This window comes from Notamacropus eugenii, chromosome 6, assembly GCF_028372415.1.
Source record: "Notamacropus eugenii isolate mMacEug1 chromosome 6, mMacEug1.pri_v2, whole genome shotgun sequence".
Lineage (NCBI taxonomy): Eukaryota > Metazoa > Chordata > Mammalia > Diprotodontia > Macropodidae > Notamacropus > Notamacropus eugenii.
Genome location: NC_092877.1, coordinates 389387519 through 389459607, shown reverse-complemented (window position 1 = coordinate 389459607; position 72089 = coordinate 389387519). Strand labels below are relative to the sequence as shown.

The window sequence follows — 72089 nt, the reverse complement described above, 5'->3', positions numbered from 1 at the left end:
TCAAGCACTTTACAAAAATTATTTCATTTGATCTTCACAATAACACTGTGAGGTGAGCGTTATTTTTAATTCTCATTTCACAGTGGAGAAAAATGAGAGATATTAGGTGACTTGCCCATGGTCATACAGCTAGTATTTGAGGCTGAATTTGAACTCAGGGCATCCTGATTCCAGGCCTAGGATTCCAATATCATACAGAGCTTCTTCATAAAGGGTTTTTTTTTCAGTTTACTTAATAGACTGGAGCAGACTTAGAGGTAACTGATGCATTTCAAGTAAATTATGAGGAAGGAGCAGAACATTTGTGATTAAGTTAGAACCCAGCATGCAATTAGAAGTGAGAAGAACCAACAGTCAGAGAGAAGGATGATCGTTCTGTGACTATGAACACTTCTGTCTATGAAACATTCAGGGTCAATTCCTCTCCTGAATAACATGAAGCGAGGTAGTATCTGGGAAAGGCCAGGATGTTCAGGGATGGATATTGGTGGGAGGTATAGAGAATGAGGCTTTCCCAGATTCCAGAGTCTGAACACAGACTCCTGCCCTGATTGTATCTGAAGCTTCTAAAGTGAGAGATAGGTGAAGGAAGGGGGGATATGAAAAGACAATTCACTCCATTATTATTAATTAGTTCCAACATCCCTCGGATTTGTTCCAAAAGAAGGCACTTGGGCAGTTAATTACTGTCATAAGCTTGCAAATATTTACCCTACCCAAACACCCTGTTACACATCCTTCTAAATGAATGCAATGCACATTTGCTCCCTATCTCCTTAGTTGGGTTATATAGACTCCTAATAGGAGGATAGGGGTGAGGGAGACAGGGCTAGGTGAAAAGACCCAAGGGAAAGAAATCTAAATGGTCAAGAAGCAGCACTGAAACTTGGCAAATTGTTGGGGTTTGAGGGGTAGGAGTGTTGGAGTAATACGTATTGACAAAATTGATTTTGTCACAGTTTACTGCTTCTGAGATCTGGATCATGAAAATGGGACTCAGGATGAAGGCAACGCAGCACCCTCTGAGGGTCCTCATTGTGAGAAGGCCCAACACCAAAGTGGGTGTGATGGTACGTACTGTATGCCTGTGTTGTTTCTGCTTGAGCCATTTCTGCTTCCATTTCTGCCTCTGCTCCAGCTTCTTCTCTATTTACTTTGTCCCAGAGCCTCAGAGCAAAGCAGCAAAACAGTAGCATACAAGAGGGACATGGGGAAGAAGTTGCCAACTATGTCCCCTAGGCCCTGCTGGGGAAATTGATAACAGTGGGATGGGATGTATCCCAGAAATAGGACATTGTCCAGGAAGCTTTTCAGTTTGTGGGTTTGGGTAGACATGGGGCAAGTGAGTCTAGTATCTTTCCTTCTTTTGAAGCCAGGTCAAAGCAGTCTGTTTGATGGGGTGCTTGGGTAGATGTACTTGCACCCCAATTCCTTTTTTATTAATTTTATTTATTTTCAGTGTTCTACAATCACTGCCATATAACTTAGATATTTTTCCCCTCCCTTTCCCCTCTCACCACTCTCCCTCCCTCCCCAAGATGGCATACAATTTTATATAGGTTCTATACATACATTCCTATAAAACACATTTTCCCTATAGTCATGTTATGTAGAAGAGTTAAAATGAATGAGAGAAATCATATAACAAACCAAAATATAATACAAAAGAAAATGATCTGCTACATTCTGTGACTGAATTTCATAGTTATTTCTCTGGATGTAGAACACATTTTGCCTTAAAAGACCACTGGGAATTTTTTTAAGTCCTTGCATTTCAATGAATTCCAAGTCTATCAGAAAAAAAAAAACTTGCACACTGTGATAGCTGCTATGCACAAAGTTCTCCTGGTTCTGCTCCTTTCACTCAGCATCAGTTCATATAAGCCTTTCCAGGCCTCTCTGAAGTCTTCCTGTTCATCATTTCTTATAGCAAAATGATACTCTACTACATTCATATACCATAATTTATTCAGCCATTCCCCAATTGATAGGCATCCCCTTGATTTCCAGCTTTTGGCCACCACAAACAGTGCTGCTATAAATATTTTTGTGCATGTGAGACCCTGTCCCATTTTTATGATCTCTTGAGAATACAGTCCTAGAAGCAATATTGCTGGGTCAACGGGTATGCATATTTTTGTAGCCCTTTGGGCATAGTTCCAAATTGCTCTCCAGAATGCTTGAATCAGCTCACAGCTCCACCAACAATGAATTAGTATTCCAATTCTCCCACATCCTCTTCAACATTTATCAACTTCCTGTTCTGTCATGTTAGCCAATCTGATAGATGTGATGTGGTACCTCAGAGCTGTTTTGATTTGCACCTCTCTAACCAATAGTGATTTAGAGCATTTTTTCATATGATTATAGATATCTTTAATTTCTTCCTCTGAAAATTGCCTGTTCATATCCTTTGACCATTTATCAATTGGGGAATGACTTGTATTCTTGTACATTTGACTCAGTTCTCTATGTATTTTAGAAATGAGGCTTTTATCGCAGACACTAGTTGGAAAAATTCTTTCCCATTTTTCTGCTTCCCTCCTAATCTTGGTTGCATTGGGTTTGGTTGTGCAAAACTTTTCAGTTTAATGTAATTGAAATTATCCATTTTGCACTTCATAATGCTTTCTGTTTCTTCTTTAGTAAAAAATTCTTCCCTTCTCCATAAATCTGATAAATACACTATTACTTACTCCATTAATTTGTTCATAGTATCAATCATTATACCTAGATCTTGAGCCAATTTGGACTTTATTCTTGTGTATAGTGTCAGGCATTGGTCTATGCCTAGTTTCAACCACACTGTTATCCAGTTTTCCCAGTAGCTTTTGTCAAACAGTGAGTTCTTATCACAGAAGCTGGGGTCCTTGCTTTATCAAACAGTAGATTGCTATACTCATTGCCTACTGTGTCTTGAATACCTAGTGTATTTCACTTGTCTACCCTTCTGTTTCTTAGCCCACACCTAGTTGTTTTGATAATTGCTGTTTTATAATACAATTTGAGATCTGGTAGAGCTAGACCACCTTCCCTAGCAATTCTGGACCTTTTGTTCTTCCAGATGAAGTTTGATATTATTTTTTCTAGCTCTAGAAAATGATTATCCGGTAGTTTAATTGGTATGGCACTAAATAAGTAAATTAATTTAGGTAGAATTGACATTTTCATTATATTAGCTCAGCCTACCCACGAGTAACTGATATGTTTCCATACTTACTTACATATTGATATGTTTCCGTACTTAGATCTGACTTTATTTGTGCAGAAAGTGTCTTATAATTGTATTCATATAGTCCTTGGATTTGTTTTGGCAGGTAGATGCCCAAGTATTTTATAGCATCTACCCGAACTTTAATTGGGGATTTCTCTTTCTATCTCTTGCTGTTGGATTTTGTTACTAATATGTAGAAATGCAGAAGATTTGTGCGGGTTTATTTTGTAACCTGCAACTTTGCCAAAGTTGTTTATTATTTCAAGTAGTTTTTTACTTGAATCTCTGGGATTCTCTAAGTATATCATCATATCATCTGCAAAGAGTGATAACTTAGTTTCTTCTTTGCCTATTCTAACTCCTTCAATTTCTTATCTTCTCCAATTGCTACAGCCAACATTTCTAGTACCATACTGAATAATAGTGATGATAATGGACATCCTTGTTTCACCCCTAATCTTATAGTAATTGCATCTAGCTTATTTCCATTGCATATAATGCTTGTTGAAGGTTTTAGGTAGATACTGCTTATTATTTCATGGAAAATTCCCTTTATTCCTATGCTCTCCATTGTTTTTAGTTGGAATGGGTGTTATATTTTGTCAAAAACTTTTTCTGCATCTATTGAAATAATCTTGTGGTTCTGTTAGGTTTGTCATTGATACGATCAATAATGCTAATAGTTTTCCTAATACTGATTCAGCTCTGCATTCTTGATATGAATCCTACCTGATCATAATGTATTACTCTCACGATAAGTTGCTATATTCTTTTTGCTAAAATCTTATTTAAAATTTTTGCATCTATATTCATTAGAGAAATTGGTCTGTAATTTTCCTTCTCTGTTGTGGCTCTTCCTGGTTTAGGTATCAAAACCACATCTGTGCCATACAAAGAATTTGGGAGGACTCCTTCTTCCCCAATTTTCCCAAATAGTCTATATAGTATTGGAATTAACTGTTCCTTAAATGTTTGATAGAATTCACTTGTAGATCCATCTGGTCCTGGAGATTTTTTCCTAGGGAGTTCATTGACGGCTTGTCCAGTTTCATCTTCTGAGATGAGGTTGTTTAAATATTCAAGTTCCTCTTCTGTTAATTTGGGATGTTCATATTTTTTTTAAAATACTCATCCATCTCATTTAGATTGTCAAATTTATGAGCATAAATTTGAGCAGAGTAATTTCTAATTATTGTTTTAATTTCTTCTTCATTGGAAGTTAATTCAATCTTTTCAGTTTTGATATTGGCAATCTGGTTTTCTTTCTTTTTTTTTAATCAAATTGACCAAAGGTTTATCAGTTTTACAGGCTTTTTCATAAAATGAACTCAGTTTATTTATTAAATAATTTTCTTAATTTCAATTTTATTGATCTCTCCTTTGGCTTTTAGCATTTCTAATTTGGTATTTACTTGGGGATTTTCAATTTGTTCCTTTTCTAGCTTTTTCAGCTGCATGTCCAATTCATTGATCTCTTCTTTCTCTATTTTATTCATGTAGGCATTCATGATATAAACTTTCCCCTAAGAACTGCTTTTACAGTATCCCATAAGGTTTGGTAGGTTGCCTCATTATTTTCATTCTCTTGAATGAAGTTGTTGATTGTTTCTATGATTTGTTGTTTAACCCACTCCTTCTTTAGGATTAGATTATTTAGTTTTCAATTAATTTTGGGTTTATCTTTCCATGGCCTTTTATTATATATAATTTTTATTGCATTATGATCTGAAAAGGATGCATTGACTATCTCTGCCTTTCTGCACTGGATTGTGAGGTTTTTATGCCCTAGTATATTTGCCATGTACTGCTGAGAGAAAGGTATATTTCTTTCTATCCCCATTCAGTTTTGTTCAGAGATCTATCATATCTATCTCATCCAGAGTTTTATCCACCTCCTTAACTTCTTTCTTGTTTATTTGAGGTTATATTTATCAAGTTCAGAGATGGGGAGGTTGAGGTTCCCCACTACTATAGTTTTGCTGTCTATTTCTTCCTGTAACACCCTTAACTTCTCTTCTAAGAATTTGTATGCTATACTGGTTGGAGCACATATGCTTAGTAAATGATATTGCTTCATTGTGTATGGTGCCTTTTAGCAGGATATAGTTTCCTTCCTTCTCTCTTTTGATTAGATCTATTTCTGCTTTTTCTTTGTCTGAGATGAGGATTGTTATCCCTGCTTTTCTTACATCAGTTGAAGCACAATATATTCTGTTCCAACCTTTCACCTTTACCCTGTGTGTATCCCCCCATTTCAAGTGTGTTTCTTGTAAACATATTGTTGGATTATGGCTTTTAATCCATTCTGCTATCCACCTCTGTTTTATGGGAGAGTGCATCTCATTCACATTCACAGTTATGATAACAGTCTGTGTCTCTCCTTCCATTTTCTTTCACACCATTTTTGCTTTTGGTTCTCCCGTCTCCTTTCCCCTCCTCACTAGAGTTTTCACTTTTGACCACCACCTCCCACAGTCTTCCCATCCTTCTTTCAGAGCCCCTCCTTTTTACTCCCCTTTACACTTATTACTTCTTCCCTCCCTTTAAGCCTCTCCTCCCCTTTCTTTCCCCTTTCATCTCCTACTGCCTATAAAGCTAGTTAGATTTATATACTTGATTAAGTTTATTGTTTCCTTCTTGAACCAAATCATACAAGACTCCTTCTCAAACAATGCTCCTCTCCCTGCCCTCTTTCCCTCTACTGTAATATAATTTTGTCCTTCTTTCTGTGATGTAATTTACTACTTTCTGCTTCCTCCTTTTCACATCTTCTGTTATAACCCCTTAGCATGCTTAAATCACATTTTTATCACCACATCGTTTGCTTTATTCCCGTTGCCTCTATCTATGAATATCCCTTTTATATTTCATAATAGATGCACAATTCTCAAGACTAACAAGTGTTATCTTCCTTTATAGGGAGGTAAACAGTTTGGCCAAATTGAGTAACAAGTTTTTCTTTTCCTCTGTTTGCTTTTCTATGCCTCTCTTTGAGTCCTGTGTTTGAAGATCAAATTTTCTATTGAGTTCCGGCCTTTTTGTCAGGAAGGTCTGGAAATCCCTTATTTCATTGAATGTCCATTTCCTTATCTGAAATGTTATGCTGAACTTTGCTGGGTAATTGATCCTTGGTTGTAGTCCCAGCTCCTTTGCCTTATGGAATATCGTATTCCAATTTCTTCTGTCTTTTAACATAGAAGCTGCAAGGTCCTGTGTGATACTGACAGTCCTCGACATTTGAATGATTTCTTTCTGACTGCCTGTAGTATTTTCTCCTTCACTTAATAGTTCTGAAATGTGGCAACAATATTTCTTGGTGTTTTTAGTTTGAGATCCCTTTCGGAAGGTGAACAATGAATTCTTTCGATGACTATTTTGCAGTTTGGATCTAGCATGTCTGGGCAGTTTTCCTTGATGATTTCTTGGAAGATATTATTCAGACTCTTTCTTTTCATCATGGCTTTCTGGTAGGCCAATAATTCTTAAATATTCTCTCCTGGATTATCTTCCAGGTCAGTTGTTTTTCCAGTTACATATTTTACATTTTCTTCTCTTTTCATTCCTCAAATTTTGTTTGACTGATTCTTGATATCTCATAGAGTCATTAGTTTCTACTTAGCCAATTCTAATTTTTATCAAATTGTTAACTTTTGCATCTCCTTTTCCTTAATTCTGTCCAATTATTCCTTTTAAGGAATTATTTTCTGCAGTTAGTTTTTGTACTTCCTTCTCCATTTGTCCAATTTTCCCAGTTAGGCTTTGTGCTTTCCTTTTCCATTTGTTCACTTTTCCTTTTTAAAGAGCTGTTCTCTTCATCAAATTCTTTTTTCATACTTTTAAAATCATTGGCCAGCTTTTCTTCTATTTCCTTGGGCAGCTGTTCCATGAGAGCATTTTGTGCATGCCCGCAGTTCACAGTCCCTTCTAAAGTTTCAGATGGGAGTACAGTCTCAGTACTGACATCTTTGGTATTTGTGTTTTGGTGCTTGTCCCCATGGAAAGATTTTATGGTCTTTTCCTTCTTGCTTTGCTTCTTCTTACTCATGATGATGACACTTTGTGTATTGTGACTTCTGGTTCTTTCCACTAGAAGCTGGAGAATCTGGTCTTGAGTTGGCTGGTGTGAGAAAGCAAAGGACAGGTGTCTTTTCTTTTTGTTTTGTGTTTCCCCAGATTAGCCCTGGGGCTAGCTTGTTAAATGTGGGGGAAAGATGGTTTGGTCACAGAAGATCTCCTCAGCTGAGCTGGAGTAAAGGCAAGCTCAGTGGCTGGTGATCTTGGCTGCCCTAGTCTCTTCCCATTTCCCCTGAGGCAAGCCTAGGCTTCTAGTGTTGGTGATTGCAAGTCTCCATTCCCCTGGGGTTCTTCTCCTTAAGGTTTGCCTCCACCACAGTAAGAAGGATATTCTTTAGAGATTTTCCTAGCCTCAAGGGCTACAAGACTGTTTGTGCCTTTTCCTTATCCCACTGATTCCAGATTTTTCTGGGGAAATATTTTATGGTTCTTTCAAAGTCAACAAGGGGAGGGGGAGAGAGCATTTATCGATCACTCCACCATGTTGGCTCCTGGAAGTTCAAGTAGGTGAACCTACTTGAACCTAACCCTAACCCTTTAGATGTTTACTCTGTGGACTGATAGTCTCAGGAGTGGCTCCTGCTGCTACCTGAGGCTCAGCAGCTTTCACTCACTCGGCTCCATTGGTCTCCCACCCTGTGCTGCCACTCTGCCATTCCACCATATTGCTGCTGCCTCTGGCCATCCCAGGGCTTTCCTGCTCAGCAGTGACATGGTAGGACATGCTGTGCTGTATGCTGTGGGCTCTTCCACCCCCACGGAACAGATCCTTCCTGTTGACCTTCCAGTCTGTCCTGGTCTGTGAATCTGCCATAGTCTGTCTCCTACTGGATTCTGCAACTCCAAAATTTGGTCAGATTCTCTTTTTAGAGATATCTGAAGGGGTTTATCTAAGAGCTTAAGTGAGTAGTTGCTCTCACTCTGCCATCTTGTCCCCACCCTCACCCAATTCTTATATCAAATTTCTCTTTAAAAATCACATTTCTCCCTAGCCTCAAAACACTATCCCAGGCAGTTTCTTCCCAGCCCAAGGACATAGTCCGCCCCAGTAACAATCGTTATCTCCCTTCCTGCTATAGCAGCCAGGTGCACCTGTAGAATTTATGACTCTGAACCAGCTGTGTACTGGCTGAACAGACTGTGCACTGGGGCATAAAGACCTTTACTACTCACTGACCAATCCTATGCATCCTAGACTTAGACATATGTATACTCTCTTACATTCATCTTGTCTAACAAGACATTAATGAGAGCAGCCTGTCCTGAGTCAATTGTGACCTCTAATTGACTTAGTGACATTTCAGGCCTAAAACCACACCTCCATGTAACCCCCTCCCTGAAATATTTCCCAATTAATTTTAGATAAAATTCCCATACAGTAGATACCAAAAGTTGTTGTTATTGTGTCATCATTTCTTGCCTAAGAAGACCATGCCATCAGAAAAATGATGGCATGACTTCCGCTTGACTTTGTTTTGAGTGAGGGAGGGCTGCACAAGGTCACCAGCCTCACCTCTCCTCCAGAGTCATTTGAATCCAGTGACCAGATATTCATCAGGATGACTGGAGATGACCCAGTATGCAATAGGAGACCTGGGTACCAAAATTGCATGTTCCTTCCAGAACTAACCACTCCCTAATCCCACCCTGAATCACCCAGTCAGCATATTTGGCATGTTATACTGTAGAATATCCTATATAAACTTTACCTGTACCCTTCTAAGGCTGCATGTCCCCTGAGAACTCTTGCCCGCTGAAAAATGTAATAAATATTCACCTTAACCTCAACAATGCATGAGTCAGCAAATTCATTCCAGGTGATCTGCCCCTGGTACTTTAGTGTTTGTGGGAGTCTCACACCCCTTCTAGCTCTCATCATACTTTTGGTGCCTAATGTGGGGCACAATCTGAGGTCTCAGGCATTCTTCAAATCAAGTTAAGCTTGCCCTCTCTTTCCCTTTCCCTTAAGCTTCCCAAGCACCTCATCATGTTCACTTACTATTTCCCTTCATACATATTGTCAGTTTGGTTATATGAAGGAATAGCTGCAAAGTGAAGTTTTTTTAAAAAGCAAACAGAACACTGAAAACATTTCAGCAGGAAAAATTTAGTAGGGCTACTTAATCTGGTGATTTCTCAGGAGCTTGTAATTGTAAAGGTGTTCATGGAAACAAAATAAGAAATCCTGATATGCACTATTGTATTAGTCTATTTATTTAGTCTTTTCTACAGACTTTGAAATTGAACCTAGGAAGAGGTCAGTCAGCATTTTGCACAAAACAGTCTCTTTAGGTATGTTTACTTGTTGACTTTATTATTTGCAAAGAAACTGAAATTTCTGATTAATTGACATTCTAGGTTGTGTAGGGTAATATTAAAGGACTAACACTTTCATCCCAAAGTGGCGTCTTAAGCTCTTGAGTTACTGCTTCAGTTCCTACCTACAATGCAGTAGAACATTTAGGGAAAAAAGGAAAGGAACAGATAGGGAAATCACCAAAACTATCAGTATATAGAAAAGGAGGAGATAAAATAAAAATATCAGTTGTGATGAATTGTTGTAAACATGAAAGTATAGGTAAAGACCTACATTACAAAATCCCAGCTTCCTCAGAATATTATTCTTATCAGTCTATCAGATATCTACAAACCTCCTGCTTAAAGTCCTCATTACTCTAATTAATCTCGTGTGTAACAGCATTTATGTATATATCTATTTTTAAAAGTTAATATATTTACCCATTTTACAGAATCAATAAAACAGGATGCTGATAATTTTTTTTAAAAATTGGTGATGCTATTATAATCCATCTCAGTAAGATCTGGTAGACTTTTAAATTCTGTGACTCAAGACTGCCTATACTATTTTAGTTTTATAAAATAAAGTATTAATTTAAAAAGATTTATTTTCTCTTCTTCCTACCCATCACCCATGCATTACAGAAAATTCTCATGATAAATATACTTATACCAAAAAAAAATTCTTCATCATCAATTCTCTAGAACCACGATTGATTATTTTACTGATCAAAATTCTGAAGTCTTTCAAAATTGTTCGTTTTTACAATGTTTTACTATAAATTGTTTTGCTAGTTCTGCTCATTTCCCTCTATATTCATACAAGTCTTTCAAGGTTTCTCTGAAGCCATCTGTTTCACAATAGTTTATAACAAAATGAGGTTCTGTTCCTTTCAGATATCATTGCTTCTTCATCCATTCTCCAAATGATGACCATACCTTCCATTTGTTGCTCTTTATTACCACAAAATGAGAAGCTATAAAAGATTTTTCTTCACATAGAACCTGTTCCCCTTTCAACCTTGTTAATAGACTGATGGCATTAGTCCTGACTATAGTGCCTGGCATCTATGATGAATAACTTTGACATGGAACTGTGGTGAAAGATGCTTTCCTTCCAACTTCCTAGGCAATGAAAGTAATAGGGTTAGGAAGGAACAGAACACTGATGTTTTAACACAGCAGTTGGGATTAATGTAAAAACTGTAGGTATTTTGTACTTTCCAAAAAAAGTTTGGAAGTTTAGTCGATTAAAAATTCAACTCAACAGTGTGTGCAGCAGCCCCAGAAAACTAATGCTGTATTAGGCTTCATTGACAGCACTGTTTTATTGAATGAGGTTATGTCTCTACCATACCTTGCCCTGGTTATATCATTCTAGAGTATACTGGAATGTTTGCCCTTGGAGGGAGTGAAGTCTTCAAGCAGAGCCTGGTTGACTCACAGAATGAGAGAATGAGAGTTAAAAGGTATCTTAGCCCCATTAGTCCAATACATTCTGAAAATAAATCCCACTACCAGGTATCTGACAAGTGGCCATCCAGTTTCTTCGTAAATACCTTCAACGAGTTCAAAAGGCCACCACTTCTGAAGGCTGCTCATTCATTTTTTTCAGTGTTGATATTGTTTTCAATTTTCAACAATTACTTCCATAAATTTTAAATTTTCTCCTTCTCCCTCCTCCTTCCCTCCCTAAAATGGTATGCAGTCTTATATGGGCTCTGCACATACATTGTTATTAACCCATTTTCACATGTCATGATATATACAAGAATTAAAACGAATGGGAGAAAGCATGAATAAAATTAAACAAAACCAAACATAGCAAAAGAGAAAATAGTTTGCGTCATTCTGTGTTCTGATTCCACAGTCCTTTCTCCAGATGTGGATGGCACTTTGCATCATGAGTCCCCTGGAAATGTTTTAGGACCCTGAATTGCTGTGAAGGACTAAGTCCATCACAAACAGTCCTCAAACACTGTGACTGTTATGGTGTATAGAGTTCTCCTGGTTCTGCTCACTTCACTCAGCATCATATAAGTTCATATAAGTCTATCCAGGCATTTCTGAAGTGTACCTGTTCATCATTGCTTATAGCACAATAGTATTCCATTTCATTCACATACCACAACTTGCTCAGCCATTCCCCAACTGATGGGCATTCCATCAATTTCCAATTCTTAGCCACCACAAAAAGAGATGTTATAAATATTTTGGTGCATGTAGGTCCTTTTCCCATTTTTATGATCTTTTTGGGATAGAGCCCTAGAAGAACTATTACTGGGTCAAAGGATATGCATTTTTTGATAGCCCTTTGGGCATAGTTCCAAATTGCTCACTGCTCCCCCAACAATGAATTAATGTTCCAACGCTCCCACATCTTCTCCAACATTTAGCATTTTCCTGTTTTGTCATGTTAGCTGATTTGATAGTGTGGTGTGTTACCTCAGAGCTGTTTTGATTTGCATCTCTAATCAATAATGATTTAGCGTATTTTGCTTATGACTATAGCTTTAATTTCTTTCTCTGAAAATGGCCTGTTCCTAACCTTTGACCATTTATCAATTGAGGAATGACTTGTACTCTTGTAAATTTGACTCACTTCTTTATATATTTTAGAAATGAGGCCTTTATCACAGATAGTAGCTGTAAAAATTCTTTCCCTGTTTTCTCCTTCCCTCCTAATTTTGGTTGGATTGGCTTTCTTTGTGCAAAAATTTTTCATTTAATGTAATCAAGATTATCCATTTTGCATTTCATAATGTTCTCTGTCTTTTGTTTGGTCATAAATTCCTCCACTCTCCATAAATCTGACAAATAAACTATTATTATAAATTATTATTCACACTAGTCATGCTGCATGGAAGAATTAAAATAAATGGGAGAAAGCATGAGTAAAGCTAAGCAAAACCAAACATAGCAAAAGAGAAAATAGTCTGCTTCGTTCTGTGTTCCGCCTCCACAGTATCAACCTTTATACCTAGATTGCATGCCCATTTGGACTTTATTCTGTTGTACAGTGTCAGGCATTTGTCCATGCCCAGTTTCTACCACACTATTTTCCAATTTTCCCAGCAGTTTTTGTCAAACAGTGAGTTCTTATCACAGAAGCTGGGGTCCCTGGATTTCTCAAACATGACTACTGTCATGTGTGCCCAACCTATTCCACTGATATACCCCTCTATTTCCAGTATGAAGTGGTTTTGATGATTGCTGCCTTATAATACAATTTAAGGTCTGCTATGGTTAGGTCGCTTTCCCTAGCATTTCTTTTCGTTAATTCCCTTGATATTCTGGACCTTTTGTTCTTCCAGATGAATTTTAATATTTTTTTCCTAGTTCTATGAGATAGTTTTTCAGCAGTTTGATTGGCATGGCACTAAGTAAATTACTCGTATCATATGTATATATATTTATTATATTAGCATGACCTACCCATGAGCAACTGATGTTTTTCCAATTATTTAGATCTGACTTTATTTGTGTGAAAAGTGTTTTATAATTGTGCTCATATAGTCCCTGGGTTTCATTTGGCAGATAGACTCCCAAATATTTTGTAGTGTTTACATTAACTTTCAATGGGATTTCTCTTTCCATCTCTTGCTGTTGCACCTTTTTAGCAATATATAGAAATGAAGATGATTTATCTAGGTTTATTTTGTATCCTGCAACTTTGCTAAATGTTCGGCCTAGAAGCCGAAGGGCTGCCCGAGTCTGCTTACGTTTCGCAGGTCTTCGGAGGCCAACTGGATAAACGTATTGAGAGAAGAGACTTTCCAGAGTCAAACAAGGGTTAAGTTTTATTCAGGGTCTTAGTTACATATCCATATGCAGGGTGAAATTCTTCCTCAGAACAGAGGAATCCTCCTCCTCCCAAGGGGCAAGGATCATACAGCAAGAGGATGGGAGTGGAAGAGGGAAGGGACCCTCTTCCCTCCAAGGGCCCCCAGCAAGAAGAGCCCCTGGAGGGGACCCCACAGCAAGAAGAGAGCCTTCAGGCTTTCCTATCCCTACTTAAGCTCTCCCACCACATAGTTTGCCTGTGAATACAGTGCGTGCTCTCAGCCCCTAGCTAATTAACAACAGGTGTGCTCAGACCACGGACCAGTCTCAAGGGTGGGATGCTCTCCCCAGCAAGTTTCCCACTGAGAAGAGGTGGAAATACACAAGATAGCTTGTGTTTCATGCCTCAATCCCCAGCTGTTCCCTGGGGCGCCTCGTGAGAACTCTGAGGTTTAGAAGTCCTCACTTTTACCTGCCCGAGACTGTCCATGCGAAAACTGAGCTTACACCCCCAACAGCTAAAGTTGTTTATTGTTTCAAGTAATTTTGATTTGATTCTCTAGGACTCTCAAAGCATATCATTATATTTTCTGCTAAGAGTGATAACTTGGTTTCTTGTTTGCCTATTCTAATTACTTCTATTTCTTTGTCTTCTCGTATTGCTACAGCTAACATTTCTAGTACCATATTGAAGAACAGTGATGATACTGGACATCCTTGTTTCACCTCTGATCTTATTGGAAATGATTCTGGTTTATTATAATTACATATAATGCTTGCTGATGGTTTCAGGTAGTTCTACTTATTATTTAATTTATTCCTATGTAATCCAGTGTTTTCAATAGGTATGGCTGTTATATTTTGTCAAAAGCTTTTTCTGCATTTATTAAGATAAACACATGGTTTCTCTTAGTTTTGTTGTTTATATGATCAATTGTGCTGATAGTTTTCCCAATATTGAATCAGCCCTGAATTCCTGGTATAAATCAGTTGCTGTAACCTATTTGCTAATAATTAAATTTTTGCATCTATATTCACTAAGGAAATTGGTCTATAATTTCCTTTCTTTATTTTGACTCTTTGCTGATTTAGATATCAGCACCATATTTGTATCATAAAAAGAATTTAGCAGGACTCTGAAGGCTGGTCATTTAACTCCTGACCATCTCTAATGATTAAAAACTTTGTCTAATATGTTGTAAAGGAGATTCTTGCTCAAGATAGAACTACATGGAGAGGTCCCTTCTAATTCTGACTGAGTTTCTATTATACTGGTATTTTCATTCATTTAACAAATATGCATTGACATATAAATCCACAGGGTAGGGACTGATGAAGATACAGAATAAATGATAATTCTCTATCTTGCCCTCAAGGAGCTTACCATCTAATAAATGAGCAAATAATAATAATAAAAGGTAGTATATGATAATCATATGAATGGTATAAACAAGATGTTATAGAAGTTCACAGGAAGGGGAAAATATTTCTGAATGAATCATGAGGGCTTAATCTGGACCTTAAAGAATGTACTGGGATTTTGCAAGGCAGAAATAGAGGAGTGAGGCCATTTTAGATAGAGGAAGTCCCATGAACTGAGCTATTATAAAGGTGATACAGTCTTCAGAAACATCAAGTGGTTGAATTTAGATGCAGTGGAGATGTGAGTCCAGGACAGCAGTAATTGGTGCTAGCTTGCATCTACCAGTCTAGGAGATGGACAGAGATGGACAATGGAGGCATCCTTGAGGTCCTGGGGGATAACCTCCTCTTGCCATATAATCTGGAAAATTTCAGTCAGCTTTTGTATGAGCAATGGTCCCCCTACTTTGTAAATCTCAGCTGGAATAGAATCAGCACCAGGTGCTTTGCCACATAAAAGGAGCCTAATGGCCTCAAAACCTCTTCTTCAGTTGGAAATTCAGCTAAGGAGGGATTGACTTCAACCTGAGGTAAATTGTCAGTGGCCTCAGCATTGATTGATGATGGTCTGTTGAGAACACTATGGAAGTGTTCACCCCATCTCTCTAGGATCATGTCCTCATCACTAATCAATGTGGCTCCATCAGCACTGAGTAGTTGTGATGCACCATAGGTTTTTGGTCCATAAATAGCCTTCAGGGAATCATAAAAGCGCTTTGGGTTGTAACTATCAGCATAAAACTGAATTTCATCTGCCTCCTTACTGAGCCAGGAATCCTGCATCTGCCTAAGCTTTGCTTGTACTTTGCTTTTGATGGAATTAAATGCTACCTTCTTAGAGGTGGATCAACTATCCAGCTGGTAAACCCTGTGGAGTTCACGCTTTTTTATTTAGCGGCTTCTGAATTTTCCATCATTTTCATCGAACTAGACTTGGTGTTTGCTAGCGTTCACAGTGCCACCTTGTTCCAATGCAAAGTGCACACTTGCCAAAAAGACTTTTATGGAGAACTCACATGGGGCAGGCGATCACATGGTGGCCAGAAGAAGGGTACAAGGACACTCTCAAGGTCTCCCTCAAGAACTTTGGATTTGACTGTGCAACACGGGAGACACTGGCACAGGACCGCTCAGCCTGGCGTGTGCTCTCTGAGCAAAGCAGAATTGAGACTGCACAAAGTAAACGCAGGAGGCACAAATTTGGGATGTCCACCCCAAATATTCAGGCGGACTATCTGTGCCCAACCTGAGGGAGCGCACTCCCAGCTCGGGCTGGTCTGATCAGCCACAGTCGGACACGCTGACCTCTCACTTTACAATGAGGTCATTTTGGTCCTCTTTGAAGAGGAAGGACAACCACCACCAGCCTGGGGAAAGCAGGAGCCTGGGTTGGGGTGCCCCTGGGGCCTTGGTCTGAGGAAGAGTCCACGAGGAGGGGAAGACGTTTCCGAAGATAAGAGTCTCGAACCTGCGTTACGTCCGTCTGGTGAATACGTTAATATGTTCACTCCCACGTAAACCCCTGCGTGGGGTTTGACCCCAGCAGGTCACACATCTCACGCTTCCCGGAGCTGCTGCTTCCGCCTCTCCGTGGTCAGAAGCGGGAGTGTCACCTGAGCCGGCTAAATAACTCCGGGGCCTCATTCTCAGTCCTTTCGGCGTCCAGACACGGCCTAACTGCCCCCGACGGAGTAGCTGAGGTCACTGGACCGCCGGTGCCCTCTAGGGCCTTAGAGCGTCTGGATTTGAGGCCAAACGAAAGAGACAAAGGCAGCGAGAGGAACCTCAGGAATCCCGGCAACAGGACGCTCCGGTTGCCTAGTTATTGGCCACCTTTCCCCAACCGCCCCTTCCCTTCTCCCCTTGGGCAGGAGGGCGGAGCTACAACAGCCAGCCACTCAGAGGGCCCCAGCCCAAGATCCCGAGGCAGACATTGGATCAAGGGTATGGGCGGGGCTTAGCGAGGCCCGCCCATAATCGGAAGTGTGACGTCAGCGCGTCAACGATAGATGCGGTGCTAGCCGGGAGGGAGGCTTTTCTGCCGCAGTGTCGGCTGTAGTCTCGCGGGTGATTTGAGTGGCTCAGAGTCGCTCATGGTCGGCTCCCGGCCTTCCCCGTTTGTGTTTGTCCCCCGCTGTGTTCCGGGCCCTGCCTTCTGTGCCCTTCGCGCCTCTTTTGCCCCGTCCGCAGATGGGCGAGATCGGCCGTTGTGCCCTGTTCAGCTTGGTGACCAGCTGCTTTGGCTGGCTGAAAAGCTTTAAGGACCCCGTCAGGTAGGAAAGGGGCAGAGGGGGCGCCCAGCCCCTCGCGGGGGTCTGCCCCAAGGCCCTTGGAGGCGCTCCTTGGGGCCGGAAACCCTCGACGCCAAAAGGGTTAGAGCAGAGTTCAGAGCAATCGAACACCTGGGCCCAAGGACAGACCCGAGCTGTGTACAGCCGTTTAGGACAGGGCCTCGCTCCAGGAGCCAGACTGGTCCATTCCCCATGACGTCACTATCTCCTCCACGTGCCCATGACATCACTACCCCGGTGGGATCCCCGAACATGCTTTAACGTAGGACCTGTGATCAGAAAACGGAGGGGGACTTGGAGGTGGGGCGTGCCTGCTCCCTCCTGGTTGTTCCGGGTCTGCGGCCTGGGCCCTCCTGTCCATCTCCTGATGGGTTCTTATAGTCTGACTCATTCTCGATGACATCATCCCCTGTAACCTCTGGGGGAACCAGTGACTCCCTTTTGAATCTGGCGATTCCTCCCCCCCCCCCCCCGGGACCAAAGGAACAGACGAGAGACGGCTTTTTAAATCGCCGCTTCCGCCTCCCCCATTTTCTTGGACCTTGTTTTGGGCCTCTCCCTGTTGTCCCTGCCGTGGGGGGTCAGGGCTGACGCTTGGAAGGGGCCTTTATTTCGGAGGGCCGGGGCGCCCAACAGTTCGTCGCCTTTTTAGGGCCACGTTGCCTTTCTGGGATTGTCAGGGCACCGTGCGTGTGTGCGTGAGTGCGCGCGTGTTCGTGGCTTAGCTCCCGTGAACTTGAGAAGGCCGTGGGACCCGCGCGCCGCGGCGCTAGCCCCCCGGAGCCGTGGAGGCCGTCAGCAGTCATGCGCCACGCGCGTCGCTTCCCTTTCACAGCCTGTTGTGGGCAGGAAGATCGTGAACTGTGGTCACGGCGGAGCCGTCTTCGTGGCTTCACGCGCGGGGCCCTCCCTCGGGTTGCGGGGAGGCGCCGAGGAGCGTGTGCGTCACTTTGATTCCCTAGCGCGTCCCTGCCCACTCCCACGGGCCCGCTGCGAGCTCAGAAGAACGCTGAATGCCCCTTCCAAGGAGAGGGGACGGGAGCAGGGGGCCCTCCCCGGGCCCAGACGGGGGTCCCTCCTCCATGCCCCTCCTGTCACCAGACTGAAAGGACGTAGACGATGTCCGGCCCCCCGAGTGTCTGCGGCACCGGGTTCTGAGGAGATGGACCTCCGCCTTGGGAGACTTTGCTCGCTTTTTTAATGTTAACTTCTGGTTTGGTTACGTAATCCTTCCTGAGCCTTCAGAATGACCCATGGTTACTTCCTTGGTTTTTTTTAAATTCCCTTTTGATTTTTTTTTGACTTGTACGTATTTTCTCCTGGATTTTCCTAAAAGGCGGAAGCCGCGCTAGCATGTGGCGGGGCTGTGGGGAGCCCTCGCCCCGACTCCCCCAAAAGTCCTGTGTCACTGTGAGGAGAAAGGCCCTCCTTGTGAAAGGGTCATCACGTGGTGCGGGGAAGGACACATCCGCCAAGAGCCAGGTGTCTGACTTCCCTAAAGTGCCGGAAGTTGTGCTCATGCTTCCGGAGAGGAGTGACGGGGGCCTTCCGGGTGCGGAGCTCGTGCGCCGTCTGTTCTGTGATGAGAGTGTTCCAGACCATGTCTACACTGGGCGGAGTTGTCACGGGCGTCCGTGGACTTAGCGCGTTACCTCCACGTGCGTTCTGGTTCATGTCAGGTGACTCACTTGTTACTCAGAAGCGGCGCGTGGTTCTGAGGAGGAAAAAACATGTTCCGGTAAAGTTGAAACGCTCCATGCCTGCAGCAAAATTGAGATTGAGTCATTTCATCCGGAGCTTTGTAAACAGCTTTTAAAACGATTGTTGGTTTTTTCTCTCCCTGAGGAAAACTGATTTGGAATATCACCAATGTGACTTATAAATTTTGTATATGATAATAGATTAATTTCTTAGATTGTTCTATGGGGGATGATATTCATACACTGTTTATTTAATTATGTAACCTTTTACATCAACCGTCCTAATTAAGATCAACTAAAATCTTATATTTCTTTTATTTATTTTCCCCCAAATTTATAAATTTATTTGTTTTTCGTTTTCAACATTCACTTGCTTACCTTTTAAATTTTCTCCCCCTCCCTTGCCTTTCCCTTCCCTTTCCCTTCTATGGGCTGTACAGTACACTGTTGTTAAGCACGTTTTCACATTAGTCATGTTGCTTGGAACAATTATAAGGAATGGGAGAATCCATGAGAAAAACAAAACGAAACATAACAAAAGAGACAATCGTCTGCTTCGTTTTGAGTCCCAGCTCCATAGTTTTTTTCTCTGTTTATGAATGGCATTTTGCATCGAGTCCTTTGTATGTTAGGGGGGAAATTTTATTGAAAAAACATTAAGATTCTTAAATCTTAAATAATTGAAGAATAAGTCACTCTTGGCCTTTTTAAACTAAGCTCTTTAACAGATTTCAGTTTGACGGAGACAACTCCAAAGGCTAGGTAAGAAATGAGGCCAAGAATGGCCTCTTTTATGTTGTCCAAACAAAGGAAAAAAACAATCTAGGAGGGGAAGACCCTCAGGGTTCCTGGCCAAAACAGAAGCAATTGCTGTTTACGTGTACTCTGAGCCAGTTAGGCCCAAATCATGACCAAATGGGAATTGGTCAGGGACCTGAAAACCAGAGGGTTTAAGGCTTGGCCCTTAAGGAAAAAAAAAAACATTAGCCCAGTAACCCCAAGATATTTTGCTAGGTTTCAACCATCAAAATCTACATTCCTTTGGGCAAAATTATAAGGAGGAGGAGAGGGACTAGAAGGGCAGTGAAGGGAAGGAAGGGGAGGTGAGATTTACCTTAAGTAAGATATGGCAGATGATAGGAGGAGAAATAGCAGTGGCAATGGGTTATAAGGAATCCTAACCATTGGAAACCTACATTTCATGAGTGTGACATGAAGATGACTGAGAAATAGCCTTTTGTTTTAACTGCATCCTATTTACAGGCTTAGTTGATCATTTAAATAGGTCGTGTTGGAATTTTGCTCTTACAAGTTAGTGTTTTGGTTATATACAGATAGATAATTTAGGAATGGAAAGTATATTTACTATTTATTAGTGAATGTTCAACATCATGGGAGAGTTGTAGGAGTATAGAATGAACACTAGACTTGGAGTCTAGAGGGTTGAGTTTGCATCGTGCCTTCAAAACTTCCCTTCTCATACTCTCTCAGCAGCCTCATTAGCTTTCATGAGTTCAATTGTCTTTACAGAGGTTATTTTCAAATATAGATATTAAGAAACTACTGAGCTTTAGTCCCTTGTCATCCCCCTCATATTGGACATTTCAGACTGGAGTGCCCATAGACATCTCACACTCAGCATGCAGAAAATAAACAAAACTGCCTTCTCACTTTACCCTCTTCTCAACTTGCTTATTTCTGTTAGGTTTACAACTTTATTTAATACAGTCATATGTGAATATTGTATGGTTGATGCTACTTTTTAACTTCCATTTTGAATTACTCATTACATTGGTTCCTTCTATTTTCATAGATTATCAGAAAGTGATTTTGCTTAATTATGTCACAGAAATAGAAATTTTAAAAATGTGAATTTGTCATATCCTAACATGATTTTTATATGTTATTATTTTAAGAAAGGTGACCCTTCTGATGGTAGGCCTTGATAATTCAGGTAAAAGCACAGCGGTGAAAGGAATCCAAGGAGGTAAGCTATGAATATTTATATAATTGGTAAATTATCCTTAACTCTGATTAGCTATTTCTTACAAAGTTTTTTGTCTTTTTCTATATACTCCTCAGGTCACAAAATGATGTGATAGCTCAATTAATAACTTGGTTTTTCCATGATTCTTCTTCTGGCTCCTATAGTCTCTTTATAGTATATAGTAGGTACTTAATGCCTGCTAGTTGATTGGTTATGCAAAGGCTCCCACTTTCTGTCTTGGTTTGTCACCCTTTATTTGGGAATGTTTTCAGGTGTTATGATGGGTGGGCCCAGAGAGTGAGAGATTGATTCCCTTTTAGGGGTATAAGCTGTTGACAAGGAAATTTAGGAGAACCTAGACATAGTTGAAAACTGAGAGAGACACACCTAACTGATCAGTACAGATACTTGAGTTTGAGACAAAATGGAAATATATCTGTATTTTCTGCCTACATACTTTATAATGAATTCACTGAATTTATTCTCCCCAAGTCTTCCCCAATCCCACTCCTTCATATTAGAATAGACCATAAGATCAGAGCTTTAGAGATGAAACTGAAGCCTCAGAGGTCATCTTGAGGGGTCAGAACTCCTTCATTCTCTAGATGAGAGAAAGCAAGGTTATATCGCAAGCAGCTTTTTAGCCTTGCTTCTCTGACTTGAAATCAACACTCTTTCCTTGTTCCTTCATTTTTATTAGAAGCTTATTAAACACCCTCTTATTAGACAGGACAAAGGAGTAGCTATGTTCAGAAGACAAATTTTTAGAGCTAGAAGAAAGCTAGGTAATAAAGCCTTCCCTGGTTCTAACTCAGTTATCTTTTTCTCCCTTGAACTCACTCATTTGATACTTAATCACCTAAGTTTGGACATGTTGCGAGCCGATATCTCCAAATGTCCAAAACTGAACTCTTTACATTCTTCCTAAATCATTCTGTTCTTGCTAACTTCAGTTTCCTTTGAGAACTCCACTGTCTTACCCCAGTCAAACAGGGTTGGGGTTGACATCTTTGAGTCTGCTTTTCCTCATCCTTTTCCTTCATTTAATTACTTGCTAAATCCTATTGATGGTACCTCCATGTTATTTCTTGCATTTATTTCTTCCCATGACTCCCTTGCCACTATCCTAATTTAGAACTCTACCCCTCACCTAGGCACCTGCCTCCTTTACTCCAGTTACTTCCTTCTTCGATCTGTCTTTTGAATCTTTCTAAAAGGTGTCTAAATGAAGATCTAATCGCATCATCATTGTTTCATTTTCAAGGCAATCTGCTGTCTGCTCTCCAATATTTCTTTCTAGCTTTATGCATTCTACTCCATGTTATATCATCACTGGTCTGAAAAATCACAGAAAGTTAGTGCCCAAAAAAGGACCTTAGAGATCATGAAACCAAACCTCATTTTACAGATGAGGCAGCTGAGCTTCTGAGACTATTAAGTGACTGATACATTAAGGTCACCTATCTAGTAAGTGAAAGAGTTCAAATTCAGATTTTGTGGCTCAAAATCCAACGCTATTTCTGCTGTACTGTCTCTTGTTTTGCTCTTTTTTATCTCTATGAATTTTTACAGTTATTCCACTTCCCTTACACCAAATCAGATTCTGTCTTTTCCATCAATACTTTCCTGAGCTCATTACTGATCTCTATATATCTTGCTTTATGGATATTTATGTCCATCTTACACTCTTGACTAGATTTGCAAGATCTTTTAGGAACAGTCATTTTTCATTTTAGCATATCATACAGCACAAGTTATATACTTAAATGAAATTTAAGTATATTAAGTATAGTTAATTAATTAAATTAAATTAAGTATGAAATTAAGTAAATTAAATGAAATTTCCTTGAATAGTGTTGAAGCGACTCTACTAGAATCATCGTGTTTCGAAAGTTGGTTGTATGGAATTTGGAACACTCTTTTTGTCTTGGAAGCAATGTTTCCAGTGGTGGTTAGATTCCCAGGCTAGTACAGAGAGCCTGTTTAGCCTATAACATGGCTTAATCAGAGTATAGTGAGGCCCACCAAAGTATTTTACTAAAAGTTCCTCTGATTGAATAATGTGATTATAGAAGATCTTCCCCACTCATTGACCGGCCTGCCCATTGAGGGAAGCTTGATTAGAGGAGCTGTTTTGTGGGAGGGTCCCAAGTACCTTTGGTTCTGAGGGGGAGGCTTTACTTTGGGACTTACTGACTGGAAGGGTTTCGTTGGCCAGATGAGACTCTGAGAATCCACTAAGAAACCCCCTCACTTTGGAAAACCCAAAAGTTGATGCTTCCCTCTCTGGTTTCTATGTGTATGTGTTAATGGTGAGAGATATGGAAGCATGTCTGTTGATTTTTTATTTTTCTGAAATTTTGATTTTGATTTTCTCTGATACCTGTGCTTGTTTAAGTGATTGTTAACCCCTCAAAAGTTGCCTTTCCTTTTATGAATGCAGATCTAAGAACCTGTGATAGCAGGCCCCCCTGTGCATGTTGGGATGCTTACTGTTACACGTATGAATGCTTAGAGTTCCATCTTCCATTCTCAGAGCACAGGGTCATGCAGTCCATGTTGGGGGGAAAGAGGAGGAAGCTGTATAAGATAGTTTATTCACTAACCATTGACTTATCCTGCCCCTTAGCTTTTTTTGGAGGGGGGCCTGGGATAAACTGACTGCTCTTGTCTTTCCCTGTGTGATATTGCTCTTACCCAAGGTTATATCCTTCCCCCAACAAATGGACCCTGCTGATAAGAATGGAAGACAGAGTGATCACTTGTCTAGTATAGTGTCTTGCACAGAGGTGTTAATAACATTTGCCGAATTGTCATAAAAATTTTAGTATTTTACTTGTCTACAGTATAACTTATTTTGGAAATCACTGGCATGGAAGAAAGAACACCGAACTTAGATTCAGGAAATTTGATTTTTAACCATTGACTCGTATAGCTTTGGATAAGCCACTTTCCTATGTTGGGCCTTCACTCCCAATTGTAAAATGAGGGGATTGGACCAAATGATCTCTAAGAACACTTCTAGCTCTAAAATTTTGATTCTGTAAAGAAAACTTTTTTTCCTCCCCTTTCCTGACGTCAGGCAACCTTTTTCTTTTTAAGTTTGACTTTGGTGACCCACTACTTTGTGACTTAATTAGGTACAGCATGTTCTGCTGCCCTAGGCCTCCCAACTGGGCCTCTGACCTCTAGGTCGCCACCTTTACTAATCATGCTTCCCATTACTTTATGTAGTTAAGGATTGAAAAATAAGCAATCTAATTTAATAAATTTGTATGTAATGGTGAGGTTGATTTGTAGTAAAAAAGTTTGGGGTTTGGAGGCCTGTTTTTAGTCCAGATTTAAACTGTTATTTGCGTGATAAGAGGTAATTTATCTCTCAGCCTCAGTTAGGAAAACACTTTTCAAACTTTGAAGCAGTAGATAAATTTAAGCCCAAGAAGCCTTTCAATCCTACCAGAGGTAATTGTATTTTTAAGTTTATCCTTATTAATACCAAATAAATGACATAATTGGTAAAATTTCTGTAACAGAAGGAGGTAGAAAAATTCAGGTAATTTCAGTGAAGATATTCTTCAGAACATTTCTACTTAAAACAGCAACTGCAACAGTACCACCTGAGACTTTCTCTTCAGTGAGTCAATGAATAAGCATTGATTAAGCACCTGATATGTGCCAGGCATTGTGCTAAGTGCAAGGGATACAAAGAAAGGCAAAAGACAGTTCCTTTTCTCCAGTTTAATGCAGGAGTCAGCGTGAAAACAACTATGCAAACAAGACAGAATTGTTCTGGCCTGACTGGAAACAGTACATCAGGAAAGACCACTCCTGGAAGGCAGGTCTTTGGCTATGACTTGCAAATAGAAGCCTGGAGGTAGATGAGGAAGGAGATTGTAACGGGCTTTATTTCTGAATGCATCTCTTCTTTAAAAGTTCTATTTTTTTCCCTTATGGAGATTTTTTCTTATGGTGAGGAACAGGTAGTCTGGCTCGGCAGATAAGCTGTATCAGACCCTGTTAGGAAGGCTTGGGTTAAAATCCCACCTCAATTTTACCACCTGTGATGATAATAGCATCCACCTCACTGGGATATTGTAAGGCTCATGTGAGCTAATAAACATAGAAGCACTTTGCAATCCTTAGTCGTTGAGTCATTTCAGTCATGTCTGACTGAATTATGACCCTACTTGGAGTTTTCTTGGCAAAGATGCTGGAGTGGTTTGCCATTTCTTTCTCCAGCTCATTTTGCAGATGGGGAATCAAGAGGCCAACAGGATTAAGTGACTTGCCCAGGGTCACCATTGAATTTGAACTCAGGTCTTCCTGACTAGACTGGCATTCTTTCTTACTGTGCCCCCTAGCTGCCTGTTTGCAGTCCTTTACACACAAATTAAAAACACACTGAAGAAGTGTGAGATCTTATTAGGGAGGAAGTATAGCATTTGTATGTTTGAAGTGTTTGTGAGTCATTGCTCATGTTGTTTAACTTTTTAGTGGCTAATCTCTTCTCAATTAGACTGTAAGCTCTCTGAGGGTAGGGCCTTCCTGTCCTTTGTGTTTTCTGTAGTGCCCTCCTGACAAAGTCTTTTTAAAATAAGTCAGTCAGTGAATATTTCTTTAAATAAATATTTCAATTTAGTATAGCTGTACTTTAATAGAATGCTGTCAGATTTTAGTTGTGGTTTAATAATTTAACATAAAATTAAAATATTCATTAGCAAATGCAAGCCTAAAGAATGCATTGCTTTATTTTCCTTCTCCTTTAAAACAGAGGGCCCAGAAGATATCACTCCAACTGTTGGCTTTTCTAGAATTGATTTTAGACAGGGAAAGTTTGAAGTTACAATTTTCGACTTAGGAGGTGGACAGAAAATTCGAGGAATATGGAAAAACTACTACGCTGAATCACATGGGGTAATATTTGTGGTGGATTCCAGTGATGAAAAGAGGATGGAAGAAGCTAGAGAGACAATAGCTGATGTTCTGAACCATCCCAGGATATCAGGAAAGCCTATATTGGTGTAAGCAACAATAATGAATATATAAATTCAAGACAAATGATATATTGTAATAGATTCATTGATGTTTTGAAATATTGGATAGATGACCATATTCTACTTGTGTCATGGAAATTGTATGCAGTTTATTTAACTTTTTTGTGCTGAGAGTTTAGTCATCCATTTTACCTTTTTTTAAATGTAATTTTGTACTATCCAGCATTCTCACATTGGCTAGGCAAATCCTGGTCAAATTTTTTTGTCTTTTATGATGCTACATGAAATAATTGGAGCAGGAAAGTCAGGCAGCCATGTAGAACCAATAATTAGCTGGAGGACCAGAAATGCAGCATTCATTGTATCCTGGAATGGGAATGGGAAGAGGTGGTAGCTTACTTTCCCCTTATTAAATACATCAAATTCTAATGAGCACTTTAACGCTAAATTTAACACATTAATGTTTTAAAATTCTTAATCATGCCTTTTGTAGTTATATAAAAATTATTTCTTAGTATTCACTTTCCCTTGCCAGTCCTTACTGTGACAAATGTTATAAAAGGTAAGGAAAACTAACCAATATCTGAGTGCACATGTGACATTTCACATCCATTTAATTCTTGCCTTGAATTATTATTGTGTAAATAATGGAGAAATGTGATTAGATGTATACAGCTTTTCTTGTGTAAAGCTAAGTAAACCTAACTTCTATGTTTTATTCATACCTATTCTGCCAATCTGACTTTCTGTCCCAAAACAATTCCTTGAATGGTAGTTGTACTTTCTGTTAAGGGCTCCCAAATGTCATAAAGTTATACAACTAAATACCACATTTAAATTAGTTTATAGCCACTGAAATTTTATCAGTACTTAGTAAAATTGGCCCACAATCATACTGAACCCACTTTGCATTAGATTTTTCCATGAATAATTAATGTGCAGATAAATGAGTTTATTTTCTGTACTACATACATATATGCCATTTCATTTTTTAGTACTTTTAAGTCTAAAGTTGATCCTTGAGTACAATCTAAAATATTTTTACAGTTTATTAATTCATCTATCATTCTTTTGGGGGTGAGATACTGGATTGCTTTTGTCTAATTCTATGTAGTGAAGTTTTGTACAACTTAATACATAGGATTTCATAAATTTTAGAGATAGTAGATTTACTCCTAAACTTTTTTGTAGGAGAGCTGTTGAGGCCTCAGAAGAATAACTAACTTAAAATCATTTAGGAGATTTGTAGCAGAGATTAGAATAGAAGTTATTTCTTAGTGATTCCAGATGTATTTCTTATGTCTCTAAGCAAAGGTATTTGTAATGGTGATTAAAAGAATGTTCCCCCCAAAAATTACTCCATTTGGAATAGAGTATAAGAAAGTAACTTGTTCTTTATACACATAAAATTTAACTCTATATACAATTTTTAATATGTTAAGTCTAGTTCAGATGAATCCCAGCCTTCAAGCCTACACTGGTTCACTGGTTCAGTTGTACATTGTCTCTCACATTTGAATGCTTTGTGTTGTCCTGCTGCCATTCTAGCACTGCCAGTCCTCCACCCTGGTCATCTTGCCTTCTTTTCCTTTACTCCCATGCTACATGCTAGCCACCATGCTAAATTCTAGAGATACAAATAACAAAAAGAAACAGTCTTTTCCTTCCATAAGCTTATCTTATAATCTAATGAAGAAAGACAGTACCCAAGAGGAAGCTGACAAATGGGGAGGGGCTCAATAAAATGGGTGGGAGGGATGAGGTTCCTGAAGTGAAAGCTAGCAGAGCAAATGGAAAATGAAATTAGTTAGAAAGTTCTGAGGCTCCTTAAAGGGAGGCTTTACACTGCCTTCCATCCTTTCAGTCAAAGGCAAGAGGTAAGTGAGGGTGTTGAAGAGGTGTTGAGTATGGAAACCTGAGTTAATCTCCTTGGTAGTGAGATTTCAGGTCATGAGTTTATTCTAGTATAATGTTCCTAGAGTCAAACCTAGAAGGGAAACTGATGGAAAAATGATGTGAGCTCCCTTGTCTCTTATACAGCTCAAGTCCCAACAGTATCATCTGCCGTCCTTTCCTCTTCTGTTCCTATCTCAGGGGAGAAGGTAATTCTTCTCATTGCCAAGTTCAATCCTTATACTTGGGTTTTGATGCTATCTGTAAAGCCAATGTGATACCCATAGCAGCTGCTGTGAATATGCATGCATATTTCCAGGGTAAATTCACAAAATACAAATAACTCTCTTCCTCGAAGGCAAAATCAAAATATTTATTTAAGACATGATTAGAATGGAGGCAAGATTTAATAGGGTACTTATCAGGAATCCAGGGAGTGCTGACGTCTTATCTTAAACCTTCTTTCTGTCCCTGAACAGATTCCTTCCTCCTCCCACTCACAGCTTGCTTCTCTCTCCCTGCTCTGCTTTGCTCTCTCTCTGCTCCTGCTTTCTCCCTCTCTTCAACTTGGGCAAGCTCCTCCCAGTGTGAGCTCCGTGTAACCCAGGCCATATGTGACCACAGGGCTATTAATGGATGGGGAAGCTCTTCCTATTCTATCAACATTGCACGGTCCCTTCCAGGAGCTTACCCTGTCGTGTCCCTCTTCCACAACTACAGTTACTGGTGCCTACAAACATGTCTATTTAGATCTACACTTTAAAAAAGAAAGAAAAGCCTTCTCTTGACTCTGTTATTCCTTTAAACTTTTATCAATTGTTTCTTTTTAATACTACACTTTCTCGGGGTTACGAGCATCCCTTTTTAAGTGTTATCAATGCTGTTATGTTTTTTTAATCATATTCATTTTCTGATATCTTTCTTCTCATAGAATTTTTTCTTATAATAAAGAAAAATAAGCAAAACTTTAGCAGTACAGTTATCGCATCTGTGCTTGTCACATTTGACATATATAGCTACCTTACCCTTTCTTGGAGAAGAGATGGGGTTCTTATATCCTGGGATCAGTATTGGTCTGTGCATTTAATTGGAGTCCAGCCATCTTTCTGTGGTATTTTAATTTACATTACAGTGTCGTATTTATTGTTTTTCTGGTTCTGGTTGCTTTGAATATTAGTTCATATAAGTCTTCCATCATGGTTTAACGGTTCACAACTTGATGGATATCACTTTGTTTTCAGTTTTTATTATCACAAGAGTACTGCTATAGACATTTTAGGATATGTAGAATCTTTCTGTGTTTGACTTCTTTTGAATTATTTAGTAGAGTAGTAGGATTGCTAGATGCAACTATGTAAATACCAACAATCTCTTAACTACTATATCCACTAGTAATTTTTCAGTTCCAATCCCCCTTTTTCCAGTTTTTGGCAATATTGATGAACAGTCTTCCTAGAAATTTTCTCCCTTGGCTTCCATGTCCCTGCTGTTTCTTGGTTTCCTTTGTGTTTGTATCCTTGGGTCGATCATCATTCATCTTCCCCCTCTTGAGTGTGGTTGTCCTTTGAGGCTGAATTCTGTACCCTTTTCTCTGCATTTGATTTCTTTCAATATTCTGTTCTGCTCCCATAGGTTTCATTATCAGTATACAGATGACTCCCCAAGCCAGCCCTAATATTTCTGCTGAACTCTAGTTCCACCTTGCCAACTACCTGCTAGATATCTCCATTAAGATGCCCATAGGCATCTCAAATTCAGCATATGCAGAACAGAATTGCCCCTTCTTTAGTTACCAAGTAATACCACAGTAGCCATCATGTCTCTTCCTTTCTTAGTCATTCAACTAACATTTTTTAAGCTCCTGATTATGTACCAGACACTGGGGATATATAAAAAAATGAAAATAATTCCTGGCCTCTAGGAGTTTACATTAGAAGGGATGGAAGGCAATGTGTACATGTAAGTAAAATATAAATATATACCAAACTCAACATAAGAGGTCACTAGGAAAGTCATGCTGTAGGAATTGTCACTAGATCTGAGCTACGATTAAACTAAAAGGCAAATGAGAAGAGGCAGAGTATTCGGGGCTTAAGGAAGAGAGCTAGATGGTGGGATGTTGTGTTTAGGGAATGTGGAATAGACTGCTTTGGCTGGAATGTTCAGTGCATAAAGAGGAGCATAATAATCCTGGAAAAGTAAGTGGCCCAAGGCAGAGCCTTGGAGGGCACTCATTTTTAGGAAGTGGGAGAAGGATGGTGAGAATTATCTTCTACATCCACCTTTCTTCTGAACTTCTTTTAGATAAATGGTACAACCCTTACAGTCACCCAGGTTTACCACTGAAAAGTCATCTTTATATCTTCACTCTCCTTATTCCACATATTTTGCCAAATTCCAAGTCTTATGGGTTCTACCTTCAGAACACTTCTCACATCCAGCCCCTCCTTTGTGCTCAAATCACCATCACCTTAATTCAGGCCTTCCTCACCTCTCACAATACCCTGCTTTTTAGTCTTCTTTTTTTAAGTCTCTCCCCTCTAAAATCCATCTTCCACATAACTGCTGAAGTGATTTTCAAAGCATAGATTTGACCATCTTACTTCTTGTTGAGAAAACTTCACTGGTTCTGTATTATCTCTAAGATAAAAATCAAATGGCAATTAAAAGCCCTTCACAACCTGAGTCCAACCTACTTTTGCAGCCTTAGGTCCAGCCAGACTAATGTTCTTGCTTACACATTTCCCTTTCCTTTCCAAGTGTCTTTGAACAGGCTGTTTACTGAAGTGAGGCTGGCAACCTGCACAGCCTTCCCTCATTCAAAACAAAGTCAAGTGCAAGTCATGTCATTATTTCTCCGATGGCATGGTCTTCTTCTGCAACAAAGGAAGAACACACTTCCCTGAATGTAAAGTGAACTCCTTTCATCACTTCTACCACAGAGAATCCCTGACTTCAATAGCTTCCTTCAGAGTTGTTCAAGGACTACTTCCTACAGGAGACCTTTTCCAAACTCTCTTCCTTCATTCCCCAGTTGTTCAAATGCAAAATGTATGCTTGCCAAAAAGACTGTTTTATGAAGAACTCACATGGGGCAGGTGATCACATGGTGGCCAGAAGAAGCAATACAAGGACACTCTCAAGAACTTTGGATTTGATTGTGCAGCGTGGAAACACTGGCACAGGACCACTCAGCATGGTGTGCCCACATAAGAAAAGGTGCTTTGCTCTTTGAGCAAAGCAGAATTGAGACAGCACGAAATAAACGCATGATGTGCAAATTTGGGATAACCACCCCAAATATTCATATGGACTATCTGTGCCCAACCTGTGGTAGAGCATTCTGAGCTCATATTGGTCTGATCAGCCACAGTCAGAGACACTGAAATTTCACTTTACAATGGTGAGGTCATTTTGGTCCTCTTTGAAGAGGAAGGACAACAACCATCTCCAGTCACCCTGATGTTTATCTGGCCACTGGACCCAGATGGTTTCTGAGGAGAAGGTAAGGCTTATGTGCTTGCACAGCCCTCCCTCAGTTAAATCCAATTCACTTGCAAGTCATGGCATCATGGCAATTCACATGGCATTACTTTCTGGATGTAATGATCCTCTCTGAGAATGAAAGACAAACAACAACCTGTGAGTAGTCCCAAGCTACCCATCGAGGACTCAACTGGCCAGGTCCAGTTAGGCAATGCAGGTCCTTGCTTTCTTCCTTCGGTTCCCCTCCCTTCCCCTCCCTCCATCCACATAGAGTATCATAACCTTACCTACTAGTACTCTGCCCAAAGAAATGTAAATTTTGATGGCTGAAACCTAGCAAGATATCTTGGGGTTTGTAGGCTAGATTTCTTTCTTAAAGGCCATGCCTTAAAGCCAGTTCACTCTGGCTCTCCTGGATTCGCCAAAAAAAGGTCCAAGCCAAGCCCCACTTGGTCATTGTTTGGACCCTGATTGGCTCAGAGTGAATGTGAATAGCAATTGTTTCTGTTTTGGCCAAAAACCCTGAGTGTCTTTCCCTCCCAGATTGTTTTGTTTTTGGCAAGATAAGAGAGGTCATTCTTTGTTCCCATAAAAGCTTTCTATAGTTGGATTCTTTCTCCTTTGTTTGCCTCTGCATTTTTTGAGGTAATAGCTTGATTTTTGTAATCATCTCTAGCCCTGGCATATGGGAGATGGTGCCTCTTGCCCCAAATCTTCAGATCTCTCTTCTAGCCTGGAACCAAAACCAAACCTCCAACCTCCTGTGAGTACCCACTTCCAAAGGCTTTTAGCTCCACTGCTTCTGCACTCACCGGGCCTGTACTGGTTCCTTCTTGCCCCAGCCTTGCTTCGCAGAACTGCTGGATCTGGCTTTCCTTCTCAGCAGAGGTTCCCTTAATCTTCCCAAGCCCAGATGTCCAACTCCTCTCATTGTCCAGGGGATAAAGTTTCTGTGGCTTGGACTGAGGCAGCCTCCCAAACCAAGTAAGCCCAGAGCTTGCTGCTTGGTTTTATTGTGGAGCCTTACCTGAAGGTATTTACTCTTCAATGGGACAAAACTTCTTCCTGGGATTTTTCTTCTGATCTCAAATTGTCCAAGAAGACCCTGGTTGTGCCCTTATTCTTATTTTTACCCACACTATGTTTGGCCTAAGGTACTATTTTATCTCTTTTGTAGGGGGAAATCTCGAGTGCTTGTAATTTTCTGACCCGCTGTGCCATTTTCCCAGAATCCTCTCCCAGAATTTTCTAAAATCCATAGTTAGTAGATGAAAACTTAGTATATCTTGTGGACCTGAAAATTTGTTTAAAAAGGCCAACAGGCTGAATGCATATTGTATATTCCCTTAAAGCTAGAGGTTACATGGCCATGGCACCAGAAGGAAATCTCTGACTGACTAGTGCAATAATTGTCAGGCTTAAATCTATTTTAGGACAATCCAAGGGTGTCTGTGTCTCTCAGATTTATGGTCTCTATATATGTTTAACCATTCCATGAGAAAGGAATTTTCTTAATTGAATATAATAACAGTTGACAAAGTTTCTATTGAAATTACCACCCAGCATATCTGTGTTTTCTTTACCATTAACATGCCATAGCATAGTATATGTGCACAAAATATTAAGATACAGAAAAAGTCACATTATTCAAGATAGTGTCCTGGGTTAAGGGTCTCACAAAGTATGCTAAGTCAGCCCCATGTGGCCTTGTTGACATAAGAAGAGGTATTTGAATTTACTTCAGAGAACAAAGAGACTGTTAGGTCCAGGCTTTTCTTCTGATTGATTAATTCAAGCTCTGGCTCTTATTAGAGTCGAAAAATGATAATAAGTACTATCAACCTTAAGATATTTTTGAATGGCTTGATTTTTGAATAACTTGATTAGAAGCTTCTTATAAAACCACCTCTTCTTTTTGTTTTCCAGGTTGGCAAATAAACAAGACAAAGAAGAGGCTTTAGCAGAAACAGATTTAATTGAACGTTTATCACTCGAAAAACTTGTCAATGAGCAAAAATGTCTCTGTCAGATAGTAAGTTTCTCCATCCCTCATTCTGACTTTCCTAATTATTTTTTGAATAACTTTATTTTTATGAAAAATGATAGTCCCTTCAGACAAATGTCATTATGTAGACACTGTAATTTGACAAATCATGTTTTCTCTGGGTCTGTACTTCTAGGTGTTGATAAATGCCATAATCTTTATTTTCAGTTAAATTAACTTTTGCAATCTGTCACATCAATATTATAATTTTTTTAATTTAATTTTTCACTGGTATAGAAATTTTAACCATACCACATAAGTATGCTATACTTTGTACTAACTGTCATGTAGAGAGGAAACAAAATTGTAAATATAGTTGTGGAGCAGTCACCAATCTATGCTGGTAGTAAAGTTTCCTTTCATCAAGGTCTCTGTATTAATGAAATCACAGTTGTAGAAAAGTATTGATTAAAAATAGACTCTATCTGTCTATCTACCTATTTGTCTGTCTTTCTATCTATCTGTAGCATTGCAAATCACATAAATTGGATCCAGTAATTAAGTATTATAAAATGAATTGAGGCTTTCAGGCAGTTTCCACAAGAGTTTCACTCTTGCCCTGAGATATCCCAAATACTGTCTGTGACACATGACTGACATATAAGAAAAGCCCTCAGGAGGTTGCCAGTAGCAGAGTGTGTGTGTGTGTGTGTGTGTGTGTGTTCATGCCAGTAAAGCTTAGTTCATTTTTTAAATTAAAAAGAAATGTAAGTAGAAGTTATAATATTTTTCCCACATTCCAGTAGATTGACATGCCCCAAATCAAAGATCTAGATCACTGATCCATTGTAATGTTTGTTGTTATAAATAGCATGTGAAAGTTGTCAAAATAAAACGTGTCCCAAAATAGTCTAAAAATAGTCCAACATAGTCTAAAGTTATTAAAACTACATTAAGTCTTTTGGACTTCTTGTATTTCAGTTTGTTTATGTGCAGATAGATTAGTGGTGATGATAATAATTATAATAGCTGATGTGTACGTTGTGGTTTAAAGTTGGTAAAATATATTACTTACATTTGATTAACCTGATATAGTGGATAACGTGCTAGACTGAGAATCAGGAATCCTGCCTGGGTGATTATGAACAAATCACTTCACCTTTCTGGTTTTCATTTTTCTTATCCGCAAAATTAGCAGTTGGGACTAAATTCATGAGCCTCTAAGCAGTACATTTTGCAAGTTAAATGCAAAGATAAACTCTTTTTTTTAATTTTAGACTCGTGCAGTTATCTTGTACAGGTATTTTGAGACAGCTGTCTTAATATGGCTGAATGTCTTATATTCTGTGATTAAATAAGGTTAATAAAACAGTTGTTTACCTTGTTTTTAGGAACGTTGTTCAGCAGTCTTGGGCTTTGGGAAGAAAATTGACAAGTCTATAAAAAAAAGTCTTTGGTGGTTGCTGTGTAGCATTGCAGAAGACTTCGATGCCTTAAATGATCGTGTCAAAAAAGACACAATTGCTCAACACGTTTTTCAGGAAATAGAGAAAATGGAACGAGCTGAGCGAGTGAAGAAGCTGCAAAGAGAAAGGTACTGACTAACTAAAGTGTATGGCCAAATGCATCCCGTGTCTAAAGTGCTAAAATTGTGGGAGTAATTTATATTTGTTATTTTTATCCATTCAGTTTCCTCTTTCTGTATGAAGAGAGTTCATTGGTAAGAATCTGTTATTTCTGTGGATCTTTTACACCTGCAAGTTTGGATGATATATTTGTAAAACTCCTTGTAATATTATACAGTTATCATTATTATACAAATATTATGTTGTAGGCAAATTTACACAAAGAACATCTTTCTTTTGCTTAGAAGCCTTCATCCTCAGAATTTTACAATTTTATCTATCCTCCTTGTCAACTTTGAGCAAAAGTGGACTTTCAAAGGAATTGTTAAGACCAAAATCTGTTTGTCTACTTTTCTTTTGTGGAAGGTTAAGAAAAGTTGCCTTCTTTTTTTTTTTTTTTTAAATCTAATCAGGAACAATTTAATGAAATAAGTAAAAATACAAGAGAACATAGATGATGTTCATATGCAGTTTTCTAAATCAGCATATGGCCTACAGGGATCCTCATGTACATTTCAGTAGCTCCTGTTTCTATCAAAATTTGACATAACTTCCTTAAAGGAATTAGGGGTATCCAGTCTCTGTGCCACTGGCTCCAGCCCCCCCATACTCTAGATCAGTTTTATTGCTTAACAGTCAGATAAGCTTTTACAAATGAATATTTACTTCAATGCTATAGTAAGGACAAGCATATTAACATACCCTGCAAAACCTAGAGGAAGAAGGATAATCACCCCAACATTAACTAAGTCTTTGTGACAGGGTAAAGGGAACATAATGAGCACATTTAGGGTTATGAGACCCTTAACCCGAGACACTATCTTGAATAATTTGCCTTTTTCTGTATCTTAATATTTTGTGCACATATACTGTGCTATGGCATGTTAACGGTAAAGAAAACACAGATTTCCTGGGTCATAATTTCAATTGAAACTTTGACAACTCCGTCAATTAAAGCACCATATGCCAGACGCTGTACTAAACACTTAACAAATATTATCTCATTTAGTAGGGAGGGGATTAGGTATGCTGCTGAGCCTAGCTCCTATTTAGAACAGCACTACCAAATCCCAGGTCAAAGACTTAAGCCCCTTGTACTCTAGGGTCAGTCAAATCTCCCTTGTTGAGCTGGCTGAATTTTTTTTTTTTGTATTTAAATTTATTTATTTAAGTTTTCAATATTCATTTTCAAAAAATTTTGAGTTCCAAATTTTCTCCCCATTTCTCCCCTCCCCCCACCCCAAAACACCATGCATTCTAATTACCTCTACACCAATCTGCCCTCCCTTCTAACATCCCTCCCTTCCCTTATCCCCATCTTCTCTTTTGTCCTGTAGGGCAAGATAACTTTCTATACCCCATTACCTGTATTTCTTATTTCCTGGTTGTATGCAAGAACAGTACTCAGCAGTTGGTCCTAAAACTTTGAGTTCCAACTTCTCTTCCTCTCTGCCTCCCCACCCATCCCCATTGGGAAGGCAAGCAATTCAATATAGACCATATCTGTGTATTTTGCAAATGACCTCCATAATAGTTGTGTTGTGTAACACTAACTATATTTCCCTCCATCCCATCCTGCTCCTTATTTCTTCTGTTCTCTTTTTTGATCCTGTCGCTCCCCAAGAATGTTGACTTCTAATTGCTCCCTGCTCTTACTGCCCTCCCTTCCATCATCCCCCCTACCCTACTTATCCCCTTTTCCCCCACTTTCCTGTATTGTAAGATAGGTTTTCATACCAAAATGAGTGTGTATTTTATTCCTTCCTTTAATTGAATGTGATGAGAGTGAGCTTCATGTTTTTTCTCTCACCTCCCCCCTTTTTCCCTCCACTGAAAAGTCTTTTACTTGCCTCTTTTATGAGAGATAATTTGTCCCATTCCATTTCTCCCTTTCTCCTCCCAATATATTTCTCTCTCACCCCTTAATTTCATTTTTTTAAGATATGATCCCATCCTATTCAATTCACCCTGTGCACTCTGTCTGTATGTGTGTGTATGCATGTGTGTGTGTAATCCCACCAACTACCCAGATACTGAAAAAAGTTTCAAGAGTTATAAATATTGTCTTTCCATGTAGGAATGTAAACAGTTCAACTTTAGTAAGTCCGTTATGACTTCTCTTTGCTGTTTACCTTTTCATGCTTCTCTTCATTCTTGTGTTTGAAAGTCAAATTTTCTTTTCAGCTCTGGTCTTTTCATCAAGAACGCTTGAAAGTCCTCTATTTCATTGAAAGACCAATTTTTCCCCTAAAGTATTATACTCAGTTTTGCTGGGTAGGTGATTCTTGGTTTTAGTCCTAGTTCCTTTGACTTCTGGAATATCCTATTCCACGCCCTTTGATCCCTTAATATAGAAGCTGCTAGATCTTGTCTTATCCTGATTGTATTTCCACAAAACTTGAATTGTTTCTTTCTAGCTGCTTGCAATATTTTCTCCTTGACCTAGGAACTCTGGAATTTGGCCACAATGTTTCTAGAAGTTTCTTTTTTTGGATCTCTTTCAGAAGGTGATTGGTGGAATCTTTCAATATTTATTTTGCCCCCTGGTTCTAGAAAATCAGGGCAGTTTTCCTTGAAAATTTCGTGAAAGATAGGGCTTTTTTTGATCATGGCTTTCAGGTAGTCCCATAATTTTTAAATTGTCTCTCCTGGATCTATTTTCCAGGTCAGTTGTTTTTCCAATGAGATATTTCACATTCTCTTCCATTTTTTCATTCTTTTGGTTTTGTTTTGTAATTTCTTGGTTTCTCATAAAGTCATTAGCCTCCATCTGTTCCATTCTAATTTTTAAAGAACGATTCTCTTCAGTGAGCTTTTGCACCTCTTTTTCCATTTGGCTACTTCTGCTTTTTAAAGCATTCTTCTCCTCATTGGCTTTTTGAACCTCTTTTGCCAATTGAGTTAGCCTATTTTTCAAGGTGTTCTTTTCTTCAGCATTTTTTTGGGTCTCCTTTAGCAAGGTGTTGACCAGCTTTTCATGCTTTTCTTGCATCTCTCTCATTTCTCTTCCCATTTTTTCCTCCACCTCTCTTACTTGATTTTAAAATCCTTTTTGAGCTCTTCCGTGGCCTGAGACCATTGAATATTTATTTTTGGTGTTTGGGATGCAGAAGCCTTGACTTTTATGTCTTTCCCTGATGGTAAGCATTGATCTTCCTCATCCGAAAGGATGGGAGAAGATATCTGTTCACCAAGAAAGTAACCTTCTATAGTCTTATTTTTTTTGCCTTTTTTGGGCATTTTTCCAACCAGTTACTTGACTTTTGGGTCCTTTGTCAAGAGTAGGGTATACTCTGGGAATCTGTAAGATCTTAGTTCCTCCAATGTGGCACAATCAAGTGTGTGCACTGCTTTGGGATAAGGCAGAGATTTTTGTGCCCAGAATCTTAGCAGTTTCCTCTATACAGTGCTGAGGTAATAATCAGCTCCTCAGTGCTCCCACGGATTTTACAATCTAACAATGGATGTGGGTTGCTGTAGGGGCTGCGGTAGGAACTGCTGCCGCTGCCCCATGTGGCCTCTATGGCCACTGCCTAAGTCCAGAGCTATGGGAAGGCCCTTCTCCCTTCCTAGCCAGCTGAAAAAACCCCATCACTGACCTTTGGCAACTGTGTGTTGAGGGATCTGCAAACCCACTGCTGCTGCTGTGACTTGAGATTCCACCCTGAGGGGTCCTCCTCTCAGAGCCGTGCACGCACGTGACCAAGGCTAGGCTGGGCTCTGTTCCACGTTTGGTGCAACAGATGTTTCCCATGGGCCTTTCAGGTCATCTTGGGCTGGAAATTTCTTCCACTCTGTTGTTCTCCACTTCTGCTGATCCAAAATTTGTTGAGTCCCTCTCTATAGGTGTTTTATGGGCTATGTGGGGAGAGCCTGCATATGTGTGTCTTTCTACTCTGCCATCTTAGCTCCCCTCAAAAAGTTGCATTCTTCAAAAAAAATTGCCTGAATGAAAACATTTAAGGTTTAAGTTGTTAAATGCTTGGTTAAAAATTAATCATGTATTTTTATTTTTAAATAATGTACCACCGTAAACATAGGTTGAAATTTAAAATATGAATACATAGTTTATATAGTATTCCTGCATTTAACCTGTGCCTCTCTGTCTCTTGATGTCAACAGGAGAAAGGAAGAAGCAATTGTTCTCTCCTTACTTACTAAATAATAACCTTTTTCAAGAAGGTGGCGCGTAGTTTGCATGGACCAGAAAAGGCATGGTAGAGACTGTGATAGGGGTAGGGCTACTGGGTTATGATTCTCCTAGGCATTGGCCAGAAACCAGGAAAGACGAGTTTTGACCATGGGGAAACAGATCCATGTTTTTCACAGTCTATGTTAATAATATTCTCTAGGGATCATTTTTCCCGTAAGCCACATGTAGATTTGATCTTTAGGAAGAAATATTTGTAGAGCATTGATTTATTAATTTTCCTTTTCCTAAGACAGTCAGGAATGAAGTAATGTCCTTACTGTCTTCAGGGAAAATTAGGTTTTATCATTTTACTATTGATAAATACCTTAATCATGAGAATATTAGTTTCCATAAAAATCTTGAATTATTTTGGCATTAATTAAGCTGTTTTGTGTATTCCAATTTTTAAACCTTGAAAGTTGTATTGTTTTAAAAGTACAAAACAACAGTAATACATATGGAGTAAACTTGGACAAGTTCTTTCACTGAGATTCCTTGAGTCTCTTCTTTTTCATGTTGTACACAAAGCAAGCATTTCAATGCACAATTTTTATGAAAAAAATTAGTAATTGTTTCAAAGTATTTTTATTCTTTCTTTCCAAGAAACTGCAGGCACTTAGTAGGCAACTTTCTCTATAACTCTCCTATATTTTTTCCTTTCCTGCTTCCGCATTCAGACCCCATCATACTTGTGTTCCAAGGCCCCTTTTAACAAGCAGAGTCTTTATAATTAACAATATGTAGGTGTAAATTTGTGAGTGATACAGAAACTTTTCATTTCCTAAAATTTACTCTCATTGATCTAGTAACTCATTTCCAGTATATTTTGAAAACAAAATACTGCTGTTAATGTTGTGTTCATAGATATACTTGCTTATATTTTTTAAATGACTGCTAAATAAATAACTTGAAAATTGAGTTCAAATTAAGGTGAAGCATGAAAGGTTACATTAGTCATGTTTTCATCATTATGTGTTTAAGCATTAGAAGTTTTCGGCTATGAGCCTTAGTTTCATTATTTTTTTATGATCCAGGGTTAATTAAATTTTTTTTTTGGAGGGGAGAAGGCATGGCAATTGGAGTCAAGTGATTTACCCAAGGACACACAGTGTTAAGTGTCTGGGGCCAAATTTGAGTTCAGGTATTCCTGACTCCAGGAGGAATCAGTGTGCCACCTAGCTGCCCCTTAGTAAATGTTTAAATGTTCTTTATTATATTTCTGCTTGTTTTGTTTCAGGAAATGTTAATTACCTTTCCCTTTCTATCATTTCCTGTATATCACAGACATGATGAATAGGCCATCGATAGCTGTTTCCTGAAGCGCTGCTTTATTTTATTTACATGACACATAAAGCACAGCTATCATGAATGGTGCATCTTTTTCTGTTTCTTTTTCTGTCTTTTAAATATGTAAGCAAATTCTGTCTGTAGGTGTGCATGCTCTCTATTTTTACACAGATATATTCAAGAAAAAGTCAGGAAATTGAGGTCAAAGGAATGATTATCTAGCGTATCATACTGTGTATGTCAAGCATATATGTTATATATGTAAAACATCAGTTATGTCATAGAGAAGAATATAAATGATTTGGGGGGAAACAGTTATTTGCATCTTACATACTAATGCTAATGCAGACTTTTTAGGGGGGTGGGGAAATTAGTAAACGAACTATTGTCAGTTGGAATAGATAGTAATTTTTAAAAACATTCATAAGGTTGAAAGTCAGTCAAGTCACACTTCAGTTGAAAAATAATTAGTCCATCAACATGCATTTGTTAAAAAAAACTGCTATTTGCTATGTACTATAGTAGATGCTGGGACAGATAGACAAAACCAAACAATCCCTTAAATTGTCAAGGGACTTACATTCTTGTGAGGGAAACAACCTGTGTACATATAATACACATATGCATAACATATACATATGTAAACACATGTCATACTCAAAGTAATTTTAGTAGAGTACTTGCAGTTAGGGTAACCAGAAAATGCCTCATACACAACATGTTGAGCTTAGCTACAAAGAAAACCTGGGATTCTAAAAGGCAGAGGTGAGGAGGAATGGGTTTTCAGCCTGGATATCAGCCTGTTCAAGAGTAGGGAAAGAGGAGAGAGGCCATCACATGGTTGAGGCTAGAAGAATATTTGAAGGCCTGAAAGATGATCAGAGGTCAGTTACAAATAATATTTATGTAGAATTGTTCGCAATTAAAAAATTAACTTATTTGCAAGTTACTTAAAATAAATTAAGACTTTTAAATAAAAGATTTTTTTCTTCTTCATCTAACAGAGAACAGAAGGAAAGAGAGCAGGTGGAGAGAGAGCGTGTTACAGAGCATCCTGAATTTGACAGAAATGATTCTGACAGGGATTCTGATCAATTTGTTGTCAGCCCTTTTCAGCCCATAAATGTAGTCGTTCTCGAGGTATGTATGATGATCTGTGCAATTTTTGTTTTTAAGCTGAAGTTCATAGGAAGTGTTTAGAGAAACATTGAAGGAAAGCCAGAGAAATAGTTACCAAGAAACACCAAATGGATCTGATGGATGAATAACCAATATGATTTTCTCCCTTGGTGCAGAGATAGGGTGGTGTAAGTGAATAGAGAGCTGGTCTCAAAGCCAGGAAGACCTAGTCTTATCTGACATATAATGGCTGTGTGACTCTGGGCAAGTCACTTAACTTTTATGTATTCAGGCAACTCTGAATGATTCTGAGTAGCAGAGAAGGTGCTGCTCTGCATTGGCAGAAGAAGTTCCTTCCTCAGTGGGAGATCTCTATACCAATGAAATAAATTACAAGTTCTGAACCTATTCCCTCTCTCTGTGGATGTGGAAAGCATAGTGGCCAGAGATGAGAATGAACTGAAGCAAAATGAGGCTGTGAACGTAATGAATATAAACTGCTGCCATCGTTTCTTACGTTTCAGAATTGTTATTCTTGTTAGGACATTTATTCTTAAGTGTTATGTCTCTTCTTTCCCTGTGTCTTGATGCTGTTATCTCATTGTGCTAATATATAAATCCATTTTAGAATTTATCAATTGTTTTCTGACCACTTTCTAAGTGCATTGTAAAGTGTTCTAAGTTACCATACACACTCCTGTGTCTCAGTATCAGTTGCCTAAGATTTTTACCAAAATTAATTTATAGATTGAATTCTTAGTTGAGCGTGTGTGTGTCTGTGTGACATCTCTTAGGACTGAGAGCTCACCTGACCTTTGCACATCTCAAGAACTCCTTAACCGTACCAGCTCCTGGGCTTATATTCCGTTACCTGGGGGACTGCTTATATGACTAAGTTGTTGCTTCTGCCAATCCTCCTCATTGCTTCGTTACAGTTTCCCATTGGGCAGCAGGTAATGATCGATTCTTCCCAGTAACTGCCCTTGCTGAGATGGGAAGGCAGTTTACAAAGGAAGATATTGCACATATTAGTTTTCATAGAATATTCAGTTCTTCAGAGACCAGAGATTTTACTGTATTTTCTATTGCTTCAGTTACCTTTCTTTAATGGAGTTGCTATTTGAAAGGATGAGTACAATAAAATAGCCTTAGTAACATTTCTCTTACATGTGTTCATTTTTTGGTCATTTGAAAATGTTGCAGAAAAGGAATAATTGAAGCATTATTCTGTACTTTGACACAGATATTTATTTTGTATGAGGAACTTGTAAATGATAGCCTCTGTATGCTGTGGTAAATGTTTTCATAAGCAATATTCCAATAAATTGCCCATACAGAGTAGAGAGTGCCATGATACATCCCATAAGGCATGCTACATCTTACAGTGTAAAGAAGAAAAACGTTACTGGAGAACATGGTGAACTAGGCTCCATGTTAAAAATTCAGGATTAAGTATTGATATGATGAAATTGCGCATGTATGTTTATAATAACAAGTTTTAGTAGATCAGGCCTGCACAACCTGTAGTCAGGCCTGTAGTGGATCATACATTAAAAAAGGAAAATATGCATCTTATTTTTTAGGTTGTAAAACCTCTAAATTCTCTTTACATACATTGAAGTAGTTCTGAGTTTTATTTTTATGACATGACTTTTACTCTCTAAAACTTTGTTTAAAAAAGTCTATCAAACAGCTAATATTCTTTCAAAACTGTTGTAATGAAAGAAAAAGTACATAGGATTTTATTTTCGCTTTCTTGGGTTATATTGTAGCAATGTGGAGTCTTTTTTTTGCTTTCTTGTTTCTTGAAATATATCAGCATTTTTAAAAGACTCCAATTTTACTTTTGTTCTCCATGGTTATTTTACAGCTTAGACTTTGACTTTAGACTTTGAAACTATACCAGACACATTGTGGTAGTAAAGATGCTATGCTTTGTTTTTGTTAGAGTGAAAAAAGAAGGCAGAGGACGGCTAATGATACGAAGAGACTTCTGAAACCTAGCACTGAACAGGAGCAATTTGATGCACCGACCTGTGTCACGAGCAGCAGCCCCAAAAGCACCGGTCAGGAGTTCATAAACCCTCGTAATTCGGTGTCATTGACACAGTTTGTAGACAAAGAAACTGCAACACAACAGTCCTCGCAACGCTCGCAGTCAGGTGGTAGCTTATTTGCTCGTTTGTTTGTTTTTGAGCTTTTTCTTGGTGCACTCTTTTCTCCCTCTTAGTAACATTACAAGCCACGTTCCAAAAGCACTCTTATACTTAGGCTCACTTCGTGTTACTCAACAATGCCTAGCTGAAAGTGAACCAACCATTTTTCCTCCTGTATGATGCTAAAATGACTAGCTGACATTTTCGTTTTCTTTTTTAATTGGTTGTTGGTTTGTCTAACATTATAAACCAGTTGTTTTGGTGTCCTAGAGAAACAGTCCCTCTCCAAGTTACTGATGTATTTCTGTGATATTTAAGATTGCCATGAGTAAATTATCAGTACTTCGTTGGCTCCTACCATTAATCAAGTAACGGATGTTTGTTGAGCAACTACCATGTGAAAGACACTGTGCTAGACATTGGGGGGCCCAAAAACTGAAATGAAACTGTCTCTTGTTTCATAGAGTTTACATTCTATCTTGGGAGGCCTACAAGCATATACAAAATAAATCCAGAGTAATTTGGAAAGGACCAGAGAAGTGAGAAAAGCCACAATAGCTGGAGAGAACAGGGAAGGTTTTCATATTGAAGGTGTGGCTTTAACTGAGCTCTGACGGAAACTAGGGATTTGGCAGAGAAAAAGAAAGAGGCCATTCTAGCCATAGAGGGCAGCCTGTACAAAGGCATAGAGATGGGAAAGGGACTATGGTGTCCAACATCAAGAACTAACTAGACTTTAGAGTGTGTGAAGGCAAATAAGATAATAATGTCCAGATACTTAGATTGTGGGCAAGTTGTAAAGGACTTTATTTGGTAAATTTAATACAGCAGTAATTGGAAACCTTTGGAGTTTTATTAAGTGGGTGATTTTGGCAGCTATATGGAGAATGGATTGGAAAGGGGGAGACAAGTTGGATACACTTACTGCTTTTGCAATAGTCCAAGGAGAAGTTAGAGCCAGGACTAGGGTGTGAGTAGACAGAGGGGGACATATAAAAGAGATATCATAAAGGTAGAATTTTAAGATTTGATAACTTGTTGGATGTGTAGAGAAAGGGATAAGTAAGGAGTCAAGGATAACACAGGTTGCAAACTTTAGAGACTCAAAGAGTAGTGGTGGTTCACTTGATAGGAACAGATAAGTGACTTTTCAAAGGTGAGTTCAGTTTTGGGCATGATGAGAGAGAGTTGGCAAAGAGTGGAGAGGCATTAAGCCTGTGGTCAATACAATTTTCTTTTTCTTTCCCCTTTTTTATTTCATTAATTCATATTTGTGGAATAAAGCAAGCTTTCCCATAACATAGTATAATAAAAAAGATGATTGTACATGAAACTGCAAATGTACTATGGACAACATGCTATTCCTCTCAAACATACAAAAAAATAATCTCATAAATTTCTTTTTTTCTCAATCCTTTCACCCCTCCCCCGCCATAGAAATTACTACCATTAGACATAAATAGGTGTATGTATATATAAGTGTATACATATATATGTGTATGTGTACATATATATAAATAAAATTGTGTATATATATATACACACATACACATATACATATACATACACACATATGTATGTGTATGTGTGTGTATGTATATGTGTATATGTGTGTGTGTGTGTGTGTGTGTGTGTGTGTATGTATATATGTTTCTGTTTACCAGTTCTTTCTCGGGATACAAGTAGTGTCTTTCTTCATGTGATTTTTATAGTTAATTTGGGTAATTATATACATAAATAAATACATAAGCACCAAGTCATAGAGCACTCAGATGCTTGGGGGAGAAGTTAAGTGAGTTACAGGAAAAAATACACAGCAAAACTATACTGGTGGTGGAACTCGACTTTCCCTTCTCAGACCTAGATAAACCCAACCACAAAAGCAACAAAAAAGAAGTTAAGGAGGTGAAGAAAATTTTAGAAAAGTTGAATATGATAGACCTCTGGAGAAAACTGAATGGGGATATAAAGGAATATACCTTTTTCTTGGTGGCATATGGCACCTACACAAAAACTGACCATTTATTAGGGCACAAAAATCAAGGCAGAAATATTAAATGCATCCTTTTCAGATGCAAAAATTTATATGTAATAAAGGATCATTGAGAGATAGATGAAAAATTTATTTGAAACTAAATAATATGATCCTAAAGAATGAGTGGGTCAAACAACAAATCATAGAAACAATCAATAATCTCATCAAAGAGAGAATGACCATAATGAGACAACATAGTAAAATTTATGAGATGCAGCCAAAGTAGTACTTAGGAGAAGATTCATATCTCATATTTCATAATCTCATAAAGAAAATGCACAAAGAGATCAGTGAATTGGGCATACAACTAAAAAAGCTAGAAAGAGAACAAATTAAATCCCTCAATTAAACACCAAATTAAAAATTCTGAAAATCAAAGAAGAAATTAATAAAACTGAGAGAGCTGGTTTTACCAAAAAACAAAACAGTGTAATAGATAAGCCTAAGATTAATTTGAGTAATTAAAAGAAAACAGAAAACCAAATTACTAGTATCAAAAATGAGAAGGGTGAATTTGCCAGCAATTAAGAGGAAATTAAAGCAATAATTAGGAACTTTTTTGCCCTCCTGTATGTCCTAAAGTCTGACAATCCAAGTGAAATGGATAAATATTAACCAAAAATATTAATTGCCCAGATTAACAGAAGAGGAAATAAAATAAATGACTCCATTTTAGATAAAAAGAAATTGAATAAGCCATCAATAAACTCCCTAAGGAAATCTCCAGGGCTACATGGATTTACAAATGAATTTTTCAAAATATTTAAAGAAAAATTTATTCCAATACTTGATAAACTATTTAGAAAAATTGACAAAGAAGTCCTACTAAATTATTTTTATGACAATATGGTACTGATACCTAAACCAAATCAAAAGAGAGAAAGAAAATGGTAGAACAATTTTTCTAATGAATATTGATAAAAACAATATAGAAAATATTAGCAAAGAGATTATAGCAATTTGTACCAGGACAATAATACACTATGACCAGGTGGGATTTATACCAAATTTATACTAGGAATACAGAGCTGGTTCAATATTAAGAAAACAGTACCAAAATTGACCATACCATTTTAGGGTTAGGGTTAGGGTTATGTTTCACTGTGTATGGTACCTTTTAGCAAGATACAGTATCCTTTCTTACCTCTTTTGATTGGATCTGTTTTTGTTTTGCTTTGCCTGAGATCAGGAATGCTATCCCTGCTTTTTTTTTTTCTTACTTCAGCTGAACCATGATATATTCTACTCCAGCCTTTAATCTTTACTCTGTATATATCTCTCTCCTTCAAATGTGTTTCTTGTAAACATTATGTTGTAGGATTATGGATCTTAATCCATTCTGCTATCTGCTTCCATTTTATGGGAGAACTCATCCCATTCACAATCACGGTTATGATTACTGTGTATTTCACTACATCCTATTTTCCCCATGTTTATACTTTTCGCTCTCCCTTTGCCCTGTCCCTTCTCACCAGTGTTTTCCTTCTGACCATTGCTTCCCTCAATCTGCCCTCCCTTCTGTCAGTACCTTTCCTTTTTCCTTTCCCCCTCCTATAAAATAGATTTCTTTGCTCAGCTGAGTGTTTATGTTATTCTCTGAGCCAATCTGTTAAAAGTAAGACTCAAACAATGCTTACTTCCTCCCTTTATTCCCTCTATTATAATAGGTCTTTCATCCCTCTTTATGTGATACAATTTACTACATTCTGCCTCTTCCTTTACTCTTATCCCAGTGCAATCCTTTTTCTCACCTCTTAATTAATTTTCTTTTATCATTAAATCAAAGTCAACTTATATGCACACCATCTAAGTATACTTCTTCCAAATGTCCTAAGAGAGATATAGTTCTTAACAGTTACAAGTATCATTTTCCTATGTAGGGATGTAAACAGTCAATTTGACCTTATTGAATAACATGTTTGTTTTCTTTTGTTTTTTCCTTTCTGGTTTACCTTTTTATGCTTCTCTTGAGTCTTGTATTTCAAGATCAATTTTTTTTTTTCAGCTCTGGTCCTTTTTATCAGAAAAGTTTGAAAGTCTACTATTTCACTGAATATCTTTTCCCCTGAAAGATTATGCTCAGTTTTGCTGGGTAGTTTTTTCTTGGTTATAATGCAAGGTCATTTGCCTTTTGGATAATCATGCTGCTCTGTGTAATTCTGATCGTGCTTCCTTGATATTTCCAATTGTTTCTTTCTGTCTACTTGCAGCATGTCCTCCTTGACTTCATTGTTCTGGAATTTGGCTACAGTATTCCTGGGAGTTTTCATTTTGGCATCTTTTTCAGGATGTGTTCAGTGGATTCTTTCAGTGACAATTTTGCCCTCTGCTTCTAGGATATCAGGGTAGTTTTCCTTGCAAATTTCTTAAAAGTTGATGTCCAGGCTTTTCTTTTAATCATGGCTTTCAAGTAGTTCAATAATTCTTAAAACATCTCTCCTGGATCTAATTTCCAGGTCACTTATAATGTGATATTTTATATTTTCTTCTATGTTTTCATTCTTTTGGTTTTGTTTGACTCATTCTTAGCTTCCACTTGCCCAATCCTAATTTTAAGAATTTTTCCTTCAGTGAGCTTTTATACCTCCCTTTCTGTTTGCATAATTCCACTTTTAAAGAAATAGAAATGTATATACTATAACTCTAAAAAAAAGTTTATTTATTTGAAATTTTCCCCCAGTTATATGTAAAAACAGTTAACATTCATTTTTAAAACTTGGAATTGCAGATTCTCTCCCTTCTTTCCTCCCCACCTCCATCCCCACAATGAAAAGGCAAACAGTTTGATATAGGTTATACATGTGTAGTGAGGCAAAATACATCCATAATAGTTATGTTGTGAAAGATAACAGAGACAAAAAAAATCCTCAAGAGAAATAAAGTAAAAAAAGTAAACTTCAATTTGTATTTAGACACCACTAGTTCTTTCTCTGGGGATGGAGATCATTTTTCATCCTATGTCCTTCAGAGATACCTTCAATAACTGTATTGCTGAAAGTACCCAAGTTATTCACAACTGATTATTTTACCATGTTCCTGTTACTTTGTACACAGTACATTTCACTTCTCATCAGCCCATGTAAATATTTTCATATTTTTCGGAGAGCATCCAGCTCATCATTTTTTATAGTACAGTAGTATTCCATTATGTTCATGTACTACAACTTATTCAGCCAGCTGATGAGCATCCTCTCAGTTTCCAATTCTTTGCCTCAGAAAAAAGCTGCTAGTAATATTTTTGTACATACTTGTCCTTTTTTCTTTTTTTAATGTCTTTAGGGATACAGAAATAGTAGTGTCATTGCTAGGTCAAAGGAAATGCATGATTTTATAGCCCTTTAGGCATAGTTCCAAATTGCTCTCCAGAAGGGTTGAATCAGATCACAACTCCACCAACAATGAATTAGTGTTTCAATTTTCCCACATTTTCTCCAACATTTATTATTTTCCTTGTCTGTCATATTAGTCAATCTGATGGGGTGAGGTGTTACACCAGAGTTGTTTTAATTTTCATTTCCTTCATCAGTAGTGATGTAGACTCTTTCATATGGCTATACATAGCTTTAATTTTCTTCATCTGAAAACTTCTGTTCATATCCTTTGACCATTTATCAAATGTGAGTTAGAGTTTCCCTTCACCAGTGGCTACAGATAGGTATGTTAAAAAAAAATCAGACTTTTGTCAGAGAAACTTGCTTCAAATTTTTTTTTTGTTAGTGTGGATAACTATTTCCCTCCATCCCATTCCCCCAATTTCTTCTATTCTTTCACTCTGTCCCTCCTCAAAGGTATTTTGTTTCTGACTACCCCTCCCCTAGTCTGCCCTCCCTTCTGTCAACATCTTCCATCTCCCCTTTTACCCTCTTCCCCCTCTACTTTTCAGTAGGTTAAGATAGATTTCTATTTGCAATTGAGACAGTTTTAACAACAGGAAGGTTCACTCACTCCTCCTCACCTCCACCCTCTTCCCATCTAGTGGAAATGCTTTTTCTTGCTTCTTTTATATAAGATAATTTGCCCTATTCTACTTCTCCCATTCTCTTTTTCCAGTACATTCCTTTTCCCCCTTAATTTTATTTTTTTATATATCATCCCTTCATATTCAACTCACCCCTGTACCCACTGTCTGTATATACTCCTAAATACCCTATTAATGAGAATGGTCTTATGAGCTACAAATATGTTACCATTTAGGAATGTAAGCAACTTTACCTTATTAAGTCCTTTATGATTTCCCTTTCCTATACCATTTTCTTCTTCTCTTGATTCTTATATTTGAAAGTCATATTTTCTATTCAGCTCTGGTCTTTTCATCAAGAATACATGAAAGTCCTCTGTTTCATTGAATGTCTATTTTTTCCCCTGAAGGATTTATACTCACTTTTGGTGAGTAGGTGATTCTTGGTTGTAATCCTAGCTCCTTTGCCAAGCCATCAGATATTTTAATGTAGGTGCTGCTAAATCTTATGTTATCCTGACTGTTGTACCTTTCTTGAGTTTTTTCTTTCAGGCTGCTTACAATATTTTCTCCTTGACCTGGAAGCTCTGGAATTTGGCTGTAATTTTTCTGGGAGGTTTTTTTTTTTCCCTTTTGGGATCTCTTTCATCAGGTGGATTCTTTCATTTTCTATTTTACTATCTGGTTGTAGGATATCAGGTTCCTTGATAATTTCTTGAAATATGATTTTTTTTATCACAGCTTTCTGGTAGTCTAATAATTTTTAAATCATCTCTCCCAGATCTATTTCTCAGGTCAGTTGTTTTTCAGTGAAATATTTCACATTGTCTTCTATTTTTTTCACTCTTTTCGTTTTGTTTTATCATTTCTTGATTTCTCATGAAGTCATTAGCTTCCATTTGCTCCATTCTAGTTTTTAAGGAATTGTTTTCTTCAGTGAGCTTTTGGACCTCCTTTTCCATTTGGTCAATTTTACTTTGTAAGACATTACTCTTTAACGTTTGACCTAGTGTGTTTTTAAGGTGTTATTGTCTTCAGCACTTTTTGTCTCCTCTATCAGTTTGTTGACTTGTTTTTCATGATTTTCTTGCATCACTCTCATTTCTCTTCCCAATTTTTCCTCTACTTCTCTTTTGAAGTCTCCCATGGCCTGAGAAAAATTCATATTTTTCTTGGAGCTTTTAGATGTAAGAACTTTGATTTTGTTGTCTTCTGAGTATGTGTTTGGATCTTCCCTGTCACCACAGTGACTTTCTTTTTTATTTGTTTTTTCCCATTATTTGTTCATTTTTTCCAGCCTGTTACTTGACATTTAACTGTTTCTTAAGGTAATACTGTGCTTCCAGGGTGGAAACCGTGCTGTCTGAAGAAGCTTCAGGGGTTTTGTGTAGCTGTTTTCAGAGATCTTTCTAGGGATCTATAAGTTTTCAGTTCTTCTAAGCTGGTATGATCAAGGAGAGGTCTTTATTACTATCCTGGCCTGTGCTCTGGTCACAAGCATTTTTTCCTGCCTTGGAACTGTGAGGACGTCCCCCCTCCATTGCTGCAGCAAACTCTGCTGTGCCTCACCCTAGGAATGCCACCCAGGACTCTGACCCAGTTCCAAGTATGGGCAGAGCAAAAAAATCCTGCCTCAGTGGTAGCAAAAAGTCCCTTGTAATCTCCTTCTGACCACTTGTTCGACTTCCTTACTGTCTGTGGGCTGAGAGATCTGAAAGCAGCCACTGAGACTGACACTGCTATTGCAGATTCATTTACTCCCAAAGCCTGCTCCTAGTTTGTTGTGTCTGTGGCAGAACTGGTGCCACCTTGGCTTGACTGTGCCAGCTGTAAAAGCCATTCCTGCTCACCTTCTTAGTTGTCTTTGACATCTGTGGGCTGAGAGGTCAGGAAAACACTACTGCTGTCACTAATTCAATCACCCCCAATGTCTGCTCCATGTTTTCTGGGATTCAGTCTGTGCTGGTATAGCCTATGATGGACTGTCCTCCTCTCTTACCCTGGTGCAACCGCCCTTCCCTACTGACCTTCCAAGTTGTCTTTCACTCCATCTTTTTGGTGGGTTCTGCTGCTCTAGATTTTGTATAGAGTCATTTTTAAAGTTATTTGGAGGGTTTTGGAGGAGAGCTCAAGCAAGTCCCTGCCTTTACTCCATCATGTTTCCTCCAGCCAGTTCTGCTTTTGAAGGACTTGTTTTCATCAGTGGATATTTTTCCCTTTTGCCAATTATATTTTTTAAGGAGTTGTTTTCTACAGTTAATTTTTGTGCTTCCTTTTCCAAGCTGCCATTTTTTAAAATAATTCTCTTGCATAACTCATCTCTTTTCTCAATTTTTCTTCTACCTCTCTTAATTGATTTTTAAATCCTTTTTGTGGTGTTTCAAGAGTTCTTTTTGGTCTTGAGACCAATTCATATTCTCCCTTGAGGCTTCCCACGTAGGCATTTTGAAGTTGTAGTCCTCATCTGAGTTTGTGTTTTGATTGCTTATTTATTATTTGTCTGAAGGGGTTACTACTGGGCTCTTATAGTTGGATGTATTCAGTCACAGTAACTTGTCAAAGACATCTACCAAGTCACAAGAGGGTGTTCATTGTCTATGTTAGTAGAAAGATGAATGAATGAAATTCATTCACCAATGGAATTCATAATTCCCCAAATACTGAGGTGAATTTAAAATCAAGGCATTGATGTCACAACATTTGGGAATGGCATTTTTTTATAACCTGAGCTAAACAGAATTTAAACCTCTGTCTTGAAAATAGGGGGTGATAGTATAGCAAGACCACAAATGGGCACGCATGTTCCCGATTTTCTAAAATGAGATAAGAAATCAGTTCTGTGACTATAGCCAAAGATCTTGATACCTAGAAAAAAATCTCAAATGAATCATCAAAGTGTAATAGTTTGTGTCTACTTAGAGGTGATAATATCACTTGAAATCAGTATAAATTCATTAAGAAGAAGTCATTGCCACTCTAACTTCATTTCATTTTTTGACAGTTACTGGATTGGTACATCAGGAATTCCCACAAACCCTCAATTCTAACCCTCGATTCCCTCGATTCTATGCCTGGATTTTAGCAAGACTGTTTTCACATTATCTCTTCTATTATCCTCTTGGAGATAGAAAGACGTGGACTTGATGGTAGTGTGCAATTAAGCAAAATCAGAACTAGGCAAATTATCAAAACCAAAGATGTTAATTAATGGAGATTAATACAGGCCTGGAAGGTTGTCTTCAGTCAAGAATGCCCCAGATTTCTGCCTTTGGCATTTTCAATCTAGGCGGAATGCTTAATCCCATTTGTAGATAACATGATGCTAATGTGAAAAAAGCTGAGATCCATAATGATCTCAGTAAAGTAGCAAGTATAGGGACATATAACATGACACTTTCAGCGGATATGCCTGGAAAGTCTTGTACTTGAGCTCAGACAGTAAACTCTACAAGTACAAGAGCGCATGCTAAGGAGTTCAAGAGTTTGGACAATTTTATTTAATTGTTTTGTCAAATCCTTGGAACTTGGGGTGTCAGTCAGTAATATGTTTTTACCACCAAAAAAATTAAGAATGTTTTAGACTGCATTCAGTTTTGTGTGCCATTTTTGTTTCAAAAGACTGGGTTTCCCCTTCTTAGCAGGCTAGAAGTATAGGAACTGTTTACAGGTTGGATCCTCCTGCTGATCAGCACAATAGTTTTGACCTACTCTTTCTCTCTCTTATCTCTCCTCAGGCAATCTAGTGATCCCCCTATTCCCAAGGGCTCACCATATTAATGCTGAAGAGTGTGAACACCCTGATTGGCATACCCCACTGCAGCTCAGAACTCCCAAAATCAAGAGTTCAAACAGCCTCAGCTCTCCCCTATCTGTTCCTATTCCATTATTTAAATAAGATTATAGGACTATACTACCTTACTCTAGTGCTAAACACTGTCCCTAGGAAGGCTGCAAGGGGAGTGAGAAGTGCTAAAATCTCATCACGCAAAAATCTGTGGAGTGAACTGTGGTTATTTAGCTTAGATAAGAGAAAATTTTAGGAAAAATTTTAGGATATAGAATTTTTAGGAAGAATTGGGATCTCTTTATTCAGAAGTTTGAAAGAGTAGTTATATAGAGGAAAGATTAAGGCTCATTGTACTTAACCTGATAAGACATTCAGATCAATGGACTGGAGCTACTAATGGATTGGAACTGCCAATCATGGTGGTAGATTTGGGGTTGGTATCATCTACCATGATGGCAATATGTGGCTTAGTGAGCTATTATATCCAAATTTAAATTCATCACCTGATAGCCAACTCTTCGGCCAGAAGGTCTGTTGCACGGTCTAGTAGAACTATAATTTTGTGTGCCACTTCCACCTCATGATGGAAGGAATAGCCTAGAGGATGAGTATCAGTAGTCATGGCTTAAAAAAAAATATTACTTCTTTTCATATAATGTTAGAGTTCTTATACTGTTCTTATAATGAGTCAGTTAACATATTCTTAACTTTTTATGTTCCACACAGAACACAGTAGAAAGAAACATAAGAAATTCAAGTTCCGGGTAGCACCACTTACATACAGGAAACTCTGATCCAAAGATTCTTATACCACCCAAATGACCTCCAGCTGGTGAGTAATTAGGAAAAAAAAAAGGATATTTTTTCCTAAAACATTTTTGAATAGTTTCTCAGTCATAAATTAGTAGGTTTTCATGTTTTCCAAAAAAATGGCAATCATGGTAACCTTAGCATACAATTCTCAGAGTGATAATAGAAAGTATGTTTCGCCCTCAAGTTCTCTTTTAAAGATCTGTGCACAAAAGGTGGTTTTTTAAATTGGAACCCCTTAGAATACAATTTTCCACATCCATACATTCGAGCTCAGTCATATAGACTTCCTTGCATAATTTTGACACATTGCATAATATTTTTAAAGCAAGTACTGAAAGTATCTGATTCTTAATTTATAGTATTACTTTGACACCAAAGTGATTGGATTTAAAATGTGTAGATTTCTTTTTACATTTTTCTTAGTAATTCCTAATTAAATCTGAAAGCTATTATTATTAATTAATATTGTACTGATTTTTTTCTCTTTATTCTATGTGAATAAAATTTGATATATAAATAATGAACCTAAGTGCCTTTAATTAAAAATGTAACTTGGAAAACATTTAAAACAGATACAAAATTATCATTCATTATCTCTTTGTTCTTTAATGCATAATTCCCAGCAAAAAAAAGGATACTCTGAGCAAACTCACAACTTGACAGTAGTGTGATATTTTTGAATGTTTTCATTTTCCTTCAGTTGTCTGGAAAACTCCCAGAGTTACTAGACTTCCAAAACTTGAAACTCTTGGTGAAACACATGAAAATGGTAATGGAACAAGATCATTATTTGATATCTCATCCTCCATTTTTACATATATCATTTCAACAAGCAAATATTTTATTTCTGAAACTGTTTTCCTTTCTTCTGATGTCAAAAAAATTTTATTTCATTTTTTTCTCTTAAATACATTGGTATCTGTATAGTTTTATTTAATATTCTTAAAGTATAGCTGTAAAAATATTCCAAGTAGCACTTGACCATCATAATTATTCCAATAACCTGGAAAAGAAAAATAAAATCTTTTAAGTTTTTAAAATTTAAAAAAGATCTTACCTAATTGCATGAAGGAATCTTAAGTTTTTTAAGAAATCTTTGTTAAATAATTGTGCCACATAAATCTTCTCTCATAAGGTTCTTGAGTACAAAATACTAAGATAAAATTCTAATCAGAAGAAGTTTGAGGAACTAAGGATTAAACTCTGAAGGTTTAAAATAGGATTTTCTTGTAAACACTACATATTTTTAGATAGCGTTTTTCTTATAAACACTACATATGCCCACATATGCAGCTGAGTAGACCTGAAGTTGTGGCATTCCTTAATTTGATACATGTTGAATTTTGGAAATAACTTCTAAAAATGTGAATAAGGTGAGGACATAAATTAAGATATTATTTTGTATGAAATTATCTTAAACTTGAAGGCTTGCAAGGTGGTAATCAGGGAATGACTCTAGAAGTAGTATAGTGTGTGTTCATCCTTCATTGCCGAAGAAGACCATGCCATCAGAGAAGTAATGACATGACTTGCACTTGACTTTGTTTTGAGTGAGGGAGGGCTGTGCAGGTCACCAGCCTCACTTCTCCTCCAGAGCCATCTGAATCCAGTGACCAGACATTAATCAGGATGACTGAAGATGACCCAGGATGAGGCAATTGGGATTAAGTGACTTGCCCAAGGTCACACAGTTAGTGAGTGTCAAGTGTCTGAGGTGATATTTGAACTCAGGTCCTCCTGACTCCTGCACTGGTGCTCTATCCACTGCACCACTAACTGCCTCAAGGTAGTATAGTATAAAATTTAGAAAAGAGAATGTTATCGATATAGAATGATTAATGATGAGGAATAGATGTGTGGGTTGTGTTTATTGAAAGAAATTCACCCGGAAAGTTCTCCAAGTTAAAAAAAAGGCATTTATTGGGATGATGTACTTAAGAAGGTCTGCTTCCTGTGAGGCAGAACCCTAAGGAGCTCTGTTCCATGTGTGAGACAGAGCATAGGTTACTTATCTTAGAGAGGCAGAGGCAACCCTGCTCTTGTAGGAGGCAAAGGTGATTGGCCACTTAAAGATATGGTTTAAATACAATTTTATGGAATGTGGGAAGGAGGATGGAGGAGGTATCAGTCAGGAGGTGCCTTTATCATACAGATAAACAAAGAGTATAGGAAAGGGGGAAGAGGGGCTGTGCTCCAAAGTCCATACAGATAAGCAAAGAGAACAAGAAAGGGGCAGGGATACATCGCTCTGAAATATCAGGTAAAGGGGGACTTTGTGAAAGCACACAAATGAGTCCATTGTAAGGGACTTCAATGCATAGTCTTCTTTGATCACTTTTCTGGCAGTCACACCCTGTATTTTGTCTCATTTCTCACTTCCTGCATCCAGCTTGCTCCATCTGCCTCTAGCACTCCTGTCTTCCTCATCTCATCAATCAGTGTATCTCCTGCATTATTTAAGTAAAAAATATTTTTTCCAGACACAAAGCGTTAGTCTTTCAGATAAAATTACTCTTTGGTAGTCTAATTAATTATCCTTTTCAGACTCCATACTTTCTTCTGTGAGATTCTTTTCAGATCCTCCCATGGAGAGTTCCTTTCTCTGGGATCTTTATATTTGGGCACTAGCATAGCATTTATGTAGTTTTTGCTCTCACACAGGTTGTTGTTGTTTTTCTTTCATTCTCAAGAGAGACTATGACATCAGGGAAGTGATGCCGTGCCCTGCAAGTGAACTGGATTTAAGTAAGACAGGGCTATGCAAAGTCACCAGCCTTCGTTTCTCTTCAGAGCCATCTGGGTTCAGTGGCCAGATACACACCAGGATGACTGGCAATGGCCCCAGGTGCAGTGCAAGTCCTTGGCCTTTTAAAGCTAAGGTCTTTAACAGGTCTGTTTAACTGAGGCAACTCCCATTCAGTAATTACAACTAGGTCAGAATAAAAGGAGGCAAAAAATGGCACCTTTACCCTAGTCAAAAAAACTGGGAGGGGAAGACTTTCAGGGTTTCTGGCCCAAATAGAAATTGTTTCTATTTACATTCATTCTGAGTCAATTAGTCCCCAAAGAATGGCCAAGTGGGGTTTGATCTGGGACCTGTTGTTGATGTGGGTTCAAAGCCAGTTGGGAAATACAACTCTTTTCTTTTCTTTCCTTTTTCTTCCTTCTTTTCTTTCTCTCTCCTTCTCTCCCTCCCCTTTTCCTTCTTTCTTCCTTTCTTTCCAAAGTTTAACATGTATCAACATGCACCTTTCTGTCCCTTCTCAAGCATCCCAAGATATCTTGGGGTTCACAGGCATAATTATTTCATAAGAACTGTGCCTTAAACCGAAATCACTATAACTAACCTGACTGACGCACAGTAGGTCCTACTAAAGTCTGAAAAGGATAATTAATTACACTATCAAAGAGTAATTTTATCTGAAAAACCATTACTAGGAGTCTGGAAACAAAATATTTTTTTTTTACTTAAATAGTGCAAGAGATACACTAATTGGTGAGGTGAGGCAGACAGGAGTGCTAGGGGCAGATGGAGAAAGCTGGATGCAGGAAGTGAGAAATGAGATAAAATACAGGGTGTGACTGCCTATGATGAGTATGCATGGATGTCCACCACCATGAACCCACAAAGCACCCCTTTACCTCATGTTCCAGAACAACTTATCCCCTTCCCTTTCCTGTTCTCTTTGCTTATCTGTGTGATAAAGGCGCCTCCTATCTCCCCCCTTTCTCTTCCCACATTCCATAAAACTGTATTTAAACCAGACCTTTAAAAGACCAAGGCATTGCACTGCATCTGGGGCCATCTACAGTCTTTCTGATGTGTGTATCTGGCCATTGGACCCAGAAGACTCTGGAAGACTAACTTTGGTGACTTTGCACAGCCCTCCTCACTTAAATCCAATTCACTTGCATATCATGGCATCACCCCCCTGATGTCATGGTCCTCTTTTAGAACAAAGGATACATGCAAGCTCTCATTGCATGATTGTCCCTGTACTTTTCTTATCATACATCTGAATAATATTTTTTGTACAATGTTTTGCACAAAAAGTCATTCTGTAGCTTTCTTATGCCTGCTATATAACAAGGACTTATTATACATGTTCTATGTTTAATGCTGGTAACGAAGAATACAAAGTGAAATGACAACTCAAAGAACTCACAATATATACATAGATAAGTAAATCCAAGCATGGAGCAGAGAAGGAAGTGAACAAGAAGACAGAGCATCTGTTCATAGCATTCAGGACAGTCTGCACAGTCACAGAGGCAGGACCTAGACTAGTATGAATGAATGTGACACAGGCTACGTAGAAGGGGAATTGTGTGAAATAAGGTCAGCCAGAGTTGGACTCAAAATGGTTTTCAGTGTCAAGTTAGAGCTTATATTTTATCTTAAAAGCAATAGGGAACCTGGAATATTCCTGATCAGGGAAGGTCATGATGAAGTTTCAGGGATATTATTTGGACATCTGTATGGAGGTGTAAGATTAGAGAAGTACAGTCTGGAAAGAGAAAAACTAATTTTGGAGATCCTTTGGGTCATCCAAAGCTTTGAGTATTTATGGTATTGCATGATTGGCAACCACATGGGTGCATGGTGGTCTGCCAGAATGGTTTCTGAGCTCTTTGAGTGCTCTGTCATGGCAGACTTCTATAGGAGATAGAGACATTCCATATTGACACCTTTCCCTTTTTTATGCTGAGTTTCTTGGTATCTATTAGTAACTTGCTACTGTAATTTCATGCTTCTTATCTTTATCCTTCTGATTTGGTGTTGATTTTGATCTTTGCTCTGCCAAATGAATCTGATTGCATAGACTATTGATGTCATCCTGTCCATTAAAGGGTTTTTGATTTCTTTTGTGTGATAATTTTCAGTGGTCATCATTCAGCATCTTCTAAATTCATTGTCTTTCTGAAGTGTTCAAGTTTTACAGAATTGTGAGCCTTTTGTGCAGTTCAAAAACATTTGATCTTTTCATATTTTAACCCTATTTTCCAATTAAGCCACTTTTCCCCCATCAGTTACTGATGTATTAAGATGTTACTGTAGTTTTCAGGATCTTATTGATACCTTTGTAGAATTTATTTACTTTCTCATCCTCTGCAACAGATGTTCATGAATAAACTTGATTATCTTTGTGACTTTTTTGCCAATGCTTATGAGCATAGACAGGCAAGACAGCCAAATGTTTGATGCTTTGTTGTTAATTGCTATTGGGTGCATAATAAAACAAACCCTACCAACTCTTTTAATTGTCCCTCTAAGAAAAAGATTGTGTGCCACCCTCCCATTCCTTGTATCTTGTAGTTTTATTCATGGTAAAATTTTGTTGACATGGTTCATTTTCTTTGGTAGAGTGTTGACTTACTGGTCACTGAGTTTCTAAAAATGGCATGATTCATAGCATCCTCTGCTATTTATTTCTGATACTACACATTACCATTACTACAGAAGTGTAAGGGACAAAGTTCCATTTTTTACTTTGCATTGTTTCATGGCATTTACATCTTTTAATAAACCACTCTATACTTAGCTTATCTTGGTCTCAAGTGGTTTACAAATTCAGTTATTAGGACCATACTTTCCAGCATAGTAGAACTCCAGAGCTTGTATACTTAGACTTGGAGGGCAGGGACTATTTAATTTTTGTCTTTGTATCCTAGCATTTAGCACAGTGTTTTGTATAGAAAAATCTTGAAGAAGTCTTAACAAATACATGGAGGACAACTTGTTAGAGAACACTTCATAAAGGTTTGTTGATTGAATTGTAAACCCAAAGCAAGTTCTACACTGTGGTCAAGTATTAGAAATGTACATTTGTGGAAGCAGGCCACCACAGTTTAACTAAAGCATCTACTAAAAGCATCCAACTCCTTGTTTTGGCTATATACAAGATATACAGGTATAGATGTAGATGTGGCTTTATTAGAAAAAAGTCTGATGTTTGATGTATAGTTTTATCAGGCAAATTTGAAATGATATAAAAATATGTAAAATATTGTTAAAGCAGGGAATTTTCTTGCCATTCCAGCCATCTCAAACAGATTGCCAATTGCTTGGACTTTCAAAAATAATTTTTAGAAGCATGAGTATAAATTAAAGAATTAGAATTCTTTATTTTTTTAAGGGCCAAGCTTTTCCTTCACACCTTGACTTAGAGTGGTCATCTTAAGAACATTTAGATTTGTTTTTATAGTGAAATCACAAAATAAACTAATCCATTTTTTCAGTTTTAGAATTTAGCTGAATTACCGTGAGTTGAATTAGGAGTAATATTTCTGAATAAATCAGAATTCTGTATACTACAGCAGTTCAAAAATAGTAACATTTTCATTTTAAGATATAAAAATATGATAAATTTGCATCACAAAATCACATAGTAAAATCAAAATCTTTTACTTTTGGGAACATGAAGAAAATAGTATTCTTTAAGATATTTAGGTTTTAAACGTAGCATACTTTATCTTTTAATTTCCAGTGTGTATTGCTAAATTTGAGTTTTGAAAAAAATAACATTTTTCATTGAAAGATTTAAATGTTTATGTTTCAATTTCAACAGATTTCTGTTCATGACATGTTTTTAATTTTCATATGTGCATGTGTTGTATTAATCTGGAAATACTGTTTAAGTAATTAATGTCTCTACTGTAAGTTGCTAAATTCACTCTATCACCTGATTGTGGGGATAAATACAAGTTAAGTAATAATCATCCAAATACTAATTTGAACATGAGTTTCACCACTTTTTACCACTAGACTTTCCTTTTCCAGAGAAGCTGACAAATAGGTTTTTTTTTTTTTTATCCTTTTTCCTCTTTGCTGGTGTCTACCAAAAAGCAGTAAGTTGCAAGTGGAAAAATTAAAGACAGAGCTAACACAAAAAGGAGGGTTAGGAATTAATTTATTTGGTTTGCCATTTGGTGTATCACCAAAATCCTATGGTCATGTTAAAAATTAATGGTCAAGGAAAATTCTTAGTTGAGCTCTGATTAAGCATTCACCTTGATAAAAGTGTGACTCTTGCCCCATTTTTTCCTCATAAATTTCATTTGTTTCTACAAGTGAATGTGTGTGTGTATACATTCAGAGCACAGACTTTTCATGAGACAAATCATTGACTCATTAGCTAACTTGTCCTATAAGTTTAACCAACTAGTGTCAGAAAATTACTATTCCATTTATGATCTGTCATCATTTCTTATAGATTCTTCCATTCGTGACTGCCAAATGCAAAATCTAAAACATTTGTCATACTTCATGAGCAAAGAAGTCACAATGTATATACTTAATGAACTACTAGCACCTTTTACAAGGTGTATTACTTAAACTTCATGTTCCCTAGTGTTAAGGTTTCTACCAGCATAATCAAATATTTGTAGTTATGTGCAAATATTATGTGACCCTTGAAGTCACCATTTTATGTTTTTGTTTAGGATTTACAACTGTTGCTTACAGGTTTTCACATAATACAGAAATAGAGGTCAGTAATTTTTTTAAAAAGATGGCTGTCTGGGTGGGTCCTCGCAGCCCAGTGTGGGGAGGAGGAGCGTCGAGGCCCAGGAGCCCTGCTGGAGAAGAAGCTCCCGCCGCCATTGCCCTTTCCCTCCGACCCACAGGTGCTTGCCCATGTGTGGGGAGAGGGAGCCGATCCCCCCTAGCAGCCAAGATGCCCAAGAGGAAGGTCAACTCTGCAGAAGGGGAAATAAGGGAGGAGCCCAAGAGAAGGCCAGCTAGATTGTCAGCTAAACCAGTCCTTGCAAAGGTTGAATCTAAGCCTAAAAAGACAGCTGGAAAGAATAAATCCGAGGACAAAAAAGTTCACACAAAAGGAAGAAAAGAAGCAAAAGGAAAACAAGCAGAAGCTACTAACCAAGAAGAGAATAAAGATGACTTGCCTGCAGAAAATGGAGAAACTAAAAATGAAGAGGTTCCAGTCTCTGATTCAGCAGGAGAGAAAGAAACCAAATCTGAATAACATCTTATACCAAGTGTTTTAACAATTGTCCCTGTTACCTCCCTTCTTGTACAATTTAGAGGAATATTTTTATCAACTATTTTGTAAATGCCAGTTTTTTAGTAGCTCTAGAAACACATTTTTAAGAAGGAGGCAATACCACCTCATCCCATTAATATTTTAAAACATTTAGATAAATGTAAGCCAATCTAAAGCAGCTTTATTTAGATTCCTGTTTAAAGAGGTGAAATCGTGTGCTGGTTGTCGGTTTGGTTTGTTGTTTGTTTGTTTTAATACAACCAGAAATTAGTAGAATGTTGACTAGTATGGTTTTGTGTGTCTTGTGCATAGGCTTAACATTCCGTAGGCAGTTTTAACATATTAAATGAAGCACAGATAGCAATTTGGAGTTGTGACCATGAATTTTAAAGCTTTTATTTTAATCTGTATCCATCTTGTCTTTCGGCACAATTATTTCCTAAATAAAACTGCCCCCTGGTGGTGGATCTCCCTTTCAAAATTGTGTGCTATTTGTGACATTGTCATCTTTGATAGTGGTGGTACATTTTTTTTCCAGTAACTTCATCAATGTGCTTTAAAAGACTGGAAAATCTCTATAACGAGTATAGTTTTATCAAATACAGAATTAGTGGAACTTTGCTTTGTTAAAGACCAAATACTTTATCTATATTCAAGATACTGGTATTTGATAACCTCTTTTTAGGGAGAGTTGCCTCCAAACTTAAAGTAAGAAAGTCACTGGAATAACAGTTCAGAAAAAGATTATAACTAGATAATTTTTAGACTTTTCTAGCATTTTTAAATGTACAATTTATTCATAGTGTCTATGTACTGATTACCAAATGAACTAATAAAATCTTGATTATAAAAGAAAAAAAAAGATGGCTATCTGAAGAGAGCAGAGGCTTCTGCTACCAAGAACGTTAGAGAAACTGCTTATTGGAAATAAGTATTATATTAGACTAATAAAGTTGCTTTAAAGCAAAAAGTGAAACATTACATAATTTTAATTTTCTAACAAAAAATCATTTATATTTAACTTCGTAGAAAATCAGTTGGAAAAAGACAAGTATTTCTACTTTTCTTATGTGCTGAAAAGGAAACATAAATTTGAAATTGACTCTTTATGAGTACAGATTTTTTTTCTTCTTTGTTTTTGGTACAAGTATTTTGTATTTTCAGATGTTAAATGGCTTAATAAATGCTTGTAGATTGATGGATCTTGAAATGCCTGAAGACAAAAATTATTAAACTGTAGCTTATCTTTGGATTATTGGTGATTATGTATTAAACAATATTGTATTTAAGGTTACGAATTACATTATATGTTAAATGTATTTACCACGCATTAAAAGAGACCAGTGAAAGGAAGATGACCAAGCTAATTTAGGCCATCTTTATTAAGAAACATCATTAGCATTATGATTGCAGAATAATGACTTTTGGATAAATGGATTTTTATTTAGTAATATTTTACTATATTCATTTTGTGTGAATACATTAAATATCCCTATAGGCCATTTGAATCTAAATAAAGGAGTCTCTTTTGTTAGTAAAGGAATAAAAATTTATTATGAAGTACGAAATAAGACATGTTCCTCTTTTATCTCAAATGAGCCTGAATTTCTCTGCTAGCGCTCTACCATTTCTCTCAAAGTGTGACACAGTATTAGAAAGTGACTTAAGTACTTGAGAAAGTTGATAGTTACTTATCTCTTCATTAGCAGTGAATGCACTTAAAATAGCAAGCAAGTTTTAATGTTACATCAGTTATCTTAGATAGAAAATGAGAACATTTTCCAGGGTAAAGAGTTCAAGAGAAAATAATGTATTTTGTGCTATCTTACTAGGCTAATTTACTAGGATGTAAATTGATTCTTGAAATAAAATAATACAGGTTTATTGCATACCTTTGGATGTTGTTAAAAAATCCAAGCCAAACTTTAACACCAGGTATAGAGTCCAGCTTTTATCAGAGTGGTTGAAAACTTTGTTTTGTTTTGATAGAAATTCCTAAGAAAATGTGTTGAGTTTTTTTCCCATCCCCTTCCCCTTGAAGCTTATGGTTGCCTGGGTAAAAAATGTTATATGAAAATAAGGTATGTAATTTGGATTAATTAAGTCTTGATTTCTTTTCCTTTTATATAGATGGAATCTGACTAAACATCAGAAATCTGGCACCAAAAATGATGAGTTAACCCCATAATTAATTTTCATGTTCTTTGTCAAGAAGGACAAGGTATTGATGGCTGAATTAGCTTAAGCACAATTTTATTTTTGCAAAGAAGAAAATATTCTGAACTTTGGTAACCTGCAGAAATAATATCTTGTAGGTTCATTGAGATCTCTTCCAGAGATCTGATTAGTTCCACAGGACCAGTACTTGATCTCTATTATTTAAAGACACAAAGAGATAATAAGATGGCCTTAAAACTTCTGGAACCAAGTAAACTTTTGGAACCAAGTTAAGATAAGATTTTGACCATTACAGCGAACATTAATGGCAATAGACCTGAAGGAAAACAACTTCAGGCAAAAGACATTTGGACTTGGGACACTTTAATATTTTGTTTAATAATAATCAGTATTTTGATAGTGTACCTTTCAAAAATATTTTTGTAAGATACATGTTCATGTTGGGTTAAATTCTGGAAACTAAAAACTTTAGTTGTAAAATTTAGTTAAATTATAAAACTTTAGTTTTAAGCTATATTTTTCTAAAATGTTGTCTGAGAGTTTGCATTAACATAATTTGTTTTGTTGTTTTCTGTTGAATGTCAGTAACCATATTTTGTTTTGGTGGAGTAGATTTATTTTGACAAACATAACAGTACAAGTAGGATATATTTATATGGCGTTATAAAAATAAAAAAAATATTCTTAAAGTATCCCTCCTTATTTGTCCTGATATTTGTATATTGTATTTTTTATAACAAACTTAAATCTTATTCTACACCAAATTATACTAATTGAACCCAAGGAAATTTTTCTGGTTTTTGTTGACCTGTTTTCTTTTATTAGAAATATTTTATTGCTAATACTTTTTTTTAGTGAGTAAAATTATATTCTCATATGAAAAGTCACTTAAATAATTCTCATATGTTTAACATATAAACACAAATTATTTCAGTGATCAAGGATCTGGTAACACTTTGACTCCTTTCAAAGCTATATTACCTCTTGCAGGTATCCCTCATTCTTTTTCACTACAATTTTTAAAACTTGCAATACCTTAACCGCATCAGAAGTTAATGCAGTTTCCAAAAGAGGTGTCTCACAGCCAGGCAGTAGTTGTGACACTGAAAAAAATCTGGAGCAAGAAAAACAAAACTACTACATTTCTCAAAGAGTATTTCATAAATAGATCACAAAATAATGTATTTTTTCAGATTAAAAATTAGAATAGTATTGTGTATTTTATTATTTTTCATATGATTTTATGTATGATGATCATACATATGACAAGATTCAGTTATGTATTTTATCAGCAAATATCAGTTTTATTGTTAATTAGATGTATAATTATATTTAAACCTAAACCACTTTTCTGGGAAAAATTAGAGCTGTTTGATAGTTTCTGCGTCAGGCAGAAACACATTACTATCTGATATAAAAGCATTAGTGAATACTTTTATGGTAGTATTAATATGATAGCAATTTACTTTTAATATTACAACCAATAGTATCACATTTTAATTACCTTTTACTTTAATCTCTTGAACTGTTATGAATCTAGCTCCATGGAACTCTAGTCCTGAGTATGAAAATCTTGAGGGGCATGTCCTGTACCTTTTTTAATAACTAATGTCATGTATATCATACTTAAGGAAAAAGCCTTCTATTTCAATACCAGTTACATAGCATGTTAAATCTGAGAAATACTTCAGATTTTATAAGACACGATCCAGTCATGGATTTAATTATAGAGTTTGAAAATTTTAGCATTATTTAGCATTATTATTTATTTATATTTTTATTAATATTTTAGTATTATTTATATAAAATATATAGTATTAGTATTATTATTTAGTTATGCAAAGAAACAAGCTATTTTAAAAGGCATTTTTACATGTAATTGGAATTGAATTATTAATGCTTGTTTTATTGTCCTGTGCTGAATTTATAATCCTGAAGACTATGAACCATCATAGTTATACACAATAAAACAATATTTGTCACTTTGGTGTTTCTGTTTTGTTGTTTTTTATCTTTAGTATAAAAACTTTAGTTAAGCACTTTAAATTAGTTCACTTTGTAATACTAATTTATTGTTGTATTATTTAAAAAATATTTTCTCCAGGGTTTTTTGTTGATAAAAATGTGGAGGGGGTGGAGCCAAGATGGCGGAATAGAAAGACACACATACACTAGCTCTGAACCCACAGCCTATAAAATATCTGTAATAAAGAACTCCCAACAAATTCTGGAGCAGCAGAAGCCACAGAACAACAGAGTGGACGATATTTCTGTTCCAGAGAACCTGAAAACCTCTCACAAAAGGTCCTTGATGCTGCGGACCCGGAGCCCAGCCCAGCCCTGCCTTGGCCGCGTGGTGCCAAGAGGATTGGATCCGAGCAGGCTTCAGGAATGGAATCTCCAGCAGCCACGTGGGTCCCTCCACCCACAAGTGACAAGGGTTGGTGAGAGGGTCTCTTTGGCAGGTCAAGAGGGGAGTGGAGTGCCCCCATAACTCAGGCCCGCTCAGGAGGCAGCAGCGGAGGTGGGATCAGACCAAGGCTCCCTAAGCAGGCAGGAGCCTGGATCCATTGTTGAAGGTCTCTGCATAAAGGCCCTGAGGGAACTGAGCCCGTGAGGCAGCCCTGCTCCCAGCTGAGCAGCAGAACTTAATCTCACACTGAATAGCAGCCCAGCCCCCGCCCAAAGCCCTGAGTCTGGGAAGCAGCATTTGAATCTCAGACCCCAAGCACTGTCTGGGCGGATCTGGAGGCACGGTGGGTGTGAAGAGAATATTCAGAAGTCAAGTAACTGGCTGGGAAAATGCCCAGAAAAGGGAAAAAAAATAAGACTATAGAAGGTTACTTTCTTGGGGAACAGGTATTTCCTCCCTTCCTTTCTGATGAGGAAGAACAATGCTTACCATCAGGGAAAGACACAGAAGTCAAGGCTTCTATATCCCAGCCCACTCAATGGGCTCAGGCCATGGAAGAGCTCAAAAAGGATTTTGAAAATCAAGTTAGCGAGGTGGAGGAAAAACTGGGAAGAGAAATGAGAAACATGCAAGCAAAGGATGAAAAACAAGTGAACACCCTGCTAAAGGAGACCCAAAAAAATGCTGAAGAAAAGAACACCTTGAAAAATAGGCTAACTCAATTGGCAAAAGAGGTTCAAAAAGCCAATGAGGAGAAGAATGCTTTCAAAAGCAGAATTAGCCAAATGGAAAAGGAGGTTCAAAAGCTCACTGAAGAAAATGGTTCTTTAAAAATTAGAATGGCACAGATGAAGACTAATGACTTTATGAGAAACCAAGACATCACAGAACAAAACCAAAAGAATGAAAAAATGGAAGCGAATGTGAAATATCTCATTGGAAAAACAACTGACCTGGAAAATAGATCCAGGAGAGACAATTTAAAAATTATGGGACTACCTGAAAGCCATGATCAAAAAAAGAGCCTAGACATCATCTTTCATGAAATGATCAAGGAAAACTGCCCTGAGATTCTAGAACCAGAGGGCAAAATAAGTATTCAAGGAATCCACAGAACACTGCCTGAAAGAGATCCAAAAAGAGAAACTCCTAGGAACATTGTGGCCAAATTCCAGAGTTCCCTAGTCAAGGAGAAAATATTGCAAGCAGCTAGAAAGAAGCAATTCAAGTATTGTGGAAATACAATCAGGATAAGACAAGATCTAGCAGCTTCTACATTAAGGGATCGAAGGGCGTGGAATAGGATATTCCAGAAGTCAAAGGAACTAGGACTAAAACCAAGAATCACCTACCCAGCAAAACTGAGTATAATACTTCAGGGGAAAAATTGGTCTTTCAATGAAATAGAGGACTTTCAAGCGTTCTTGATGAAAAGACCAGAGCTGAAAAGAAAATTTGACTTTCAAACACAAGAATGAAGAGAAGCATTGAAAGGTAAGCAGCAAAGAGAAGTCATAAGGGACTTATAAAAGTAGAACTGTTTACATTCCTACATGGAAAGACAATATTTGTAACTCCTGAAACTATTCAGTATCTGGGTACTGGGTGGGATTACACACACACACACACATGCACACACACATAGAGACAGAGTGCACAGAGTGAATTGAAGAGGATGGGATCACATCTTAAAAAAATGAAATCAAGCAGTGAGAGAGAAATATATTGGGAGGAGAAAGGGAGAAATGGAATGGGGCAAATTATCTCTCATAAAAGAGGCAAGCAAAAGACTTATTAGTGGAAGGATAAAGAGGGGAGGTGAGAGAAAAACATGAAGTTCACTCTCATCACATTCCACTAAAGGAAGGAATAAAATGCACACTCATTTTGGTATGAAAACCTATCTTACAATACAGGAAAGTGGGAGATAAGGGGATAAGCAGGGTGGGGGGGATGATGGAAGGGAGGGCATGGGGAGGAGGGAGCAATTTGAAGTCAACACTCATGGGGAGGGACAGGATCAAAAGAGAATAGAAGTAATGGGGGGCAGGATAGGATAGAGGGAAATATAGTTAGTCTTATACAACACGACTATTATGGAAGTCATTTGCAAAACTACACAGATTTGGCCTATATTGAATTGCTTGCCTTCCAAAGGGAAAGGGGTGGGGAGGGAGGGAGGAAAAGAAGTTGGAACTCAAAGTTTTAGGAACAACTGTCGAGTACTGTTCTTGCCACTAGGAAATAAGAAATACAGGTGAAGGGGTATAGAAAGTTATGTGGCCCTACAGGACAAAAGAGAAGATGGAGACAAGGGCAGAGAGGGATGACAGAAGAGAGAACAGATTGGTGATAGGGGCAATTAGAATGCTCGGTGTTTTGGCATGGGGGGAGGGGACAAAAGGAGAGAAAATTTGGAACCCAAAATTTTGTGAAAATGAATGTTAGAAGTTAAATAAATCAATAAATAAATTTAAATTAAAAAAAAATATGGAGAAAGAGGTAAGCTGTTGTCATAGGCAAGTGAAAAAGGCATCACATCATTCTAGAATTCTAGAAAAGTTAAGAAGTATATTATTCGGGTTTTGGCAGTGAATAAAGCACTGAGCCTCAATTCAGGAAGACTCATCTTCCTGGGTTCCAATCTGGCCTCAGACTCTAACTAGTGGGATGATCCTGGGCAAGTCATTTAACTTGTAAAAAGAGTTGGAGAAAGAAATGGTAAACCACCCTAGTATCTTTGCCAAAAAAATTCCAAATGGGATCACGAGATGACTGAGCAATATGACTAAGGCTATATTCATGAATTTGTCACACTTTTAAGATCATCTCAAAGTTATTTAAGAGTTTAAAATTACCTTTTTAAAGTGTTTACTGAAAAGAATGAATTCACTTAAAATTTTATATGAGCTTTTAGCCAGTCATAGAATTGATATCCAAATTAAAGAATACACCATTCTTTGCTTGAAGTGATTCTTAAATGGTTCTGTTTACCTGACAACAATTTTCCCAACTGGCAGTTGTGCTCCAGGTTTCCTACCATTAACCTTGTTTCAAACTGAAGAAATATAATTTAGCCAAGTTGGAAAAGCTTTATGGTATTGCCAAAAATTAAAGAATTAACTTCAAATACTTGTTGAAAAGAGACGTTGAAGCAGTTACACTATGTTGAATTTGCATTGGCAAAAACTTTTTAAACTGAGGAAATTTAACATGAAAACATTGAATACCTCAAATATCAGATACCTCTACTTGACATTATTTTCTTTTTTATGTTAATGCTTTTTAAAATTTAAAATTTTATTTCTCCCAATTACACGTAAAGACAATTTTTAACATTTATTTTTTAAAAATTTGGAGTTACACATTCTCACCCTCCATGCCTTCCCTCCCTCCCCTTTCCCTCCCACTACCACCATTGAGAAGGCAGGCAATTTGATATAGGCTATACATGTGCAGTCATGCAAAACATGTTTTGTCTTTATTTTCTATAAATATATCAAGTAAAACTAGCTCTTCCACTCAACTATCGTTGTCTTTAGTCCTAATTGTCTTTGATAAATGAAACATACGGTGTTACAGATTATTACTGTGAATTTCGGAGGATTGACTATATTTTTCATGAATAAAAACAAATCTAGAAGACATTTCTCCCTTTAATCCTCCACCTAGCAGGAGATGAAAGAGAGGTCTCTCAGGCCTTATACTAAAGCACAGAAAAATGAAAATTTAATATATAGGCAACAAGTTCAAAATTTACATTTCATTTTTCCTTCCAAGTAATAATCTTTCCACTACTGAACCCTTATAATCAATGAAATACGTGCCAATTTCTAATGCTTTATTTTTACACTGTAAAATAAATCATTTGTGACAACTTTTAAAATACCACATTTCTGTAGCAAGAGCAGGAAATGTATCAGTAATATAATTTCCCTCAAATACACAAATTCCTTTCCATTCCAGTAGCATATTTTGAAATTTAAGGAGTTTTTGTTTACTGTTTCCCAAAGTAAATGACCTCATTCGGTGACTTGTTTTAGGGTAAACCTAAAACTTTGTCTGAGATTGCACTTAAATATATTAATTTTACATAAACAGGATATGTTCATTTTATTTTCTCAGTCATATATGTACATAATGAAATATGTGTGTTGTTCATTATATTACAGTCTAGAAATGCTGGGAACCCCGAAATTCAGAGTCAAAAGATACAGGTCCTGCCTGAAAAGAATTTGACTCAAGCATTTTTTCACTCAGATAAGGTTTTATTAAAACACTGGTTGGAGTGAGCAAGATTCCTAATGAGTCTATGCTATTGGTCAGATTTTAAGAATCAGAGCCTTTGTGACACGTGTATTGACATCCAGGCCTCCTAAGTAATCAAAGCAAGATGGAGGCAAGATGAATCTTTTATACAGTAAGACTGTGGGAAGATCTGATTGTGATCCAGGAGTGGCCAAGTAGTCTGGGGTGACTAGGAGGTAACAGAGAAGAAATCTAGATGGAATTAAGGAAGGGCCATCTAGGGTGGGGTCAGGTGCCAACAAAGAGGGCCACAATGAAAAGTTTTTTGGCTGGGAAGGACCAATTGCCCCAGGTGAATGTCAGGGACCTGGGCCATGTAGGAAAATCTTGGGCTTTTGAGGAGTCCATCATTAGCACTCCATCGATTAGATATTGCTTTATTTATGATACCTTTTTATCACTGAATATTCTTCCATTTATCTTTAAGGCTTTTACTATATCTTGAAGGAAGAAAAGGAATTCATCAAGAAGAGAACGGGAATATGGGAATGTTCTAGGCATAGCTTGTTGACATGCAAGCAGGCAGGAAGCACAAATCTTGGTATCATTGGTCATCTGTAATGGGACGAGTTGGAGCCGACCCCTGTCCATCATAGGACGCCACACTGAGAGCCTGCCTAGATAACCTAGGGGCTTGTCAGTAGGGGTGGAACTAGATGGATTTCAAGAGGAAGGGTCTCGTCTTTGTTTGCAACGTGGCAGTTCTTTGTCCAGCTCCAGATGTCCAGTGGAGAAGACACTCATATAAGGAAAAGTGTTAGGTGATAGGTTCAATGTATAGGCTTAGGAATGTTCACGTAATTAAGACTATATATGCATGTGAGCTAGCTGGAATAAACGGAGCTCTTACCACCTTGTCTCCCACCTCATTTCATTACTCACTAGATCAAGGCCTGTTGCTGGACAAGAGCCTTGGGTCGGGGTTTAGGGATCCCTGTAATGGTCTAGGGGACCCCAACATCTGGCGCCCAACGTGGGGCGGGGAAAAAAATCCACAAAACACAGCACGGGGCCAAAAGTGTAGTCCTTTACCGGGAGAAAAGACACAACCTGCACGCCCTGAGGAGCCTTGGAACCAGAGACCAGTCC

At 37.7% G+C, this 72089-nt stretch overlaps 1 protein-coding gene and 1 pseudogene across 2 annotated transcripts; both read left to right on the top strand.

Moving 5' to 3' along the window:
- Positions 1-16324: 16324 nt before the first annotated feature.
- LOC140510428 (ADP-ribosylation factor-like protein 13B) lies at positions 16325-66262 on the top strand. Of its 2 annotated transcripts, none has more exons than XM_072619074.1 (9): positions 16325-17064; positions 20699-20769; positions 25541-25790; positions 33069-33174; positions 34518-34720; positions 41235-41370; positions 43298-43511; positions 54012-54117; positions 64232-66262. In XM_072619074.1, exons 1-8 carry the CDS (start codon positions 16982-16984, stop codon positions 54077-54079), a joined length of 1131 nt encoding a protein of 376 aa, XP_072475175.1. In that variant the 5' UTR covers positions 16325-16981; the 3' UTR covers positions 54080-54117; positions 64232-66262. The 2 variants fall into 2 exon arrangements, with proteins under 2 accessions (XP_072475175.1, XP_072475176.1); XM_072619075.1 differs by having other exon boundaries at positions 16977-18820.
- Positions 55031-64217, top strand: LOC140510429 (non-histone chromosomal protein HMG-14 pseudogene; annotated as a pseudogene).
- Positions 66263-72089: the final 5827 nt, after the last annotated feature.

What these genes read in the sequence shown, in the direction of transcription:
- LOC140510428 (XM_072619074.1), top strand. Translation starts at nt 16,982, where the DNA reads ATGGGCGAGATCGGCCGTTGTGCCCTGTTCAGCTTGGTGACCAGCTGC. An exon ending in TCAGGAAAGCCTATATTGGT is followed by an intron (nt 25,791 to 33,068) that starts GTAAGCAACAAT and finishes TTTGTTTTCCAG; the next exon opens with GTTGGCAAATAAACAAGACA. An exon ending in CTCGCAACGCTCGCAGTCAG is followed by an intron (nt 43,512 to 54,011) that starts GTGGTAGCTTAT and finishes TGTTCCACACAG; the next exon opens with AACACAGTAGAAAGAAACAT.